Source organism: Carya illinoinensis, chromosome 7 (genome assembly GCF_018687715.1).
Source record: "Carya illinoinensis cultivar Pawnee chromosome 7, C.illinoinensisPawnee_v1, whole genome shotgun sequence".
Taxonomy (NCBI): domain Eukaryota; kingdom Viridiplantae; phylum Streptophyta; class Magnoliopsida; order Fagales; family Juglandaceae; genus Carya; species Carya illinoinensis.
In genome coordinates, this window is record NC_056758.1 from 7,703,389 (window position 1) to 7,768,891 (window position 65,503).

General features: G+C 34.8%; 3 protein-coding genes and 1 long non-coding RNA gene across 6 annotated transcripts; 1 reads left to right on the forward strand and 3 right to left on the reverse strand.

The window, feature by feature from the left end:
- Positions 1-7,544: 7,544 nt before the first annotated feature.
- Positions 7,545-10,676, reverse strand: LOC122316611 (mitogen-activated protein kinase 7). 2 transcript variants are annotated; one of them, XM_043133280.1, is made up of 4 exons: positions 10,514-10,676; positions 9,999-10,300; positions 9,400-9,826; positions 7,545-8,448 (listed from the first exon to the last, which is right to left on the reverse strand). In XM_043133280.1, the coding sequence occupies exons 3-4, from the start codon at positions 9,820-9,822 to the stop codon at positions 7,765-7,767; spliced, it is 1,107 nt and encodes a 368-aa protein (XP_042989214.1). In that variant the 5' UTR covers positions 9,823-9,826; positions 9,999-10,300; positions 10,514-10,676; the 3' UTR covers positions 7,545-7,764. The 2 variants fall into 2 exon arrangements, with proteins under 2 accessions (XP_042989214.1, XP_042989215.1); XM_043133281.1 differs by having other exon boundaries at positions 9,999-10,258; positions 10,360-10,666.
- A 12,049-nt stretch (positions 10,677-22,725) lies between these two features.
- LOC122316133 (transcription factor bHLH110-like) lies at positions 22,726-25,258 on the forward strand. Its single transcript, XM_043132668.1, has 6 exons — positions 22,726-23,445; positions 23,742-23,870; positions 23,976-24,041; positions 24,210-24,275; positions 24,675-24,740; positions 24,844-25,258. The coding sequence occupies exons 1-6, from the start codon at positions 22,726-22,728 to the stop codon at positions 24,964-24,966; spliced, it is 1,170 nt and encodes a 389-aa protein (XP_042988602.1). The 3' UTR covers positions 24,967-25,258.
- Positions 25,259-27,455: 2,197 nt separating this feature from the next.
- On the reverse strand, positions 27,456-35,337 carry LOC122314916. Its single transcript, XR_006243899.1, has 4 exons — positions 35,194-35,337; positions 30,544-33,132; positions 30,092-30,167; positions 27,456-27,834 (listed from the first exon to the last, which is right to left on the reverse strand). It is a non-coding gene; the product is annotated as an uncharacterized LOC122314916 (long non-coding RNA).
- Positions 35,338-42,050: 6,713 nt separating this feature from the next.
- Positions 42,051-55,926, reverse strand: LOC122314915 (phosphatidylinositol/phosphatidylcholine transfer protein SFH12-like). Of its 2 annotated transcripts, none has more exons than XM_043130563.1 (15): positions 55,645-55,926; positions 55,214-55,323; positions 54,456-54,717; positions 54,121-54,220; positions 53,669-53,935; positions 53,487-53,564; positions 53,290-53,391; positions 53,164-53,213; positions 52,924-53,023; positions 52,717-52,812; positions 52,366-52,488; positions 46,905-47,028; positions 45,688-46,082; positions 42,270-42,344; positions 42,051-42,183 (listed from the first exon to the last, which is right to left on the reverse strand). In XM_043130563.1, exons 2-15 carry the CDS (start codon positions 55,239-55,241, stop codon positions 42,172-42,174), a joined length of 1,812 nt encoding a protein of 603 aa, XP_042986497.1. In that variant the 5' UTR covers positions 55,242-55,323; positions 55,645-55,926; the 3' UTR covers positions 42,051-42,171. The 2 variants fall into 2 exon arrangements, with proteins under 2 accessions (XP_042986497.1, XP_042986496.1); XM_043130562.1 differs by having other exon boundaries at positions 45,688-46,085; positions 55,645-55,925.
- Between the last annotated feature and the right edge of the window lie 9,577 nt (positions 55,927-65,503).

Sequence of the window (65,503 nt, forward strand, 5' to 3'; positions counted from 1 at the left end):
TCCATACATTGTTAGACCATATGAAAGAAATTATGCTTCATATCGACCAACAGAAATCATAGAAGAACATGTATATCTAAGAAAAAAAATAAAACTAAAGAGTAGTGCTAGGTTGTCGCACAACAATGACCATTGGGCATTCTGCCTAGCACAAATGCTTTTGTTTTTTTTTTCTTTTCATATTTTTTTATGTATTTAAATATTTAAAAAAAATACATTAATATACTAAAAATCAATTCTTTAATCATTAAGTAGAAAAAATTAAAAAAAAATTAATTGATAAGTGGTCTATAAGATTGGGGTGGCACGTTAGCTTTATTCTTAATGTTTTACTTAGACAAGTGTCAGCGCCATATTATTTTGTTATTATTATTTAATAATTTTTAATATTTCATTTTTTTTTTGTCTTAATAATAGTAAAGAAAAAGTTTATGAAAATTTTTGAATTAAATTAAGATAATCTGTTCTTGATTTTTAAACTAAGAGTTAAACAACCTTTTCGAGATAACGATGAAATTATAATGTTAAATTTTTTTGGGTGACGTAAATTGGACATGGACATACGTAGATGTATTGATTTGTTTTGTTGTTTATGGTCAAGGCAGAAGACAATCCAAAAAAAATTGATGAAGTACTCAAGTCAAGTAAGGAATTCTGATACATCCCCTAATGCACATAAGGCCTCGATTCAATATCAGATAAGATAAGAGTTGATCTCGATCGTGAGAGATATAATTAAAGGCGGCTGGCGCATGCACATCCTTGCCAATAGTGTGTTTTGTTGTTAACATTATCAGCACGTGCTCATCTTGTGGTTTATAATATTGCCAGCAAAAGATTTCAACAAAAAAAAAAAAAAAAATCTCCAAAGTTTGACTGTTAGGATTAATTTACAATTCCATCATAAAACGCACTTTTTTTTTTTTTTTTTTTTTTTTTTTTTTTTTTTTAAAGTCAGTGCATGGAAGATGGGGAAGCTTCCACTTGGCAAGCAGATAATATATATATATATATATATCTCTTAGGATAAGAGCATACTTCTTTTCTTTTCTTTTCTTTTCTTTTCATCGCGTGGATAAGTCTTTCTAGATGCGTATTATTTTTGGACTTCTTTCGTTTATGGTCTCTTAGAAGTTTTGGGATAGGCGCTGTTAAATTCAGTATGAAGATAAGGTTGACACAGTTGAATCAGTTTGGCACGTTATTAAATTATGATTCCATCGTATTATGGATCTAATTATAAAAGTTTCTTTTGTTTCTACTTAGGATGTTGCTATATTAAATAGGCTGGATATTCTAGTTTTACCACCTAAACCTAAGAAGGTTCATGTGGTAAGATGGACCCAGTCTCATCAGGGTTGGGTCAAACTTAATACTGATAGTAATAGTTTTGGTAATCTTAATATTTCTGACACTGAGGGTGTTATACGAGATGATGGTGGTAGGTTACTTGCGGCTTACTTTATGTCCTCGGGCTTGGGTTCTAACAATTTTGTTGAAATGAGAAGTTTATCGGAAGGGGTTCGTAGGTGTTATCATCTCGATTATTTCCGGGTTGAGATTGAGATTAAAACTAAGGATCAATGCAATATCTGGTACTTAGAAGATTTCTGGAATGAATTACATGATTCTTTTAATTGCACGGAATATATTGTAAATCACTTTTTTCATGAAGGAAATGCTATGGCTGATTTCCTTACCAAGCGTGGAGCTAAGGGTTTGAACTCAGATTGGTCTATGTTGCCTAGTACTTTAAGAGGTCTTTTTTTTTATGAACAAAATTGACATTCCTTATTTGCAGGTCTCGTAATGTTGTGCCTGGTAAGTTGTTTTTATTTGGTTTGATTATTTTATTATCCTTATGTGCTTGGATTTTTCTGTAGGTTTCTTGATTGCCTTGAGTTGGTTTGTTGTAATTTTCTTTGTCTTTCTTTTTGGCATTGTATTTGGAAGTTTCTTTTTTTGATGCATGAGTTTTAATTTTTCAAGTTTATTTGTATCTCCTAAGTGTCTGGTTAAAACTATGATTTTCCTCTAGCATAAGTGAGGGCTTTTAATAAACTTGGGGTACCGTCATTTTCCATTAAAAAAAAAAGACAAAAAGAGATAAACTAGCACGATTCTAAAATAATATTATAATTAAATATTATTAAAATATTATTTTCTAATATTATTATTGTTTTAAAATTTGAAAAAGTTGAATTACTTGTTGAATTTTGTATATAAATTTATTAAAGTTGTAATGATAATGTAATGGGGTTTTCCCCTCGTGCTAGAGGCTTAGTGCACAGGCCCAAATGTGAAGGGGGCTGAGGTCAGTCGGGCAGTCCATCATAAACAAAGGAAGAAGGAACATGACAACTTGGCATCCCTCTATAGAACTTAATCTCATGTAGCTTTGAGCATACTGTTGGGAATGGACCGAACAAATAAAGGCTAAGTTGAAGTAAATAATAGCGGAAGCAACAAAACGAAAAACAAGCACACAAAGAACACCAAGATTTAAGTGGTTCAGCTCAATGTGAGCCTACGTCCACTGTCGGGGTCGGTTTCAACAAATTCACTATGAACAAAGATGGAGTACAAGAGTATTGATCACAAAATCCTTAATCCTAAAGCCCCAATACACCTAATGGACTCTTAGGATTGTGTACAAAAGGATTCTCAAAACTCTCTCTAACTTGGCTGCTGAGGTCTCTCCAAAATGAAGAAAAAATGATGTATTTATAGCACAAGGCGCTAATTCAGAACATTCGCTCGAGCGGAAGTCAAGCGAAGTGTCGAGCGCACGTTAGGGTTGCATTCTCGCTCGAGCGGACAGTCGAGTGGAGGTCGAGTGGAACTCTCTGGAAGATTTCGCTCGAGTAGACAGTCGAGCGGAGGTCGAGTGGAACTCTCTGGATGAGTTCGCTCGAGCGGAGGTCGAGCGGAACCTTAGCTTGAGCCATGGTCGAGCCACAGTTGAGCCAGGGTCAAGCAACAGTCAAGCCAAGCCTCAAAAAATACATTTTTAGCAGGAAATCAAGCCAAAACTCAACAAATCTCCACCTTGGCTTGAATTCCATCAAGCCTAAACAAAAAGCCAATAACCAAGGAATCGATTCCCACCAACAAATCACCAAAGGGGAATCACAAACCCCGAACACAACGTCTATCCTTGAAGAACTCAATTTCCACCCAAAAGTCTTCAATACCATTGACAGTTTGACCAAATCACAAGCTTGGTCCTAATGAAGAATCAACCTCTTCACACAAAAGGCAACGCACCACTAAAACAGACTACTTACTTGAACAACGACTTCTGAATACACACGGAGGCTAACAACAAATATTCTTTGCCAAAATAAGAACACCTCAAAGTCTGCATGAGCATATCCCAAAGGTGACTAAACTGTTTCCTCTATCTACCAGATGAAACTGTAGACTTGCTCTCACTGTACGCTAATGCCAAAATCAAAATCATACTTAATTTCAATAGCATGATCTAGAGTACCACCTGCACTCTGTTATGAAGCTCTCCCAACAACTCCACCTTCTTGCTATAACCATACTCTCCTTTCCTGTGGAAACAACAACTGAAAAACAGATTGTAAAGAAGAGAAGGTTCACCCAATAGCAAGTTGTGTCGACCTATTCACCCAAATCTGTAGACAAGCCTAGCAAATCCAAAAGCATACTACAGGCTCTCACACAAGAGTCCGACTCATTCCATTCAACTACTCCATTTCTGTGGAGTGGACCCAACTGTATAGTATGAACAACGCTCTTCCTTCTTGTCTGTAGATCACTAGCCTTCACAAATGCTTGAAAACATCAAACACATCACAAAACAAGGATAAACAAATCCAGACTCTTCTTCAAATGGTCATCAACAAATATGAGTACAAACAGGGCACCATATCACACTAGATGTACCCCCAAAAAATCATAAAGACATAAACTCCAGTAAACCTGATTCAGCACTGCTTTACAAGAATACAATGCAAACAAACAAATCAAACTTTTCTGTCTTCTGATTACACAAAGCAAAAAAAAAATAAAAAAATTGCCTACTCATAAATGACCATACTCGTTCACCTATATGGCACAATCACATATGCCATAAATGAGTAATATCTGAATCTGGAACATCTGAAGATGCTCCACCAATCACTGTACTGCCCTGAAGAAAATAAAGACCATCTGTCTTCTTCCCTGTCATTACCACCGAAGAGCCCTTGTAGACTCGAATGACTTCACCTCCAGCTGAATACTGGTAACCAAAGGAGTCAAGAATGCCCAAAGATATAAGATTTTTCTTCAAAGATGGAATATGCCGAACGTCAGACAAGATTCTAACGATTCCATCATACATCTTAATCTCAACTGAACCAATCCCAACAATATCACAAGCCATATCATTTCCAACCAAAACGGAGTCACCGTTGATTGATTCATAGGTAGTGAACCAATCTATCCTGGAATACATATGGAATGACAAGCTGAATCTATGACCCACTTGTTACCAAAGTGACCACTAGAGCTGCTGACTGCTAGGACAATATCAGAGTTGTTAGACTGTTCAACGCTAACAACATTGGAGGAACTTTTACTTTCCTCCTTCAATCTGGGACACTCATTCTTGTAATGACCAAACCTATGACAGTAGTGACATTTAACATTTTTCTTGTTAAATTTAGAGCTACTACTGGAATTACTCCCACCATAATCCGAACCTCTTCCATTAGATCTACCACCAGAGGAATATTTCACAAACAAACCATCGGCTTGATTGTTTGTGCCTTGTACACCCAATTTTGTTCTCAACTCCTTAGAGTTCAAAGCAGATTTTACATCGACCAAGGAGATGGTATCTCTACCATACAACATTGAGTTCACAAAACTTTCAAATGATACCGGTAACGAACACAACAAAATTAATGCTTGATCCTCATCATCAAGCTTAATATCAATATTCCTTAGATCCATAATAGTTTTATTAAATTCATCTAGATGATCGGAAATAGGAGTACCTTCCCTCATCTTGAGAGTGTATAGTCGCTGCTTCAAATACAAACGGTTGGTGAGCGATTTTTTCATATACAAGCTCTCAAGCTTGGACCAAAGACCGAAAGCGGTCTCCTCATCAGCAACCTCCCCCAAAACTCCATCTGATAGTGACAACAAAATGACACTATGTGCCTTCTCATCTTCTTCTCTTGACGATGCAGGAGAATCCTCGGATACCTTCCCTTCCAAAACTTTCAACAAGCCTTGTTGTCGTAACAAAGTCTTCATCTTGATGCGCCATAAGCTAAAGCTGTTTTGACCGTCGAATTTCTCCACTTCAAACTTTGCCATAGCCATTCCTCAAGATTTTGCAAAGAGCTTGACGCTCTGATACCAGTTTGTTGGGAATGGACCGAACAAACAAAGGCTAAGTTGAAGTAAATAATAGCGGAAACAACAAAACGAAAAACAAGCACACAAAGAACACAAAGATTTAAGTGGTTCAGCTCAATGTGAGCCTACGTCCACTGTCGGGGTCGGTTTCAACAAATTCACTATGAACAAAGATGGAGTACAAGAGTATTGATCTCAAAATCCTTAATCCTAAAGCCCCAATACACCCAATGGACTCTTAAGATTGTGTACAAAAGGATTCTCAAAACTCTCTCTAACTTGGCTGCTGAGATCTCTCCAAAATGAAGAGAAAATGATGTTTTTATAGCACAAGGCGCTAATTCAGAACATTCACTCGAGCGGAAGTCGAGCGAAGTGTCAAGCGCACGTTAGGGTTGCATTCTCGCTCGAGCGGACAGTCGAGCGGAGGTCGAGCGGAACTCTCTGGATGAGTTCGCTCGAATGGACTGTCAAGCGGAGGTCGAGCGGAACCTTAGCTTGAGCCAGGGTAGAGCCAGGGTCAAGCAACAGTCAAGCCAAGTCTCAAAAAATACATTTTCAGCAGGAAATCAAGCCAAAACTCAACACATACAAGTGGGCACAAATTGCGAAGAGTCCTTGATCCTCTAATTGATGGGGAAGGAAGAGTCTAACGGCGTGCATACATAGATGAACACATCCTTATGACACAGGGCATGAGCGCCTGACCACAAAAATCCGATATAAAAGGCAATCTTTAGGTATTAGGAAAGCTCTCTGAACTCTCTATTCACTTGTAACAAACTCTAAGACAATACTGACTTTAGTATCGGAGACTCCACGGCCACCACCACCACCACCGTCTCATAGTATTTTCTATGTTTGCAAGCCTATAAACCGAAGACTTGAGTTGCTGAGAGCCTAGCTCAAAAGCGTGCAAAACATGATGTTAACAAATGATATGAGATGAGTAGAGATGAACTCTCAATCCAAACAGAGTCTTATAATTTTGGAGCCCCTTCACCTTCAAATTATCATTCATTTCTCATTTTACATCCTAAAGTAGAAAAAAGCTTAAATCTGCACTATAAACTGTAAATATGTTCCACTTAATTTCCACTTTATATTTATATGATCTGGCCATTACGATTCTAGTATTCTACCCAAAGTTTTATTGAATGTTGCTAGTTAGAAACTACACAATAGGCCGAGAAAAAGAATAATAAATGATGCTAATTTTTCTCTGGTGAAGGTTCTTAAATAAGTCAGTACCTTACACGTTTGCACACAATTCTTACAGATCGAAATAGTAGTCGGCGGCCATAGCGCACTAAACATAATTTCATTATAATAATGACATACTTGGAGGGAAAAATTGATCAAAATATTAATACTATTGTTATGTTTTCATCTGCGGAAGAGAAAAGGTGAAGATCCTAATTGAATGGGCCCTGTGATCAGCAGGGTGTGTACATCCAAGTTTATCTAACACGGAAGTTCACAATGGACCAGGAAAAGCTGAAAAGAAAAATTCCTGTTAGGATGTGAAGACATTCTCTCACCCCACCTATACTAGTCTCCCGTCTCATACACAACGAGCAAAAGAATATTTGGCACATCGAAAATGATGAGAAAAGGTTGCAGCCTGCAGGGTAAAGTAGATGATTACTATGCGTAATATCCCATTGCGAACAGGAATTAAGATGAACGAGATCCCACATTTTTTTTTTAGAGGAATAAGCACTTGCTCTTTATAATATTTCAAGTGATTCCATTTATTTTTTAAAGTAACTATGACTTTAAACTTTCCCATTCTTCACAGTTCTGTAGCAAACGCTTTTTAAACCATTATTCAAAGTTCATGGACCTATATAGACAGATAAGAGAATCTTGGAGTCTTCATCATTATATCGAGAGGGAAGCTTCTTTTAAATGTTAATCACGGTACGCAATTCTACATGAGCAAGTTCTCGCGTGTCTGGACCATATGTATGTATCACAAAAGACATGCATACGAACATGATTGCCTATGAGAATCCGAACGATTCTTATCAAAATGATCGCCTGTGAGAATCCGATTTTCCAGAGAAAGAAAGTATAACATGGCTTAATAAGACTTATAATTATTGATGCATCTTTATTTTAAAAATGTTTTAATGGTCGTGTCATACATGCATCAAGAATTACAAAAGTGCAGATATTCTAAACTACAGATAACAAGCATGAACTATTTACAAGTTATAAGATGCATGTCTCACGCTACAAAGAACTCAAACTTAAAAGTAATACCTTAAAACAAAATCTTGATGCAATCATGAAGTTTAGGAGCACAATTCTCAGAGCCACATTTACCCAAGGACCAACAGAAAACGACAGGGTCAAGGGTACATTTTACGAAAGTACCTATGCAATGGCAGATGCTGCTTCAGGATGGTAAAGCAGCATCTCATTCAACATCATCTCCCTAATCATCTGTTCCCCCAAAGTTTCATCTATGTCGAGATTAATTGGGACCTGGGCAGGAGGATTGTTTCTTGGATCATACAACCCTGACATGTAAGGGTGTTGGAGTGCCTCAGTGACAGTAATTCTCTTAGTTGGATCAAACACAAGCATCCTTTGTAACAAGTCTATAGCCAAAGGATCAGCTTGGGGGTATAAACGGGAAAATTGCATCCCCCTTGAAAAGGGCAGTGCTTTGATGAACTTACGGGCCTTGGGATTGTCAATGAATTCAATATCAGCTTGGTTTTGGCTGCCAAGAACATTGATAATCAGTTTCAGCTGGTTGAGGCACTCTGTTCCTGGGAAGATTGGTTTCCGACCAAGAATTTCAGCAAAAATGCATCCCACAGACCACACATCGATGGAGGTTCCATAATTGTCACAGCACAACAGGAGCTCTGGTGCACGGTACCAGCGAGTGACAACATACTCTGTCATGAACTGACCATTGCCTCCACTAGTTCGTGCCAGCCCAAAATCACAGATCTTTAAGTCACAATTAGCATTCACAAGGAGGTTCCCAGGCTTCAAGTCCCGATGAAGGATGTTTGCTGAGTGAAGATATTTGAGCCCTCGAAGCAACTATTATGTGTAATACGAGTGATCAATTAGTAGTAAGAATATTGATAATCAGAAATTAACTAAACTTTATATGGTTAGGGACATATTAGATATTAGCAATGAAAGACCAAGACCAACATTCCTCAGAGCATATTGAGTAAGATGCATAGAGGAGAATGCAGGAGGAATAATAGGAACCTCTTAAGTATTGCTTTTTTGCATCATATTGGACACTAGCATGACTACTAGAGGAAGTCACTCTAGGAGTAGAGGAGCACTCGTTAATTAGCCCCCCCCCCCCCCCCCCCCCCCCCCCCCCCGCGGCGCGCAAAAAAAAAAAAAAAAACAAGTGAATCACAAAAGAACCTGGTCTTTACAATGAAACTAGAAGCATGTACAGTAAAAATAACACCTTTTATAAACAAGGCTGAATTGTAGAACTGTGAATTGGTCTACTTTTCCAAGAAAAAAAAAAGTTGTTTGATCTACACTTGCACACCTAAAGCATTGCTATATTATTGTTTTTTCACTCTATAGTATAACAGGAATCCAATGGTATAAGAACCGAGCAAGGACAAGCATCAAAATCATGAACTATCATGAACTTTGATTGTAAAACAGTACTTGCTGCTTCAACACCAATATGAATCAACATGCCAATTCCAATTTCATTGTTCCTAGCACTTCGATACCCAAATTTAATTACAATTAAATATAATCTGTCTCTATTTAATAAATTCCAGTAGAGAGTGCTATTACAATTGGTTATTTTTATTAACAGCAGGATATACTTGAGCAAAAAAATACTTGAGCAAACTGGTACCCATTTACAATGTAAGAATGCAAACGCCAACATTAGGCCCCCAAAATCATGTACTTATTTGTTTAAAAAGATCAAATTAATACCAACCTATTGGGAAGTCTAGCTGAAAGGACAAAAATACCATATACGCTTCTTGAGAGAGAACTTACCTGAAACAAGAAATATTTGCAATGATCACCAGAAAGCGGCTGTGCGGACTTAATAATCTGATGAAGATCAGTATCCATAAGTTCGTAAACCAAATACACGTCCTTGAAACTCGTCCGGTGACTAGGCATCATAACATCCTTCAAAGCAATGACATTCTCGTGTCGAATATGTCTAAGAAGCTTCAACTCCCTCAGCGTTCTCAGCGCATCAATGCGGTTCTCAAAGACATTGTTGATCTTCTTGATGGCAACTTTCTCGTTCGTTTCCCTGTTGATGGAGGAGCACACTACCCCATATGCCCCTCTACCTATGGGTTTGATCGGCACGTACTTGGTGTCGATCTCAAACAAGGTTTGCCACATTGAGTAGTAATGCTTCCCTCGTTGCCTAACTCCATTCGGAGGCTCAACCAGAGTCGCCATTGCCCTATAAATTCACCACCCCAATAATTACAATTAACTTAGCAGCAATCAAACCAATAAAAATTGTGAGTAGCTCTTGAAACAACGATACTATTAACGACAATAATCACTGATAGTCCTAGTTAGAGCAATCTCTACATAGATAATTATAAAAGAGTTCAGAATTCGATCCTTACTTGCGGATTAAACTTCGGCGGGGGTTTCGAATTTCTGATCTTTTGCGGTTGCCTTGTTTGCGGTCTCCCTTTCTCTTCGACTTTTTTTCCCTTACTTTATACTAAAAATTTTAACTTTTAACTTTTTCCCACCAAGAAAACATTCTCAGATTACAAATCGGGAGAGCATTCGAGGCTGGAACCATTCCAGAGCTTTCACATCATTCTCGAAGCCAGTTTTTCGACAACGAAGCTCGGGGTTTCATGCGATCCACGAATCACTGGATCCGAAGCAAATTCACCCAACCTCCAAAAATCACTTTCTTTTTCATAGAGAAAAAAAAAAAAAAAAAAAAACAACTGATTAAAGAAAAAGATTGACCTTTAGGAACTGGTGATGAGCTCAGATGCAAATAGATCATATGGGTCTGAGAATTAGGAGTGGTGGAATCGGGTGAGAGAGAGGCAAAGGGAGGAAAGAGAAGACTAGATGGGTTCGTAAGAAAGCTTTAGGGAAAGGAAATAGAAGAGGGTACCGTAGTGTGAAGAGCCATCGAAGGTGAGGAGAGGAGCTCAGCGCAGTCTACACGGCAATGCTCTCCGTGCAATGTACATAAACGACAGCTACAGATCTTCCCTTACTGTTTTTAGGAAATATAACCTCACCAATCTATCAATCTCCCTTGCTGTCATGCACAGACAAACGGTCAGGTAAATGGATAATTAGTAATTACAGCTATACATAATTATATATTTCCTTTCCATCGCGCCAAGCCATCTCTCGTTCTCGCGCGCTTCTCATCGGCTAGATCAACTGACGGCTCACTCCCAAAGATAGCTATAGCCTATCTTTCCTCTTCCATCTCTCAAAGGATTTGGAATATTTGATGCCATTCAATTACACACTATACTTGAATTTTATTTATATTTTAGATGTGACATTATCTATAATATTTAAATAAAATATAAAAAAGAAAATCAAAAAATTAATAAATAATAAAACATGAACGTGAAGAAATGCAAATGGAGAACATAAGCCGATGGAGAGGTTGGGGCCAGCCGGGGCAGGCAAAAAGGGTCGGATAGGTAATGGCCTTAGGAGAAGCTACAAATGTACGAGGCCGTAAAGAGCCTGACTTTGCTTGCACTTTAATTCATTTGGTTCTTCACAAAATTCATTAATTCAATCATTCAATCTCGTGAAAGTGGACATGATTTTGTACCAATAACTTGCTTTAATTTCCTCCTCAAGCAAGCAAGGATGCGGTGCACTAGCACCACGTGTGGACAACATCACTACTATTCTAACACATATTTAGTGGTTGAGGCCGCCGGCCTCTTTGCTTTTTCTTCATTTCATCACCAACTTTAATCAATCAACAACATTTGGCCTCTCTACTCAAGTCGGCTGACCGATGATCATTAACTTTGACTATTTTATATATGTTCTACTTAGGGAAATATATATGGGGGATTTATTTAATTGGGCCATTAATTATGTAAATTAAAACACTTTATTTAACAAAAAAAAGTTTTATTTTTATAGTTATTTGGCATGTGTACATTATTATTATTTTTTTATTATTATTCAAGGGGTGAGGGGTTTCAAAGCCAGCTTTTCTATTTGAAGAGTTAGATTATTTATCGTTCAGGCCATTAGGCTCTTAGCCATGCACATGATGTGAATATTGCAACAATTTATTTCTTAAGATTCGACCTAAATGATCAAATTAATATTTATATATATAGGATTATAATTTGGAGTAAGAAATTCAATCTAAGATCATAATATCGCTTATTTTATTATGCAAATATCTTATTAATTGTTTTATTTTTTATTTTTTATTATAAAAGGAATAGGAGTTTCGAATCTAACTTTTTCATTTAAAAAATCGGGTCATATATTATCAGGCCATCAGACTTTTGGCATTTGTTTTATTTTTAATACTTAATCTTATTGTTAAGATCTCAATGCATTACTAACTGCAATATTGTTTAGGGGTAAGTTTAATTTGGAGGTTACTAATACAAATAATAATGGTTTTTTGGAAACTAGGCATTCATCAAAACATGATATGTGAAATATATACTTGTTATAAGGAATGTGTGAAAAGGGAATGTGAAATCATGGGCTAGAGCTTTATCTTTCCTCCATGGATGTAATGATAGGATGGGTCCACGTATACTTGAAAGCAATGTTTCTCATTTTGGTTTCTTTTCATGATCAGGTCCGTGCAAGAAAAGTGTCACGTGGACAACATGCACAAACCGACAAATAATTGGCCATGAAATATAGAAATATCGTTCGGATTAATTAATAACGCGTGTTTCACAAAATATAAGTAAAGGATATATTCCAATATTGGAACATCTTTACTCCAATAAATAGGGTTAATAATGTAATATTTCATTTAATTCAAAAATTACTCTGATCAAAGAGCCAAAACATAGTTTTTGCTAATACAGGATCGATTATTTTATTATGTGAAAGCGGCTTCCAATTAGAATAAAGCCCAAATATGGTAATGGGCTTTATGTTGGGCCTATGACTTGGGGAGCAGCCGATTACACTAGACTTTCAAGTGATAACAAATCGTTGTAATCACAGTTTGGGCTAGAAGTATAATAGTGTGGAACAAGTTGTCTAATAAATAATATTACCATTTGCCAACATAAAAAAATAATAATAAAAAACTTTAGCCACAAATGAATAAAAGTAAACTTATAAATTGATGTGATTTGATGTAATATGTCAGATTATAAAACTACTTTTATTATAAAATAGATCTAACGAATTTTATGAAACTACATCAGTTTGTGAGCTTACTTTGTATAATTTATTTGTATATGCAACAGTTCTCAAAAAAATATATTTATAAGTTGATATTATAGAGAAGATAAAAAATTTCAAATAAAATCTTGTCACATTAAATATGAGTAATGCTATCCATCAATTTTTTTTTTTTTTTTTTATTATCATCCTCCTATCAGCCCATTAGGCTATTATGTGATATTAAATGTTGTGTCATGCTAGGCTGCCGCCCAACAATGACCGTTAGGCGTGCCGCCTAACACAATTTTAAGTTTTTATTTTTATATTATTTTTTCATATTTTTTTAATATATTTCAATATTTTTAAAAAAATTAAAAAAAATTAAATTGATGAGCGGTCATTTGGAGCAATACACTTGGGGCAGCATACTATCAATTCTATTAAAAAATTGGAAATGATTTATTATGTTTAACTTGTGAATCAATCATTTGATATCATATCATGACATGTTGAGTAGATGATAGTAAAATTGATAATGATATCTTTACACTTCATTTACTACTACTTTACTACTTAACTCTTTATTTTTTTATTTTTTGTGAATTTGGATTAAAATTCTCAGAACATGACTTTCTTGCATCATTTAGAAGAAAATAAATTCAATTAACTAACATAATCATGAAAAATAATTCAAAATAAATTCAAAATTTATAAAATATTTCTATTTTTTGCTCTTTGAGTCCATTTTTATAAAATTAAATTTATTTTTAATTAATTTATTTTCTTTTAGATTATGCAAGAAAATCATATTTTGAGATTTTTAATCCAAATTCAAATAGTAAAAAAAAAAAAAAGATAGTAAAGGTGCAGTAGTAAAGGAGAGCTTGTTAATGGAAGACTAAAAACCTAAAATATATATATATACTTTATATTTGCATCAATGAAAGAGTTGGTAATGCACTTGATGACATCTTCGATGAATATATATATATATATAGACATAATTTTTAGAATTGGAGACAAAATAGTGTAGGATTTTCTACTACTCAAAGTTTGTTCATGTTGTTCAAAAAGTAGTAAAGAATGATATTTGTATTACTTATTTCATACATCCGACATGTTGACTGACAATCCAGCTTGGTGTCGACACATTTGGAATAATATTGTGAAACCCATAATACCATGTGTCTTGGTGAATCCCTCTAATCTAAACTATATATATATGATCTATACTGACAGTACTGTGACATGCTTTTTGCTAAAACTAGGTAATTTATACCAACAAGCATTGACAGGGATTGATGGCATTTGTTTATCAATTTCCAAAATCATGATGGTCCAATGAATGTATGCAGCCTGCCGAATGAATACAAATTATTTATCAATTGATTCCCACCCACACTTTTTCGGTGCTAATCCGCTGAAAAATATACAACTTTCCACTCTGATAAACTACCTTTATCTTATTAAAAAAATTGAAATATTCTATATGCTAGCAGCTTGCTTATTGATCATACACTTTAAGCCGCCTGATTTTAATAGTGATGAGTTAATAATCTGTGAATTGTAGTTAAAATATTTTATAGATTTTTAAAAAATGAAAGAGGAAAAGTTGGATAACAATATTATAACCTTAAAAAATTGTTAGAATATAATATTTTAATATTATTTTTTGTTTTGAGATTTAAAAATTTTGAATTATTTTCTGTGTTTTATTTGTAGTTTGGGAACGTTGCAATAATTAAGTAATGATTAAATGAAAATATTGAAAATTTGAAATTAAAAAATATTTGTGTTTGTGTTGTTTGAATATTAAAATGAGATAGAATGATATGGGATAAGATTGAAGAATGATATGGGATAAGATTGAAGTATCTTTCTATTGAAATCAGGCCTCACGTACTGATATGCAAGCTTACCATATCAGCTAGTCTAAAAAAAAAAAAAATTAGGATAGACTTTTCTCTCAAAGAAGTTTCATCTAACCCTTCTAAGAGCACTAGCATTGGCTTCATCAAAAGTCAATGCATTTTCAAATTTTGATGAATTTACTTAAAATGAACTTACATTGGATTCATCAAAGAGATATTTGAGAAGTTTTGAGCTACAGTAATTGTTACCCTTCCTTCAAATTTAAAGGTCTACTATTCAACATTCAAACTAATATTTTATTCTAATTTTAATAGGCAATGGTTTTATTTTATTTTATTCTAAATTAGTTGGGAATCAATTATTTAAGTACTAAATTAAACTATTAATGTCCATATGGTTAGTATAATTACAAAATATGAAGAAAAAAAATTAAAAATATTATTATTCAAAAAATAATATTATATTATTATTTTAATGAATCTAATGGCTAATCCAATATGGAATTATAAATATGAAGGTTTTGAATTTATAAAAAATGTGTACTTTTCATCAAATTTTAAAGATGAATTTGATGAGTCCAATACTAATGCTCTAAATGTGACAAGTTTTAATTAAACATGTGACAATAACATGGTTTATTTATTTTTATTTTTAAGGGTTTAATTTAAAAAACAGATATATGTCCATTCATTAAAAAAATATATATATATACTCCTTATAGTACTCAAGAGATGCGCGTGTCAATTTTAAAAAGAGTTTTGCTACATACAAGCACAGTTGCGCACTAATCTATGTACCAATACTGATTTATTCATACTTAAAATTTAAATTAACACTGTTTTTAATAAAATTTATTTTTTGACCAATCACATTACATTGATGTACAATTATACTTGCAACTATATTTTTCCTTTTAAAAATAGATCGAACACTTCATGAGGAGAAGTACTCTGTAGAGTAAAGAACGTGTTTTCAATTTTTCTTAACAAAATGTGATTCTACGTTCATTACCGGAAATGTATTTTTAAGATCATGAGGCACTTGCGACTACTCATGGGTGGAGACTTTTTTCTCGTCAAAATGCATTTTTACAGCAATTTTAGCTACTAGCTAGGGCTTTTTGCAGTGACTTTCTTGTCGCCGCAGAAAGAATAATATATTTGGCTGAATGATCCTTTGGGCAATGATATTGTGAAGGATATATGTTTAGGCAGTATTAATATTATAGGAATAATTAATAGGCTTTGAGCACCAATTAAAAATCTTCCCACTTAGGAAAAAGGCCGCATTTTGAGCTTGTTGACTGGCAATATAGCAATGATACGTACCATTCTTATTTAAAGATTACAATATAGGTTTAGATAATTTTATCTTAAAAATAATAAAAATATTCTTTCTAAAATAATATTTTTATTCATTTAATAAAAAATCTGCTAATAATGCAGTCTTAAAATAGAGACTGTAAATAGAATTTTTCTATAATTAATTCTTAATTTCTATCTACCTAAAAAAGCTAAATATATATATATATAGTGCGTCCAACGTGGATTCCAATCTGTGGCTGGGTACGGAAAGTGGACAGAGACTTTCTCTTTTAATATTATTATATTGAATTGTGGCTTACTTAATTATGTACATGTAATATACAAATGGGTAGGGAATGGCATCTTGGGATTCCAATGTCCTTTTCAATAAATTATAAGTCTTTTAGCACCTTAATTTTGATCAATTATGCCAAGCTAGCTAGTTAGCTACAGAAGTTGTACGTACAATTCAATATTTATTCCCCGCCCAACATAATGTTTAAATTACTAAACTTGAACCAATAATGCTTATGTTTGTCATTGCAACACATGTCAATTTTGTAGTCTCTAATTACATATTGAGTACGTACTCATGACAAAATTTAAGATAAAAACATCATTTCTTTATAGATAATAATGCCTAAACCTTAAACCTTCATGATTTGTTTAGATTAACACAAGTTCAAATAGAGAAGAGCAATATTACGTACAGTCCCCATTTAGAGACTGCAATGCAAGCTTAAGTAATTTTATCTTTAAAATTTTTTAAAATTACAAAAATATCTCTCATAAAATAATATTTTTTTCTCATCTAATTAAGGGCCTGCACATGCATGCAGTCCCTACTTGGGGATGCTAATAGGATTTCTTATTTTTTTAATAGTAGATTTCACTAGTTATTTTCAAAGTAACTATACGGTGCTTACGCATTCCATGACTATATGTAGCATTATTCATAAAAAAAGTCGGCAATAGGCAATTCTCCATGATGAGTAGATAACAACCTAACAAAGAAGTAAAGATAACATAAAAAGAGAGAAAGAAAAAGAAAGGATTCAAAGTTTGGACAAACTTCGCGCGGCCATGAAACCTTTTTCTCGATCTAATGTTAACTTTTTTGTGGTGCCGGTGATCTGATTATAGTAGTCCTTGTTTTTTGCTCTTTACACTAAAAGACATACAGCTTAGTCGACCATTCTTTTCCAATAATTCAGCAGTACCACATGTACTACTACAACCAATATATATATAATATATATATATATATATATATATAAACAGTACTAATTAATTCACACATCGATCATGATGAGTAATTGGCCTGCAGCCCTCTTCCTTGTAAGCTAATCTGTCGGATTCATTATTTATTATAAGAAAATGATCAATTCGATGAAGAAATACGCCATGCTTCTTCCTAGCAAGCTCATTCCCATGATTCCTATAAATATATATATATATATATATATATATTTTCTTGGTACATTTTGGCTTTCCTTTATTAATGCAACAGGCGTCACAATAATTAGTGTAATTACATGATAAATAGCATGCAGTTGAAATATTGAGGGTCCCTCCTTAATTGTTTGATGAATATATTCCCATGATCATGGCCCGCGGGTAATTAGAGATCAGACACTTTTTTTCTGTATGATGGTATGTAGATCATATATATTTTATCCTAAATCTAGGTTTACAAGTGTATACGGGGTCCCTAGCTAATTAATTATCGATTCATGAGATATATGGATAAATCATATATAAATATATATATATATATATATATAGTACTTAACCGTGCATACATATATATATATATTCATATACATATATATATGTATATACATATCTATATATGTATATATATATGTATGCATGTTGTATCACTCGTTTTTCCGTTTAATAATTAATTAGAAATAGGTCAACATGATGACGTGACTCATTTCAACTTGTTTTATATATGTAAATATGTTGAAATACCCGCATAACTCATTTGATTTGATTAACATAAATGTTATATAAAAGTTAAAATTTATATTTATTAGTAGCCATAATATCTTTAAAGAAAAAAACTACTAATTGAACAAAAAATATCAATATTTTTTAAGTTTTAAGTTATAATTAAACCAATATTATAAACCTAACAATAACAAATATGTTCATAGGTTCAGAATTATAATCTCAACAATAAAAACATAAGCATATTAAAAAATACTAATATTACAATACAATAATAATAAAATGGTAATTTTGAAATAGAATTTAAATGGATTATTGTTAGTTAAATGGGCTGACCCGTTATTAATCTGTTTATTAATCGTGTCTTAACGAATCAATTTCTTTTTACTCAAACCCATTTTATCAAATCTAAATCTACTAATTTCATATCGTGTCATGTCGTATGTCTTGTTCTTATTGAGTTTACGAGTCGTATCAGATATTATCATCCCTAAATGCAAAATATATAGCTATTAAAGGCATAAAAGAGCTTAATGGACAATAATAACTCGGAAAGGAGAGAAAATCGCAAAAAAATGGTCAGCCCTAAGAGTTCGTGATATATTATCACTCAATGTTCAATCGAACAATTGAGTACAACTGGAGAGTTCGCTGGTTGTTTGGTAGATCGGAAAGGCAAATTAATATAAGAATCAGCTGTGAACAAGTAATTTGCTAGATCTTCGATCGAGCAAACTTTTTGAATTTTATTATTTCCATATTTTGTGGGCAGAATGATGTTATTAAAATATAATTTTTGATAAATTAGGTTTTATCTAGAGTTTGATTAGGGTTAATGTTAAAGTTTTATTTTAGGGGTGACGCTACAACCTCAGACTCTATTAGGGCTGTACAAATTACCGAAAAACCGACTGGAACCGACTCAGTCCGACCGCCGGAGATCGGAACCAGAGTAGAACCGGTCGGCGCACGGTAGATTTTATGAAAAACCGATGTCCAGCGGTTCGGTCCCGGTTTGAACCTGGGCCGAACCGCTGAACCGATCGATGGTTTAAATCTATTTTTTTTTAATTATACATATAATAAACGACGTCATTTCACTTAAACTGAAGTGAAACGGCGTCGTTTTAGGACTTAGTATTTGAAAAAAATAATAAAAGGAACGGCGTCGTTTAACTCTAGGGTTAACACAGTGCACGTCTCTTCCTCTTCTTCCATGTTTGTTCTTTTTACTCAGTCTCAGGCATTTTGCCACCGCCGCCCCTCTCTCTCTCTCTCTCTCTCTCTCTCTCGCTCTTTGTCGCTTTCTCTCTCTCTCAAGGCGCACGCAGCCACGCAAGGCTAGCTCCCTCCCTCTCTCTCTCTCTCTCTCTCTCTAATCTCACCTCGCGGTCTCTCTCTCTCTCTCAAAAATCTCAATCACCTCACTTTCTCTCTCTCACTCTCTCTCACGGCGCACATAGCAACCGATGATGCCGATGAACCGACCAGAATTACGCCGAGACCGAGGACGATGCTTTCCTCCCCATTCTTCGGCTGGTTTCGATCGAGATTTGTCTTATTTTCTCCCATCGGTGTAGTTTCAGTTTTAGACGAAAAATTGCGTCGATAGGTTGGTTTTCACCCCTAGACTCTATAAGGCCAATCTTTATTTTTTTAATTATTTAAAATTCTTTAAATATTATTTTAAAAATTAAAAAAGTAAAAAATAATTAAAAAATATTTTCTTAATCACTAAAAAAAAAAAAGCGCAAACTAATGACTTTTGTATGCGGCTTTTGTCCGTGGGAATATTATTTCCCTTTATTTTATATTGAATTATATATTTGTAAACCTATATAAAGGCAAATATGTGGTCATGCAATCAAAAGAAGCTCTCATGTACATGGGTATATTAATCGATCAAGCGCATGCATGCGCGATGGTACCGAATTTATATATTATATGATCCATGAGTGTACGTAACTACCACATAACTATGTGTAATCTTAAGTAACCATATTGTATAAAAGCGATTGGATAACCTCGACCCCTTTGTTAGAGCACTCCCAATAACTTTGTAATCTTATTGTTTAAAATACATTATCAAAACTCACTTTTTCTATTTTACATACTGACTTTTATATTATGAGCAATGCTACGTACAATCTCCATTTGAGGATTGCAATGTAAGCATAGGTAATTTTATTTTTAAAATTTTTTAAAATTACTAAAATATCTCTCTTAAAATAATATTTTTTCTCATTTAATAAAGAGTCTACACATACAGTCTCCAAGTGGAGACTGCAAATAGAATTTCTGTTTATTAATATACCATACATTAACTTATCTATTTTTTCTTTATATCATTTAAATATTATAATTTATAATATTTTTTATTCATTTCCAATATTTTTTCTAATTATCAATAATATCCTTCTATTTTTTAATATTTACAATTTCTCTCCGTATTTATTTATCACTTCTCTCTCTCCCCGAAAACCCAGAATAGCAGAAAAAATTTGAAACTCAACAAGTCGCTTCCTATTCAAACCCTCACTACGACACTCTCTTTGCTCCTTCAATCTTGTGGCAAGAAACTTTTGATACTCGGCAGCCTCTGACTTCACCTTGGCAATTCTCTTCTTCTTCTCTGCAATCCTTCCTCGCTTCGTCTTCAAAGTCATTCCGAGCTTTCGTAGTAAATGACCTGCGATAGTTGTTGACATACTTTCGAACACCATCCTCCTTCGAGAGATCATTGAAATGTTTACGGATCTTTGATGCCCTCTTCGAAGAGAGAAACTCCACAGTACTGGGTTGGGGACGAGTCGAGGCAGCAGCTGAGGCGTCTGCAAACGAAGGTGAGAAAGCGGAAGACAGAAATTAATTAAAAAATGCTTACATTCATGAACAGTGTCATGCTATATGTAGTGGTAACACTGTAACAAACTAAAAAATATAGATGAAGTAGAGAATCGGTTGGATGTACATTTTAAGTTAAATTCTTCAAATTTTATAAATAGATGAATTTTACATAATCTATTGTGAGTGCTTTAAGCCGCTGAATGGTTTCTAAAGATGAGTTTCACCTTTAAATATCATGCACTCGATCGAGTAAATTTACATATACTTGAGCACCAATGTTTAACATGTATGTAGTTATTAATAAGTAGGACGGCCTCGATCCGCGGTGTGCAGGGATAATAAACCATATATGTTCCCCGTAATCTTTTCTCTTTCCAATTTTTGAGCCTCTAAACCAAATAAATGCATGCATGATCTTATAAGCCACAAATAGTAAAATTTACTCATTGTCGTGGAGTGTGTAAAACTCGTGAAATATGTAAATATTATACAGTTGTTTTAAAAAAAAGTAGAGTTTATTAATAAAAAATTAATTTTTTCATATAAATTTCGTATTTATTTTTTTTTTAAAATTAATTGTATGGTACTTGCATAATCAGAAATGCACCTATTATTTTTCTTAATAAAATTATCTCTTACTCAGAGCGCGCAAAACCCATTATCGAATATAATACACAAGATATAGGGTTTCTAGAGCTACTTAAGCAGCCGCATAAAGTTTCCTATACATAAGGAGAGAGAGAGAGAGAGAGAGAGAGAGAGAGAGAGAGAGAGAGAGAGAGAGAGGAGAGAGGCAATTTATCTTCGTTCTCGATCCGATCTTCGGAAAGGCAACTTGACGCTTGGACTTAGAAGAGTAAAGAGAGAACAAAGTGAGAAGGCTAAAGGTGAAAGCTAGCTAGCCTGGGTTTGTCTGAACTATTTCTTTGTGAGTGAAAGATTCCTAGCGCCAGCAAATTCTATTTACCTATCTCGGGGTTTTCAAGTTCTTAAATACAAAACCTAATGGAGTCTGCAAATTTTCCTCATCTGCATCAGCACCAAGAACAGTTTACCGAGTATTTTACTTCAGCAAATCAATCCGGATATAAAGCTTCAATCACCCGTGACTGGATTAACCCAAGCATCGTTTTGTAAGTATCTCTATTTATATAACATGGAGTACGTAGTTTATCTTCTACTAAACTAATTAAATCCATGCAATATAAGAGTACTTAACTTTATATTATACACAGTCTGAGGATTCAAGCTAGCGGTCTTGTTTTCTGATGTATTCATGAGCATATCTATGAAGTATAAATGATGTATCTTAGCTAAGAGTACTGATATTATTAGCCGAAAATAGGGATCGGTCGATCGAAGGAAGATAAGCAATTTCACTGTAGATCAGTTTATAGCTAGTAATCAATAATTTTTCTTCCAGAGACCAAAAACATCGAGAGTACCTTTTCTTATAAGCAAAAGATCAAATTATTACTTCTCAATCAAGCTAGTTTTATGCAAGAATATCGATCCCAGGGTTGATATGAATCAAATTAAGACCGTTTTCAAAATTTAATTCACTGGTTTATTAGTATAGCTAGCTGAGATACTTGACTAGAATAGTGTTAGTTTCCTAGGGTTTATGAGTCTCGCTGACATGGCTTGATCGTTGAGCCTGGCCATTGCTGAGTTAGGTGAGAGATTATTCATGGGGACTGTGCATGGTGACATAATATATATAGGTGTTCTGGGGCTAGCTCATTGTTTTTGGCTGTCTGTTTGGTGTGTGCCACGGCAAGAGGTTTTTCTCTTTGTCATGCATGGATGATCATGAGGGAGATCAGTTAGCTTTGGGTGTATTTGTTTTCCAGGATTTTTGACAGTCTGTAATACTTTTTAGTCTCCCTGGCCTAGGTCCACTGTAAATGCAGTAGGTCTAAGGCAGGTAAATCTTTAAGATCTCTTTCATGTTTGTTTTGCTGTCTATTTCGCCTATTTGATTAGTTGAATAACGATGTTTCGCTCATGTTCTTCGGTATATGGCTGTAATGATCATTGCAGAAATGATGGTAACTACAATAGCTATCTGAGTGAGAGCGTCCCAAATTCAAGAGATTTATGGCCAAAGTACTCGGTCGATGAGCCTATTCTTAGATCTTCGGTGCGTCAAGACTTGAGTTTTTGCGATGCAAAAACTACTCAGCAATCAGCAAACGAAGAAATGCACCTTGCAAAATTCAAAGAAGAGATGCCTGCAGCAGGCACTTTCCCTAAATTGAGCGAAATAGTATGCGATTTCTCAAATGCAGAAGCATCACATCTGCTAACCCCAAAACATGAACAGCAGTGTTCTTCTGATTTATTTGAGAATCTCTGCCTCGGCCACTTCTCCGCTGGTGCCCATATCGCTGGACAACAGCCTAATTCGGCTAGAGATTTGTACTCCAATACACACAACTCTGAAAGTTTTGGAGGAGTAGCTGAATCCAACAGATCATATAATTTCAGTCATATTTTCCCATCCTTTTCACCCTCGTATTTTTCTTCTTCATTAGCTTCAAATTCTCTAGGCTTGAACTTGCAAACATTGGATCTCTTGACATCCACCAATACTGGTGGGAATTTTAGCCAGCCTTCACACGATATTTTAGGTGTTCGTAAAGGATCGAGTGTATCTCTAAGCCCGGATCACATGCATGAACTGGCTGATAGTCCATCAAACAGCTCCAACAAGGTGGGTATCTTCTTCTTCTTCTTCTCCTCGTGGGTTTAGAGGTTTAGATCGAAGGAAAAGAAACTCATGAGCTTACTGCAAAGCATGTCGATTTTCTCCGTCAGTTTTACCTATGTTTTCGATCCCCTGATTAATTATTTACATGTGCAGATAACTTTTGCTTAATACATGTACTAATAATTAGTATTTATATTGATCTCTTTTCATGTCTCTTATTTCTAGACTAAAAGCATATTAATATTTCTCATTTCCACGATATTCCATATTATAAACTTTACTCTCTTAAATTATAAAAGACGACAGCTTTCATGAATGAAGTTACAAGAGCAAAAAGACCTAGCCGTTCTTCTGATCAGTCAAAGGAGTCTCATGCAGAAGCTAAGAAGTCGCGATCAGTGTCACGGTGCTCATGCCCACCACTGAAGGTGATTAAATATTTCTTTTTTTTAACTAAGATACCAATCTCAAGTCAAAGTTTACTCCACTTTATATATAAAAAGTGAGCAGCGGAATTAGTTTTAAATTATTAGGTACGAAAGGAGAAACTAGGAGACAGGATTGCAGCTCTTCAAAAGTTGGTGGCACCTTTTGGCAAGGTACTATATATATATATATATATTATATATTCTAAGCCATTCATTCTCCATGATCAGAACCCACTAATATATGCGTGTAAGAGAGGCCAGGAATTATAATATCTTTAAGGCCATGCTTCGATGTACTTTATATTAATTTATTTGATATATGGTTGATGGAGATGACAGACAGACACAGCCTCAGTATTAACAGAAGCAATTGGATACATACAGTTCCTTCATGATCGAGTGCAGGTGCATGATTACTTTCTTCACCTTAATTTCCGACCTTTGATTATGTCCTCTTAATTATAAATGCATCATATCTTATATATATAAATGAAGTAATGCCCAGGAAGCTGCATGATCTAGCAATCGGGTGGAAAGGTTTTGCTAGCTAGGGTTTGTGTACGTACACTAGCTAGTGGAATATATTCATAAATTAAAAAGCTAGGTCTCTCTACTATAGGATGAAGCTCCAAAGCTATATATATATATATGTTACCGTTTTAAGGTATATAAGTGCATGAGACTACATCAGATAAAACAACGCATGCAATGGCTAGCTAGTTGGTGAACTAAATTAAAGGATATGTATGCTCTTCCCAGTACTAGAACGTCTAGCACTCAAAATGGTTTTGAATATCCCTGCAGAACTTGAGCATGCCTTATATGAGGTCTTCGCGCAGCAAGCCCATAATAAGATCAGCCATGCAACTGGTATGATATATATATACATATAGATTCTCAGATAGAATACAATATTATTTCCAGAAAATAATCTCACAGCTTCTTACATTTTTTTTTTTTTAAATAATGGCAGGGTTTGAGCAAGGAAGGATATGGAACTGATCATGATCAAGCGAAGCCAGACCTCAGAAGTAGAGGGCTGTGCCTTCTGCCAAAATCTTGTGCATCATATATTACTGGTTTTGATCATCACTAAGGGTTTAATTGGTCACCATGGCCACTAATAATAAAGGAGACACTTTGAAGGCCAATAATATTTAAGAAGATTAATAATGCTGAAATATTCATGAAAATTATATAACCCGGCCCAGCACCTGCGCCCACTGGCTGGCTGTGATCTTATATATGGACTTAATTTATGCTCGTCCTTTTTCTTTCTTTTCTTTTTAATTTTTTATTTTTGTAGTCTACTCTTTGCACACTGTATTTCAATCTTTCTATACATGAAATTTTTCATGTTTAGTGGAAGAAGATTGCTTGTTCTTGAAGAATATGTTCCCTTTTAACTTGTGTTAAATTAATTCTCACATCTTCCAAAAACCTTAACAGTTGATGATATGATGAATTTAATTAATTAATCCTTATTGTAATTAGGGGCAACAATATGTGACATTACCAATGAATCCAACACGAATATAATAAAAAATTAGTATGTTTGGATTAATTGATATAAATAAGTTCAAATCAAAATAGGTTGACTCGGTAAGACGCGATTAATAAATGAATCAATAATGAGTCAACCCATTAAACCCAAAATTAACCTACAATAACTCATTTAAATTTTAGTATGTTTAATGAATCCAACACAAATATAATAAACAATTAGTATGTTTGGATTAATTGATATAAATAAATTCAAATCAAAATAGGTTAACCCGGTAAGACGCGATTAATAAACGAATCAATAATGAGGCAACCCATTAAACCCAAAATTAACCCACAATAACTTGTTTAAATTTTATTTCAAATTATAATTTTATTATTGTTATATTGTAATATTGGTATTTATCAAATATATATTTATGTTATTATTATTGGGATTGTATTTTGGACATATGCTCATATTTGTTATTGTTGGGGTTTATAATATTGGTTATATTATAAATGAAAATCTGAAAAATATGGATATTTTTTGTTAGTAGGTATGTTATTTTAGATATTGTGGCTACTCATAAATATATATTTTAATTTTTATGTGAAATTATGTTAATAAGATCAAATGAATTATACGAGTTAGTTCAAGTACGTATTTACTTGAAACAAGTTGAAATGAATTGTGTTATGTTAACCTATTTCTTATTAATTATTAAACGAATCAAAATAGATTATACAACAATATGACACGACTTGTTATTTAAATGGATCTTGTTAAGACTTGAAGTTCTCACCTGTTTAGATTACTGAATCGTGTTCGGATTGATCCATATAGTCTAGTATCTATGACTTGATATGACACAAACACGACGACCTTACGAACACTTATTGCCACCCTTAATTATAATATAGTATTACGAGACCTTTCATTGGTTCTTTGCTCCTTACAAGGGAGCATGGGCGCCATCCATTAATGATGAAGAAATTAAAGAAATTGTTGAGGGTTGTTCAGATCAAGGCTAAAAATTTTAAAATCGGGTAAGTACCGATTAATTGATCAATCGGGTGATTCAATTACCCGATTCAATTTGTTGAATCAAACTATTCTTGAAAAACTTTAATATAATATTTTAAAGATGATAAAAAAGTATAAAATGAACAATATGGCTTTAAAATTACTTTTTTGTGACTACCTTAATTAATAAGAAAATCATGTCATGAGTCCGAATAGCTTAAATAAGAATGCAACTAATGAATCTTACCTCAAATGTACTAATTTTTCATTTGTCTCAAATATGCTCATCATTTACATAGAGTATCAATATCATATAGTGAGTTGTCCTCTTCTCTATCTTAATTTCATATTTTTATCCTTCGAGTCTTCTTCATATTTTTATCCTTCGAGTCTTCTACCATTATTGTGATACCCACATATGATAAGGATAAGCCACTACAATAAAAATAGCCTTTTACAGCGCTAAAAACAGTCGCAAAAGATCCCAAAAAATGCTGCGAATAATTATTCACAGCGTTTTGTACTGTGCCGAACGTTAGTTGCAATTTTCTACTCACTTATAAATTAATGCAGCGATATTAAAAATTCATTGTGAATATTTGAATATTTACAGCGAATTTAGCCGCTGTAAGTATAAAAAAAATTGCCATAGTTATAGTTCTATTTTAGTTGTAAATTGTTGGTTAAAGAAATTTGCAACGATATGTAATTGCCGTAAATATGTGTGAAACTTGCTGTAAATAATACTAATTAGTTCCAGCAAATTTAAATAATGCAGCAAATAGTTATAATTATTTGCAGTGGTTGAGTTGTACGCTAGAAATAAGATTATTCCCAGCGTTATACAGCACTGGAAATTCCACCCGTAGAGCATGTATAGACAGCAGTAGCAACGCTGTTTTCATACACTGGAAATATTTTGCAGCTTCAATTATTTTTACCAACGAATATACTGGTGCTGGAAATACTCTCAGCCACTTCACACTGTGCGATAAATTTCAACCGAGTGGTTTGGATGCCTAATTCAAATCCTGCTCCTCTTATTCAGTTTATTCTCAAATACAACATATCTATGGTAAACCAAAAACATACATTCATCCAAATACTTGGCATTTAACAACCATATATACCACTTTTGAATGATATAAATTCAATCATCCAATACAACATTGTATTAATTCTTTTAGTAATCAATACATTGGCATGGTGCATTAATGGAAAGTAGTGAACTATAAATCGGAGCAGAGCAGCTAATATTATCTGTCAAGCATACATATGGATATATTCAAGAGTCACATTCTCAATAAACACACATTGCCACTGGTTCAGATGCTATGGAAGTGGAGATCATTTTGGATAATACATTGGTGGCTGGAACTGAACTTCGTTGCACCCTCAAACTATACAAACCATATGTATACCCCTTCGACTTGCATTGTGCAAACAAAGATCCAGCTGTTTGGAATATAAAAATTGAATTTTCAGTACATGAAACATTGTAATGGAAGGGAAAAAGCACATTATATATATATTATCATTTTGAGGATCAGCCTCAGCATATTATATATTTGCATTTGGAATGTATGGATACACATACAGCATTATACCAAATATATTTTGGGTTACACATTTCTCTACTTATCTGCCTATAAGTTGTATATATATAAACTAAAATGGTATGCCATACGTCCCTTGCCATTTTTTATCTTTACACCCCAAATCCCTGGTCCCTCTTTCTATATAAATTAGCATCATGGATTCATATGTTGTGCCTTCAACTATACGTAGCAGCCACACAACTGCATATTTTATGTGTAACCTGAAACTTCATGATCAATCTCTCTTAAAAATGAAGGATTCCTGTACTAAACTTCTTAAGTTTTTGAGTGAGTGACCCAAATTAGGTTGGTGTTGACAACCTTGAACCCAATTCTCAACACAATGGGCCATCACATATACAAAAATGTACCTTATGGTTTCCTCAGCCAGAATCTAATTTTAATATTAGTCAACAAGGAAAGCGCCTCAAATAATAAAGGCACTTTCAAACTGCCTCACTCCTATACCCGCCATGCTTCGTGACAACTTCATACAATATTAATCTCTAAGTCATATGATACTCTATAACTTGCACATAGCAAGAATGGTATGCCATACGTCCCTTGCATCTCATGACATGATTCATTTATGTGGCTCATGGTGATATTTTAACGTATTATTCCATAAGGATTTTCATCGAAAATTAATAGGGTCAATGCATCATTGACAGATTACAAAGAGCGCAAAACCAAATGACAGCATACGGTAGTTTTTTTTGTCCAAAAAGGAAATGTGAAGAGAAGGAAACACGCAAAAGTTATAATTGACGTTGCTTGGTTTCTTTTTCAAGTAGCTCTAGTGGTTATTTCCATTCTCAAGAATAAGACACAAAGGTAGGACAGCCTCATAATTTGTATAAGAGGCATTTTCATGTGAAAGGAAGGTAGCGGGTTGGCTATCAAATGCTCCAAGGTGATGGAGGATTGATTGAACAGGATAGTAAGGCTTTTAACATGTTGCATACAGGTCCTTTAAAGATTACAAAAATTAATCTTGCAGGGATCATAAAGAGTCATAATTTACGCAGAACCAAACTTGGTGTATAAAAACATGACAAGCTACATGGGCCTAAACTCTATTACAGATACTCAACTACTTGACAAAAAACATTGAGAATTGAGCATGATGACTTCCAGTATGGGGTCTTGGTCCTTAGAGACATAAACACGTGCCTTTATAACTATAACCATAGAGGACTTAGATAAAATATTTAGCCAGAGTGTTTTAAATACAACCCGTGTCTGTTTGCATGCACCTATGAGACTATTGCTATTTATGCTTATACATGTATGCAGAAAGTCAACTTTTAGATTCACCTAGATAAAACAAAATAGACTTTAAGCATTAGCACTTATTTGAGATGAATGGATAGAGCAATAACCATCCATGTAGTTCATGAAAAAAAGTTAGGCAGGTTTATACACTAGACACATCATTATAACTAACATGCCAATTATCAATATGATGAAGCATAGTTCATCCTATCAAACAAGGTAACGTAACAGGGCAAAGAAATAAATAACACAACCCATTTGACGTGCACAACTTCAAGAGGTTTCAGCATTGTAAGGGGAGGGGGGGTAAACAAACAACTCAATAAAATATTACATAAGCTGAACTAGTAGAAAACATCAAGTTCAGCCCTAAATTAAACATTCTCAATAAGATTAGACAAGATGGAAAAGGTTGGGACTAGATCAGCAACCTTTTCCAATACTCTCTGTGATTTTTAATAGACCAACAGAAGTATACAACTAGTTCAATGTTTTTGGGTACCCTTTCCTTTCCTTTCTATGAATAATTAGCAACATGTGTTTTAACATGATAACTCAAATGAACTGGCCTGAAACTAGAAAGTTATCATGGTGGCCATTTCTCTATTTATTTATTATTTAACATATGTATCTCCCATCCAACAGAAAAGGGCTCCAACATTTCCACGTTTCCCATATAAATCAATTTACCATCTTATTTGTGTGTATTATTTATGCCTCCACACAGTTCTCCTATAAATTAGTAGTGTTATGAACTATATTCTTGAACAGGAGTATAAAAGATACATAGCTTAAGACAGTAACATATTAACAATATCAGCAGGTGGAATGGTATTTACCAGCGTAATTACTAGAGGTAATCATCAGCACATTCCCAAACCACTTCTTTAACATTTGAACCGTTGCTCCAGAGTCCTATAAGCAAAAGTTAAAAAAACAATTTTTCAATTGAAACTGAAGTTTTTCCCAAAAATCTCAAACCTGCATTAATTTTATTGAACACAAATTTTTTATGTTTGCATACCTAACATCTTGTGAGCATAAGCTCAGTATTAGATTACACCTGAATATCAGTTATCATAATACTAACCCAGAATCGTCCTTTGAAGTGAAATAGGAGTTGTTTCATATGTTCTCTATCATATATAGAAAATAATCACCCATAATTTTCCTAAGCAATAATAATCACCCTAAATGCTAAGGTCTTCCTATTAAAATGTAATTTTTTCAAGTTCACGTCTTGGATGCAGAATCAGTGACATCAAGAAAATATGGGGAATGAAGACATCACCTGTAAATATTATCCTCTTTTGAATTTCTGCAAATGACACAGGTTCTATTTTGGGCCTCATCACACAGTCCCAACTCTCAATCTATATATCCAAGCATGCCAAGGAAAGTATAATTGTGTTGCATAACATGACCCGCAGAGTTCATACCACGTACATACATGGTATTAGTTATCATGTACAACAAGTTGTCAAGTCCAACAGAGATTTACCATTAGTTTTTAAAGTATTCAATAAGTAGTAAGATCCGTCTCAACATCTTGGAGATACATAGAGCAAAATGTCAAACACTCGATGTGAACCCAGGCTTCCACTCTTGAACCTTCTGGACGCACTTTATTCTTAACATACTGCTTGAATTTCCCGAGAAACCTCTCAAACAGGTATATCCATAGATATTGAACTGGACCTCCGAGAATGGCCTCACGGGGTAAGTGTACAGCTAGGTGGACCATAACATCGAAACAAGATGGAGGGAATATCATCTACAGTTTGCATAGAATGGTGACGATATCAAGTTGAAGCTTTGATAGACGATTCACATCTAGTGTTCAGGCGCACAACTCTTTGAAGAAACTACTAAGTTCAGTCAAAGCCAATGCAATATCCCTCTTTAAGAACCCCCCATAGCAATAGGAAGCAGTGTTTGCAAGAAAACATGATGATCATGGCTTTTGAGCCCAGAGATTTTGGAATCACGTATAGATACACAATGAGTGATATTGGCAGCGAACCCATCTGAATATTTAACCTAAGCAAGCCACTCATAGAATTTATTCCTTTCATCTCCATGTAATGTGTATGATGCATGTGGCATTGTAACACGTTCACCTTCACGTTTCAAATGTAATTCCTTTCTGAAGCCCAAGATCTCTAGGTCATGGCATGAATTAGTGTTATCTTTGTCTTGTCGGGAATGTTCATAAAAGTGCCCAAAATGTTCTCGAAAATATTCTTCCCAATACGCATAACATCTAGATTATGTCTAAGCCGCAAAGTTGACCAAGAAGGTAGTTTGAAGAAGATGCTTTTCTTTGTTCAGTTCAACTCTTCTGCAGTGCGTTTCCTCTTCCTACAAGATTTTCCAAATTGAATATCTCCAAGTATTTGTAATTGAGTTAAAAGATCCGCTCCTTCAACCAATGTTAGTGGCATGCAAACATCTTCTTTACCATTGAACAACCCATTTCTAGTTCACCAAATGTGATCTCTCAGTAAGAGACGTCGATGTCCCATATAACAATGTTTTCTGTCATACTTCAACCAGTTGGAATCTGTACATGCATTGCAAGACGAATATGCCATTTGCCCTTTTGTTGACCACCCAGATAGATTTCCATAGGCGGGAAAGTCATTGATTGTCCACAATAAGACAACATGTAACATGAACATTTCCTTACTAGATGCACATATGTAGGTACCCCATGGTCCCAAAGTTCAAGTAACTCATCAATTAAGGGTTGCAAATAAACATCAATGTCATTCCCTGGTGATTTTGGGCCAGGGATAATGAGGGATGTCATGAAGAACAAGTCTTTCATGCATAACCACGGCGGTAAGTTATACAGGATAAGAATCACTGGCCAAATACTATAAGGTTTAGCCAGATTGTTGAAATGATTAAATCTGTCACTTGCCAAACCAAGCCTAACATTGCGAGCATCCCTAGCAAATATGGGGTGAGCTTGATCAAATGTCTTCCAGGACTTAGAGTCGGCAGGATGTCTCATACTAGTCTCATTGGTGACCCACTACTCCTTATGTCATCTCATGTTACCTGCTGTCTTGCTAGACACAAATTGACGATGCAATCTTGGCTTCAAAAGAAAATGCCGAAGCACTTTTTGAGGGGTCAATTGTGACCCGTGTGTATTTGGCATCCATCGCGATGCTTTACAGATAGGGCACTCATTAAGATTAACATTTTCCTTTTAGAATAAGATGCAGTCATTAGGGCATGCATGAATTTTGTGGTTCGTGAAACCCAAACCTCGCTCCAATGTCCTTGGCTCCTCATATGATTGTGGCAATTCAGCATTAGGAAAGACTGACTGCAAAAGGCTTAGGAGCATATCAAAAGACTTGATTGACCACACACCAAGTGTTTTAATGTGTAACAACTTCACAACGAAAGAGAGCTTAGAGAATTTTGTGCAGCCATCGAAAAGAGGACATCTGGCATCCTCTAATAGTTGGTCAAAAGTTGAGTTTTGGGAGGACTATGGTATTGATGAGTGAGTTGGTGATGTAGTGTTGTCTTCAGGAGTATCTCCAAATGTGGCTGCCCGTATGTCATCGAACATACGGTTCATGTCATTAATGTAGACGTCTCCACTTTCAACTCTGGGATCGTCATCATCGTCAATGATGGGGAGTGTTTCCTCCTTCCCATGAAATATCCAATGGGTGTAGTTTGGATCTATCCCTTTTATAAACAAGTGAGACTCCACCTCAAATATAGGCAAGAAGAGATTATTACAGCATATACAGCACGGACACCGAATGCGATCACTTCCCATGGAATGGGTTCGTGCCATTGTAAGGAAATTGTTAACCCCTTCAGCATAAACAGGTGATAAACTCTTGTCCATCTAATAAAAACAAGAATGTAAGAGTGGATTTGGAATTGAAGTTATAATTTATAATATGTAGGTAGTAGAAGTAACTAGCATGTGGAGCATGATACAAGGAGGGGGAAAATAGCCCAAACACACACATATATAAATATGTTTACCTATTCTTTTTTTGTTATGTTTAAATTAAGAAGTAGTATCAGGAGGAGGTGATAATAAACATTAACCATAAACATGTTAAGAGAAATCTCCCAAGTGTATTATCAATTATAAAAGATTGAAAGGTAAATTAAGTCTAAAAAGAGGTAGACACAATATAAAGTCGACAACAAAAACCTACAACAATATATAAACGTATTGATATCTGAGTATGAGTAGAATGTGAATGTTGGCCATGGTTGGCATTTGGAAACAAACTGTATGATATGAAGCATCGTATGTTAGTTGCGGAAGAAATTACCAAGACGTGCAAACTTATTTTCCCAATCTACTACTCACAATATATTTAATCTAATTAAGTGTTTTTTCATTACATGTCATACCATTGAAGAAACCCTCTCCAATAGCGATAAGTTTTTTATTTTCCACATTAAACACCCATGAAAGAATTTAACCAATCACCCATGCTTCAAAACCTTACACCAAAACGCGGAAGATCATAATTCTTCCTATTAACATATCCATATGATATTTATTGGCTAACTACATATGTTCCATTAAGATTGTAATAAAACCACAATTAGAACAAACAGATAATGAGTTTTTTTAAAACTCATGACACAAGCTAAGTCACTTGTGGTCCCCTTGTGGATGTATAGCTATATATGTACATCCAAATACTCTGCACATAGCTTGTAACAATAACCTCTTGTTACAAGCTACCCATCTTCTGTTAGACTATGTGTAGGGTCCGAAAATTTTCCAAGAAGAGAGGTTTAATGTAGCGTTTTAGGGTGTATGAAATGTAAGCATTATTTAGAAAAAGAATATGATATGCTTGGAATCCAACTGGATATTAGTAAACAGTTTTCAATAAGCACATTTTACTATATCTACTATTACAAACATAAAAAAAATATATATATATATATTATTCTCGTTCAACAAACATGGAAAGTAGTTTTTAATGTGAAAAGTAAAACTGAAACATTGAGATATTATGAACTTTATGAGAATATTACTATTTTAGTTTCATCGTAGTCATGTTTGTTGTCTCCAGAATAAGGCACAAAAATAATTAGTATTTGTTGTAGAAAGTTGTGTTCAAGCTGGACTTGAACAATGAATCAGAAGAACATAAGGTGGAAAGTAGTTTCCAACCTAATAGGTATAGACTCTTAATAGATTTTGGGCATGCAGATCATGTGTTCTGATATTCAGCCCAGAAAATTACCATAATTGGGTCGTGCCAGTGGGTTTCAAGATTTCTTTTAAGATTAATTGCATGCAGCTTTTGTGAAACATTCAATTTTATTTATGTTGTTTTTCCTGCATATATCATTCTCACAATTGGAGCTATCAAACCTATATCACACGTCTAAATTTTTTCTTGAAAAAAGTTATAATTATCCACTTTATACCCATAATTTATCTAATTCTGCTCTGTTCAACAACATTTGTAGGCATTGATTCAAGCATCCATCAACATGTTTGGCAAAGAAAAAAGAAAAAAAACACCACTATCTCAAATAATCTATCCCTTAGGTAGCTTTCCCAGGTGGTTGATAGTTAATAATCGCAGTGAATATTAAAAGATTTTACTATTTTGATTCTTTGAATGTAGCTGAGGAAGACAACTGGAGCAACTAAGGTCAACATGGGCAAGTTAGCCAATGTGTACATCCATAAATGTGAAAAAATATACATATATATTTTTAGTCTCAAAGGGGGAAAAATAGAATCTAGTGTCAATCGCGAAGCAGCAGTAAGACATTCATGATAAAAATCACAAAGTTTCATTGTATACATTCACAAAGGACAAGCCTTCACTCCAAGATTGGAAAAATTACATCCACTGAGAAGCCCAAAAATGGCACAATTTTTGGAAACCAACGAGTGGATATGAAGGCAGAGAGATACCTGTGGTGCAGAAAACAGAGTCCCACACTAATCTTTGGACAATTATATTTACCAATGGACTGCCCGTGCCCAGTCACTCGAAAACCTTAGATGGAGATATAGACTTTGGGGTTTGTATGTGGAGGGAATGATGGGTCACACAATCTGCGGAAGGAGAAACCAAATAAGTGAAAAGATCGAGTGGCTTAACAAATAGTGCAGCAAATAGAAAAAAGGGTTTGTATTTAAAAAAAATAGCCAAAATCTCCAGACCAATGTTAGAATAGAATGAGGAACTAGAGTGTGAACAAAGGAAAGTAGTTAAAAAATATACATTCATAATTAAATTACCCCACACATTTCGATGATTTAAAGAAATATATATATCACAAACGACTAAAAATACAAAATGCTATTTGCTTTATAAGCATTGGAATCACAGTATATGATTCTTCCTAAGCAAAAATACAAAAGACACATCTTTACCATACCACCCAGTTTTTAATGCTTCACATACTTTGTAACTAGAATTGGATATTGAAGTGGATAGCAGACAGACATGACAACACAGTAATATAAAGTCAGAAACATATATCATTAGCTAATTTCACACATATCTTGCCACAGTTTTAAACTTGTGTGCCCATAAATTCATGATTCTACTTCTCAACTAAAGTAGCTTTTCTGTCCTCACCAATAACGTAAGTAAATAAAAAATAAACTTTTGGCCCCTTGCCACATATGAACCATTTAATCAATATGAGAGTTTAGAAAACCAATTTTACCATGATTGAAGAGAGATGAATGAAAAATAGCTAGCATTGAACAAAAATACACTTGGGAAAGGTAGGTGGTAGAAAGAAAGATGAATCAAAATAGAAAGTCATATGAAAATTATATTTTATTTTGGAGGCAAATAAATAGAAAAAAAATGCCAAGAATCAGAAAGAAACAAAGTCCACACCTATAATTTGACAATATAATCATAAAGTGATGAAAAAAAGGGAAAAAATCCATATAGCTACAAAATCTACCCCTTATACATATGTATGTCTATATCCTACTCAACTGAGAATCGCCCAGAAAACACTTGAATATATGAGGGTAATGAATGAAGACAACATATGCATGCCAGCAGATAGTTAACATGAGACCACCCCTTGCCTACAAGGGATCTAATATAAGCAATTTCAACATCATTAATATATTGACATATATACACACAAAAAACCTCAATGCATGGTACAATGAAACATATTGAGCAAGACACTATATCAACAAAGTCCATATACAAAAAAACAGAGCTGTATACACCAGAAAGTGTTAGCCAGTTTACTAAATCCTACAACTGAAAACAGAGCTTACATACAAAAATAGAAGAGCAATAAATGAGGCTAATCATTTCTAACAAGATGAGCAAAACATGAGGTAAAAACGGGAAGCAAACAAATGACCAAAAACATGAGCAAACCAGAGCTTAATTAGAAGCACATAACAAATAATTTCTAAAGTCCAAGAGTCTTCATGGTACCAATCGGTGATGTTAGTTTACCATTTCAAAAAGTTTGTTACAAGGTAGTGGTTATGTATATGAGGAAAACATAAGGAAGAAAGGGAAAAATCAGTTTGCTTATCAAGCATTCCCGTGGTCAAAAGGAACTTGTGGTTCTCCGTTGCATTTCCAGTTGTATCCATCATTCCATTTACATTCCCTTCCTTAGTACAACACTGTGACTCATAGCAAGGATCATAACAGACTCCCACCAAATAAACAAACACAAAATTAAACCTACACTCATAGAAAAAACCACATGCTTTGTCTTTGTTAAGTTTAAGAACCCAACCGAATGGCCAGACTGTATTATCACCTCACCTCACGTTCCAATCCTTATTTACATGTTTACTTGAATTTTCATCTCTATGTAATTATTCGAGATTGAACTCGAATACCATTATCAAGGAAAGAAGTAAAAAGCAACCTTAATGTTTCCCAAACCGATAATTAAGTTAAGCAATTAGCATACATAAGATAATCTATGTTTTCTAGAAAAAACTATGCATTAATTGTTAGAGTTAATTAATGACATCTCAAATGTTCTTAATTACAATTTGCTACCTAGAATTCATCATGGCTCATGTACATAATTTATTTTCCTCTTTCGGCCATGAATATTATTCGTGGGGTATTTATATAGTGGGGTCTAATACCTTTCTAATTGCAATTGAGAACCACACCAGATACACAAGCAAGTAGGCATACAACACAACCTCTGTTGTGAGTAAAGGGGGATGACATTGGTGTATTCCAGTTGCCTATAAGTCGATGGTCTGATTCCCATATTAATATGTCTAATTTTTCATCTCTTTGGTCTAATGTAATATAAAGATTACATGACGGCAATCTAAATAAAGGGGCTGCAGTTTTACACGAAATCTGGAGGAGAATGAATGATCTTGTGTTTCAAAATCAATCCAAAAGTCCAACTATGCTAATGCAAATGGCAAAAATAGTCTGGTCCAGTTTGTCAATGAACAATAAGGTTGTGTAAACTGATGGACATCACAGAGCTTCAGTTATTGAAGATAGACAAATATTACAGGCCCCACAAGCTGGAAATCTCAAAGTAAATGTTGATGCTTAAGAAATAAAAGAGAATGATATGACGGTTGTAGGTGTTGTGGTACATTATAAAGGAGAAGTCCAACAAATTCTAGCTGCCTCGAGATACCAATTAAATGGAAGAAAGATACCAATTAACAGTACATGACATCAATGTTATTATAATTGATAGAGATAAATTTATGTCTACAAGAAAATATGTTCATCAAATTAATAGTAATTAAGTTGCTTAATTATCGAAGTGTATGTGTGCATCCTTAATAACCTATAAATATTGTACAAGCAAACACGGGCAATTTATTGATGACGGGGGAAGAAATCTATTGTTGGGGGAAAAATGTTGGGGCGGGGGGTGGGGGGAAATAAAAAGATGTTTCGCACTTTGGCGCCCACTTGAATCTCGACAGATTTCCCAGCGTCAAAGCATTTTTATTTGTAGCGCCATTAATTTTCGTTATTATAAGAAAAATTGCTGTAACAAATAATTTAAGTGAAGTGAATCTGGAAAGTTGAGGTTTCTATTAAAAAAATTTTAGCGATGTAAAAAGTGCTGCAAATAATAACCATTTGCAACGTCTTTATTTGCAGCAATTCAAAAAGCATTGGCTAAAGTGTATTTTCTTGTAGTGGCAGTGAGATTGTGGACAATATTGTGCTAACAGATGCAAGTGAATTTCCTTAATAGTGGTGCTAAGAGGTACTGCAGTTCTCCACTAACATCAAAATACAGCTCAAACGAAAAGGAGAAATAATTATCAATTGAGAGAGGGTGGTACGGTAAGGAATCCTTATGCTGGAAGAGCAGAGTGATTTAAAAAGGGGGGCATGCATGCAACTGGTCGATGAGGGACTCAACTTTAATTAAATAAATTATAGCAAAAGATCAATCAAAACAAGTAGGCATGAAACCCCGGGCCTCTTTAGCAATAATAACGTTATATATTATGTACAACAGATTAATTGCTTTGGATGCAGAGAACTAAAGTTACAAATTGTACAACCCTGAGTTCCAAGCCCAAAGAGCTCCAAGTTCTTGTAATTTATTATTATAAGGTCATATATGATATATACTCGATCTTTGACAATATTGGATATTTTTTTTGTGACTTGCTTCCCCAAAACACTCACTGGACCATTAATTCCAACTAGCGAATGGAAGGAATAATTAGGTCTAGTTGGAATATGAGTGGGGATTTCCTAATTCCCAATTCAAGATTATGCTCTTAGATCAGATTAGCATCATAATTTATATGCATATAAAGAGATATTTGTGATTTGGTTATTATCTTAGTCAAGAGATTTGAATATATATGTACATTTGAATAAATATTAAGAAATCTTATCTTATCTTGGGAATAATTTATAATGACAAGATATATAATACTCCATCTCATCTCTATATAATTAATTAAACTGAATATAAACCTATGTTTTATATTCAATTTAATTACCATGAATAATAATAAAGATATAATAGTCATAAATCTATCTTGGCAAGGAAGGCCATGCTAAGGGGCGAATCAGTTCTCTCAACATGTACAGAAGGCAGTGTTAATTTTTTGGCAAATAAGTGTTTTCTACAATGTTGCTTTATAGAAGAAAAAGAATAATCGAGGGTAAAGTTAACACAATCTAGTTTTTGACAGCATGCAGCAAAGAAAATCCATCTCTATATGTCTTGTTAAGAAAACCTAAAGAAAATAATTCGTTGAAAATTTGTACTAGCATTTTATCAAAAAGTGGGGAGTTGGGAGGAGATTCCTGTGGTGCATGCATGAGAATTGCCGAGGAATCGCAAAGATCTCCACCTCTAATTCTCTGCCCAACAAAAAATTGTCGGGGTCTGTATTTGGATGGGAAAAGCAAAAGGGACTCGAAATTGGTGAGCAGCAAGTGAAGCAGAGGACAGGAAGGCTACATGGGAAACCCTCTCCTAGCAGGAAACGGGACGTCGTTGATCTCGAAATAGAGGCTTACAAAACCACAAAGTCCAGATTTTGGACCCAAAAGGGAAGGAGATTTTTGGCGCTAATGGTTGGCTTTACCGTATGATCCCCATTCGAAGGGTCTAGCTTGCATGGATTTCCAAATGGGTGGACGATGCTGCTAGGGCTGGTTTTTTGTGGATGAGGGAAGCCGTATGGCAACGTAGTGAGGTGGATTCATTTGCAGGTAGCCGGAAATCGAAGGAGAAGACGAAAATGGGGGGGGGGGGGGGGGGCTTCGGGAATGTACTGAAACCAAAATCGAGGGGGAAAAGTTTTGTTTTTGGTGGGTTTTGCCGCTCCCGTATACGAGTACTAAAGATAATTTGTCGTTAAAATTACAATCCTGTCATTTACTTACGTTGCAACTGCTGTTTATTTATTGCGGCATTTTTCTTGTCGCAATATATCACAAATTCGCTACAATAAGACAGTTCATGGTAACTCTTTACGGAAACCTCACTTCATTGTAAAAACTATGCGTCGAATTCGAAATCGCTGCAATTAATACTCTTTTGCGGCAATTACTTTTCCAACGGATAAAATTTTGCTACGAAAAGACATTTTCCTTGTAGTGAGCATAGGTGATATATGAGATATCATACTGCTTGAGAATGAAAAGTTCTTGTTTTTAATAAAGTTTCAATGGGGCTCCAATTGTATAATCATTGACTAGTCTTTTTGGAATATAGATCATGTGGTTTGAGCATTTCATTGTATCATTACAATTATACGAATATAAAGATAAAAAAGTTAATATACATTTAGTTCTCTCATTTATTCATACAAAAGCAAACAATAACACATATATGCATTTGGAACCCATTCTAAAAATTAAACATTGAAGAGAAAGGAATTAAGGGTTTGAGTCGGTTTGAATCAACCATTTAACCATTTATGTCGTTGAATCGAATAATATTGCATTGAAAGCGGTTGGGTTTTAGCCAATTCAATTTGAATATGCTGATTATTTTAATTAATATCAGTCAAACCGTTTAATTTCTAGCCGACCAATCAAGGGTCAAATTAATCCAAGAGCAAGAGAGTGATCATCAAGAAGATAGTCAAGCTAGCTATTTACGAGATTATTTAATTTAAAATAAATGTTCATTATATTTTTATGCTAACTCACCAATCTAGAAGAAAAAAGGAGTATAATGATTTATAGGCCAATTAAATATGAAACTTAATTGGTGTATATGATCTCTATGAATAGCTGTCCTAGTCTGTTATAAGTGTCACTAGTCGTTTTTTGGGCTGAATGATTTCATGCATAATCAATCAGCTCAATTTGGCTGAATGAGTGTCAAACTATAAAGACGTTTTGATCAATGGGATAAAACTTAAAGCTTTTGCCCTTCAATCATAGGAAAAGATGATAATGGGAAATGAGGAAGAAATTTCGGTTAGAAAATAATCTCCAAGGGAAAAAGGTAAACGAATAGTAGATGAGTACATAGAGAAAACAAGAATCTGACCATGAGAAGGCTGCTCTTCATTCGAAGCCACAGATTGATGTCAAAAAAAGACAATTAGTAGAGAACCAATAATTGTCATAGCTAAGATAGAGGCACAGGTACGTCCAAACTCATGAAGGCCTCTGAACAAAAGCAATTAGCAGAGAACCAATGCGTGACGAGAACAATGATGATGATCATTAATTTGGAGTGATCATGGAGAAATGCTCGCAATTTGGCTGAGCCTATACGAATATTGCTATCAAAATTGAAGATGGTTCTGAATGGTTGCGATTTAATACATATTTTTCTACAAAAGGTGTAGTTCCTGATCTCAAGGAAGGATTTGAAAGTTATACAAATATATAGTGGAATCTGGGAGAATGCAGTCGAACCATGACATCATGATGGATCAAAGAAAATTTAAAGACTGAGAAAAAATTATAGTAGTAGTCTTGCAAGCTTTCTTGGTTCAAAAGGGGGAATGGAGATTTGATTAGTTAGCAATATTTGGATTGGGAGTTCATAAGTTTCAAAATCTTCTTGTTTTCAATCATCACTTAAGTCTAGAATAAATGAGTATTCCTGAATTCTAGGGAAATTCGTGAACCCAGTTGCTGTATCTCTATGAATTGTAGTAGTCCTTCACTATCTTGTGGAGCATCATTTGTCATTTTTTTTTTTTTTTTTCACTTTAAACATTGAGTTGCTTTGCACTCTTGTTTCTTCTCTTCCCCTGCTTTTAGCAATTGTAGACTCATGGGACGCCAAACTTTATTTAAGATATATATGACTGTAAAATGAAGGGGCAAATTACATAATCTACAAGAGCTTTTTATTTTATATATTTTGCAATGGAACAGTGAGTACATTTGGATGGTTTTGGAGAAATGATGTTGGTTTGCTGAGCAACTTTTGGCGTCCAGAATTTCTTCCCTCACCAGCTGAACTGCATTATATTGCAAAGTTAGAAAATCAAGCAATTTAATTGATAAGCATAAATAACATGGCAAAGTTATGGTCTTGGTAACGTACCAATTTCTTCTTCTTCTTCTTTTTGTCAAGATAAGCCATGAGCTCCACTTGTTGGGCAAGAGAGTCCTCTAAAGCCTTTATAGTAAAAACAAGAGTAATCAAGACTCTAAATAATCAAGTTCTGTACGTTAGAATCAGATGACTATTATCATCATCATGGCTGTAAAAGCATCTGCAATAATCTAAATATAAATGTAATATAAATTACTAATTAGTACTTCCAAGGTTGGATTTGTCGTCAGTTTTGACTCCTCGCATTCTACTCAGATCAATTGAGCCCCTATTTCATCAATAAAATACAAATTTACTATCTGCAAATAGCCCACTATATAGATAGAACGAGGGAGGAAACAGCCACTTAGAATCCCGTAGCACTAGAAGAATACCACAGCTTTAAAGCCATACTGAGACTGCTGGATTAGAGCCGATATAAAAAACAGAGAAGGTGAAAACCAACAGCTCGAGAAAAGCATCCAAACAAAATGCTTAGTGTAGAAGCCAAACAACTAGTGAGATGCATCACCCGAAACTTCCACAACAACCAGAGTTCTTCAACAACACTAGTAGCTCCCACAGAAATTCCAAAACTTGCCCAGAAATGATCATCACAGATTAGGCAAGTAGACGAGTACAAGCAATCTTCCACAACAAACCCAAGGTCCAGTCAAAGCAACACAAGAATAAATCCTAAAGCAACTTCCACCAATCAAAAACACACACTGGTGCACAGCTTCCACCACAATACAGCGGGGGAAAAATTAAAGCAAAATGTTCATTCAGTACCCCATATGTTACTTAGTCTTCTGTTGGCCTGAGTTCATGGAAATCCAGGGAAAGAGCATATTAGTGAACACATTGACTACTCTTCTTAATTCAACTGTATACAACCTCTTGTCCATCTATCCTTAAATACAGTAGACAGCCACCATAAAACTAATTCCAAGAATTATGCTAGTAAGAGAACCATTCTGGAAATTGATAGACAACCATTCTAACTAACCTTCCCAGGATGAAGCAACCTGATTAGACTATTTTTATCACGAAGGAGAAACCATATCTACTCAAAAACCAAACACGCAAAGAAGAGATAATGCTGCCCCCATGGCATTACGATTTTCTCATGTGTTAAATACAAGTTGTTCTTTTTCGTTTTTTATTTAAGTTTTACTCCGAGGAGTTTTTTTAGAATATCAAGTTAGTCCCTCAGTAAATTTTGCATTAGTGAACCATTAGAGATATCATATCAGCACCATTGGCAATTTGACACATGTGACTTGACTGGCCACTTGCATCACGTATAAAAAAAAAAATGCAAATAATAATAATAATAATAATATAAAACTTTAGTAAATTAAGAAAAAACAAGTGAATGACCAATTTGTACGTATAATAAATTCAAACTTCGAAGATCAATTTGTGATTTAGCCTTAATTTGATTGTGTGAATGACTTTGTCCAAACTATTGAGACGAGATGTGAAGCACACAGCTCATGACTGAAAGAGATACCAATAGGGGTGAGCACCAACTTAGTCAGACTCAGATTGTTCTAAATCTAACTCTGACCCCGATTTGTGTAGGGTCCAATCTAACTACAACTTGTTGAAGCAGAGTCGGATTTAGGCTTTCAGCTTTGGGCTTTTTTTAGTTTCATATTTAGCCCATTTTTAAAAAGAATTTTTCGTGGGCTTTCAAATTTCAATTTTTCCAAAAAATTAAAACTAAAACTAAATCATTCACTACTAATTTACTTCTATACTAATATCTAACTTATTTTTATACTAAACTTATACCATAGTGTCTAATTACTTGTTATCATACTATAGTATTACATATTATTTTTAGTATCTAATTACAGGTTAATATACTATAATGTTACATGTTATTATATTATACAAGTGTCTAACTTATATATAACTTGTTTCAACACTAGACTTATTTCTAGTGTCCAATTACATGTTATTATACCTTAGTAAATTAGTATTATGTGTTATTAACTTATTATACTAGACTTATTAGTTATTCTATACTAGTGTCTAATTTATTTATATACAAGACTTATACTATAATGTCTAATTACGTGTTATTATATATTAGTATTACATTTTATTATACTAATGTCTAACTTAATTATATACTAGACTTTCTAGTGTCTAATTACATGTTATTATATTTTAGTAAATTAGTATATGTGTTATTAACTTATTATATTAGACTTATTTAAATACTAGTATCTAACTTATTTCAATACTTGATTATGTATGATTGTAATGCTATGATTACATATATTAAACTATCATTATTTATGATATAAACTATCATTATTTATACTACATAACTATACTAGTATATATGATAAATATATAAATAAATACATATTTTTATAACATACGTATAATATCGGAGTCGGATTTAGAGTTGAAATTGGAGCATAAAGTCAGATTGGATCGGAGTCGGAGTCGGAGTCAGTCGAACGACACCTCCAACTCTGACTGAAAAATTAAAAACAAATCCAACTCCGACTCCATTTTGTCGGAGTTGGAGCGGAACTGGAGCGGAGCCGGATTCGGAGTCGAATTTTCGGAGAAACTTCCCCGTGACTTCACTCAATATAAGCTTCCCCGTGACTACTTAACAAATACAAAATTCTGCCTTGTTCATAAACAATCTTGAAAAAAAAATTATCTTGTGATAGAGTTGAGATCCTTTCAGTTTCAGTTTCAGCCACTTATGGAAACTTTTCTGATGCCCAAATGAAAGTGTCTAAATGAAGGGGTACAGTTTATGTCTGAGTAGGATGGCCAAAGATTAGAAGTTTTCCTTGGATACTGTTAGGTTAGTGCCATAAGCAAACATCAAAGAAGACAAAATTATTATCTTATTATGCATAAAAAATATTAACATCAAACTAAACCATTCAACCATGCATGAAGGGTAATTTCATCTGTTTCTATTAGATTAACAACAGTTTTTGGTCTGAAAGTAACAAACACTGAAACTTCTGATTAGGCTATCAATGGTCAAAGTTTATGTAAATAAGTGATGATGAAGATATAGTTAATGTAGAAAAATGTAATTAACCCACTATTTTTTTAAGAGCCCAAGCATCCAATAGTTTGATTTTAAGCTAAATGCCAAATAAATCTTTTGAAAAAGAAAAGTTTATCCCATCTTAAGCTTTTGGATGATGACCCTTGATCCCCAGCAACCACTGATCGAGTTACCAAAAATACATTCCCCTATCTTATTTTCACTCTATAGAAAAAACAAAAGAAGATTCTGCTTTTGAAATATCAATAACCCAAAAACAAAACAAATAAAACCTAATTCTCATGCAGATTATAGCTTTTGCTTTTCCCTCTTTATGGCCAGATTTTATTCTATTTTAATTTTATGCATAATATGGGAATTCATGCATACCTTCTTGGTTTCCATAAGCTCTTGCTCCAAGGCATCAACCCGTCTTACAGCGGCATTCAGCATTTCTTCCTTCTCAGCTGGCATGGCGTCAGGTTTCAAACTCAAAGTGCTCACTTTATCTTCCAATTCATGTATGCATTTTAAGACAGACATGTACTGAGTGCCAGAGATGGCATTGTCATGAAACTGGTGGGAAGGTTCCTGGTCTTTGAAGATTGGCTCAACACAGTAAAGAGGATTGGAGTAGATGGTAGCTTCTGTGAGCTTCTTGGGCATGTTGCGTGTCAATCTGACCATGGTGACGAAGCCCATAAGAAAGGCCATAACACCAGTAAAAAATTGAGAACTGAATCCTTCGGGAATGTTGCAAGCATCATGCATGGCAAAACAATCTGCTGCTGGAGTTATAGAAAACTTGTATGACTTTTTTTCTAGTAATCTAGTATATTTTCTGTATTAGAGAAGGTAAGACAAACAAAAGACAGATAAAATGTCGCCTGAACATTATTTATGCATTAGTAAGGCAACCAAAAAAATTTATATTGTAAAAAACGTAATATATAAGAAAAAGGTCCACATATGGACAATTGTAATCTACCCTTTTTGTTTTCGTGGAGGGAATCTCTATCAGGAAAACCTCTATATCATCAACTTTTAAGAAGGAAATGATAAGACTCCTGATAAAGAAATGGTAAGGATTAATAAACCACGGCGTCAAACAAAATGGCTGCACATAAATCCTCTGACTTTATAATTTGGTGAGACTGCCTATTGGAACCTAATATATGCAAAATAAGTAAATGTTTCTGCTAAGCCGCAATTCTTAGACTATGCAATTCATTGCTAGCATGTTGTGAGAGGAACTGTAAACCATCCAATATGATGATATCATAGAATTTTGAAGCACGGGGAAAACTCAAGCTAGATGGAGGAACATGCTGAATACCAAGTCAGCTTCTTCCCCCTCCTCACTCATGAATGGTCTCAGAAGTAATTCATGTTTATACTAATGTAGGGAAAAAAGTACCACTTCTTACTTCTTTCTAATTCCTCGTTTAAATTACAGAGCAAACTGTACAGGAAGAAAAAAAGAGAAGGCAAGCATAACAGTCATTTTCAGATCAATGTAGTTACTTCATCGCCCTTCATGACATGATAACAGCCAATAAATACTTTAAAAATGAGTATACATACAATTGTAACTGTAGGTGATGTACCTTTCGAAAGGGAAAACCGGTCGTTATCTACCATCTGTTGCCACGTGGAATCCACGGATTTATCAACCATTGGGACAAATTCTTCAGACACATAGGTTTCTAGGCGATTTCGTGGTATCAGGACCTGTGGAGATGAACTCTCACTTACACTTAAAAAAGAGGGAATTTAGAGGAACTGGGTAGAAGAAAGGGGGCAGGGGGGATATGAGTGAGCATAAAAGATAAAGAAATTGACGAACTTAGTGGAGAACATTTTTTATCGAGTTTCTCAATAACCTCAGACTGTAAACCATGGATAGAACTTGTGTGTGGCCATCATTGAACACATATAAAACGAAGTGAAATTCCCAAAAATTTGAATCCCCCTGGCAGCTCCCTTTCCCAAAATTCTTTTTCTCTCCCAAAACCCCTCCACCAAACACCTCCACCACCCCCCCCCCCCTCCCAAAAAAAAAAAAAGAAAAAAAAAACTCTGGACGAAGGAAGAAGCTCATCCTCCTCTTCTCACCGATGAAGCCATCCCCCTCTATTTTGTCCCTCCCTCTCTCTCTCTCTTTTTTTTTTTTTTTTTGTTTTCTTCATTTTCCCAAATTTTCTCATTTTCTAAGCCATTGGAAGCCAGAGTAGGGCTTTTAGGACACAATCTCTCTTTAAGCCCCCACACCATTGGAAGCATTGTCCCTCACTCACCAACCCCACCATCATCTGCTTCCATCTGCCCATGTGTGCCTGCGACGCACTATCTCCAGTGTGCTTGGCCGCCACATTCCATCTAGTTGCCTTGTGTTCTAGCCCACTTTATTGGCTTATAGCCCTGTTATGTATTTTTCTTTTCCAGTTCTCTTCTTGTTTTTTCAAGGAAAATAAATCTCACATCTATGGCCCTTTTCAGCTCACGCATCCCATCTAGAATCTCCTAGTGTTTTGCTCCACCACCCCACTGAACACTGCTATCCTTTCACTGGCGCGTGGGCTACACATGCCGCCATTGGAAAGCTTGGCTCTAATATGCCACTACCTTCCACCACTGCACCATACTTTTCCCAGGAGCTATGTGCAATTTCTGCTGCTTCTTTTGCCAGAAGATGGCTTCTTCTACTCCTTATCCAAGAACGCAAGAGAGAAGACCCTCATTGACTGCCTCAACACAAACAATTCCAATGCTGATAAATCCTCCTTCAACCAACAAAACAGGCATTGAGGCGGCCTTTTTCTCGACTGCATGTTGAGAAATAATGGGACCAGAACTATTTTGTTCCATTGCCAGATGTTTTTTATTTATCACACTGTAATGTTTGTTTTGTAGCATTTGTTGGGGTCTCCCACCCCCTCCAATTTTACTTTTATCTTTGTTAATCCAAGTGAAGAAAAACAAAGAATTCCACGTGGAGATGAGCATTTGAGTCCGCTGTCATGCTAGGAACACAGAGTTCTAGCCTTTTCTAAGTCATGCATCCGTCTAGGAAAAAGTAATTCTAAGAATTAACACTAAAATGAGGTTTTCAGGTGTAATAGCCCGCTAGAAATTCAATTGTGAAATTTCTTTTGACCTTAAGAACCTCGTGAAAATTCCGTAAGTTTACACGAATCGACTAATCGCGTAGATTTTAGCCTGTCAACATAGTTAGTGTTATCACTCACTATGGTGCCAGAAATGCGATTTTAATTATTTGAGATAGTTAGAAGTGTCAGAATACATTATAGTCTACACCACTAGGCTTAATTGAATATTTAGGATTTTTCAGTACTAAGTTTATTACATTTATTTTTGAAGTGAATAGTAATCTCGGTAAACGTACTAAATGCAGTGTTTTCAAAATCACAGTGTGAAATGTCCAAATTAGGTTAGCGAAATTTTATTTGGATACTTGGCAATATCTTAACCACACATAATGAATAGTATTAGATACTTAGCACAAAGAGAAACCATTAGATGGAATTGTGAAGGAAATCAAGGTGTGAGATCATGACACCTAAACAAAATACACATTTGGAAAATATTTTAAGAACATAGATTTAAAATACACATGGAAAGATTTTAACCACCTTACTCTTCCAAGTCTACTCCACATTTAGAAAATATTTTGAACTAATTTCGTGGATATTATTGGGTAAAAATATCTTGAGTTGATTTTTGTAGATATTATTAGGTAAGAGAGTCCTACACTCCACTCTCACTCCGGTAAGAGAGTCCTACACTTAACTCTCACTTCGGGTAAGAGAGTCCTACACTTAACTCTCACTCCAGCCTCATCTCTTCCATATCTTATCCACAAGTATCTCCAGCCATCCCTCCCCACGAAATTATTTTAATTTATGCTTTCCATTGAAAGAATACCAAACACTCTCTCTCGGACAGCTTTTAGGAGTTATTTTGCACACCCATTTCGAAGCTTTTGTAAGTGTTTTATCATAAAGTCTCCTTCATATAAGTTGTTCCTATTTGAGTCTAGTTTCCGTAGATGTATTTTTCGTATCATTCCATGGTCATTTGGTCGGTCAAAAGTATTTTTAACCATAAAAAGGTCATTCTGGGCGTGAATCTGGAGAGTATGTTATAGTTTGGAGTTTTTGACCAAGCTAATGGATAGATATTGGTCCGAAATTTTTATGGAGTATTGTTAACATGTATATATGACTATTGGTTGATGATTTTTGCATGATTAAAGGTTTTGATGAAAGATTTTCTTAGATTTAGAAACTTAGAAACTGGAAGAGGAAAAACAGTTTCTGTTTTGAGAAAGTTTAACTCTTTGGTGGTCTAAACCTATTCTAATGACTTTGATAATTTTATTGGAGGATCCTAAACATCTTATATACATGTTATATTATTATTTTGAAGATATTTGATATTAGTTTCAAAGATATGAAATTTTATGCAAAGAGATATTCAGATAAGCCAAAGTGTGGATATTCTTGGCTAAATTTATGTTTTGATTAATTTCTAACCATGTGATCTTGAATTAGAAGCTTGTATATGTTTTAGGACATCTTTTTAAACCATGTAATGGTTTGGTTTGAAGATCATATATTTATAAGTCATAGATCAAGAGATTTATCAAAACTAGTTGAGGAAAAAGTTTCTGTTTTTGGACTAAGTGTAAAACCAAAAACTCCAAATTTTATTTTGTGATTTTGGTGACTTTAGTTTGATGATTTAAAGTATGGTTGATGTTAGGATGATATTATGAATATGTTAGAAGTAAGATTTGATTTTTGAAATTCTTGGAGATGTTTTGATTTAAGGTCAAAACTTGTGATTTAAGTGCTTGGATCATTTTACAAAAAAGTTTGGTGTTGATTATTAGCTTTTTCTAAATGGATGTTTTAAGTATGGTTTTGAACTTAGGATTGGAAGATGTTTGTTGCAAAATTTTGGTTTAAGCATGAGTTTTGAAGTTGGAAGGAATTGCAACAAAAATAAAGGGAAATGGCCTATGGATGTTTCAACCATAGTGTGTTCTTCATAGTTGTGTTTTGTTTTAAATTTTTCTGAGTTGATATTTAAGTTTAGGATAAAATTTACATGAGGAATGTAAATTTTAGAAACTTTTAGAGTTAGTATGCAAAATCCTTAAGTTATGGGTAAAACGGTCATTTTTTCACATGTAGAGAGTAAAATGAAAATTTTACTCTTTAAGTTAGTATTTTCCATATTTCAAATTATTAGTGATTTAGTTCTAACTTTTAGAATTACTAATTACAGTTCCTCGTGATCGCACTTGAAGTTTTATAAAAAATGCGGAGATCGAGGTAAGTTAGCTTTTAACTTACTAGCAGTCTACTGTGTATGTGTGCTAAGTAAAAGAACTACAGTGTATGTATGTATGGTATCATATGTGTCATGCCATGTCAAGTTATCATGTAATTGTCTATTATACAGAATTTATTCTGTCATCAATTTTTATCTGTTACATAATATATTCTGTTATATATTGCTGTACATTACAAGTACGTCATGCTAAGTATGTCATCCATTACATGCAAGTCAAGTCATGTAATATTCACTGTTGCAAGTATGTCATGTTAAATATGTTGTCTATTATATGTTATGCCATGTTAGGAAATGTTTCTATCTCAAGTTGGTAATGTATTCTAAGTTATGTTCAAGTCACGTTATGTTACGTCAGGACTTCAGTCCTTTCGTATTCCAGTCACATTTCATCTTGAGTACATTATGATGTGTAGAATACATGGGGCCACAACAACTGTGGAGTATGTATTTTTAATGTTAAGTCAAGTTTGTGTAGAATACATGGGGCCACAACAACTGTGGAGTATGTATTTAACTACAATTGTGATGCGTAAAATACATGGGGCCACAACAACTGTGGAGTATGTATTTTTCATGTTAAGTCAAGTTTGTGTAGAATACATGGGGCCACAACAACTGTGGAGTATGTATTTAACTACAATTGTGATGCGTAAAATATATGGGGCCACAACAACTGTGGAGTATGTATTTTTCATGTTAAGTCAAGTTTGTGTAGAATACATGGGGCCACAACAACTGTGGAGTATGTATTTTTAATGTTAAGTCAAGTTTGTGTAGAATACATGGGGCCACAACAACTGTGGAGTATGTATTTACACGTAGAATACATGGGGCCACAACAACTGTGGAGTATCTATTTTTCATGTTAATTCAAGTTTCAGAGCAAGTTCATGCTAAGTCAAGTTCAGTTCATGTTTCAATTTAAGTTATGTCAATTATGATATGTTGTACGCTAAGTAATTCTTTAATTACTTATGAATTTGATTATGCATTTATGCTTTTACTGTCATCCATGCATCATTAGTCTGTGTGGAAGTTTTTTGTTAACTTGCTGAGATTTGTAATCAAATCTCACTGTGGTAGTCCCAACTACCATTCCTCCCGAATGGTAGATCTTGTTACAGGACCTGAAGGAGGACCAGGAGCTGACCAACTAGACACAGTCGACTGAACGACGGTGCGTCGTTAATGTTAATATAGTAGTTAAATTACTACTTGTACGATGGAGTTGCATCTCCAGTACTTTTGGATCATAACTATTTTGGAATAGTGCTGTGATCTTAGTTATTCAATGGATCTTTATGTATGAAGTATGTTTTAAGTATTGAGATATTTTCAGTTTGGTGCATAGTATTGCTAAAGAAAAAAATTATCCGCTGCGAATATTGCATAATGTTAGATGCATGTTAGGATTATTGCATCTTATATGTCATGAACGGGGGCAGGTAACCTTGTGTTGCATGTCTCGACGCTTCAAATGTCCGTCCGATCCCAAACGGAATTTGGGGGCGTTACATCATGTGCTCACAAACCAATATATTCCAATATAAAAAGCTTGTGTATGCATTTATCCTCACTGGCACCATCGGACAAATGAATGCCACTCGTGCAACTATTACCCAGCTGCTGACACTGACAGTTTTTTTTATTACTAATATTATTAAAAAGGAAGTCTGCTATACTTACTTCTTCAGGGATAGTAGAGAGTTGAGAGTACTCGACATGCTCCCTTGGAAGTCTAGAAGAAAAAGAATGCATGCCATCTACATGTACATCTGGAGCTGCCTCCACACCAAACGAGTGATGACCCTGAAAATTAACACACACACACACACACAGAGGCAGTATATCAATGAGCAGGAACATTGAAAGCCAAAATAATTTAGAATGTAGAGATAATCTGGAACCAAAAACATTTCAATTACAGAGGTACATCAACAAGGGAAAAAGTGAGCTGATGTATGATAGTTTTGCATCTCTTTAAACAAACAAGGAAAAAGTGGAAGAATAGATTCATGATCAAAGATCAGGCAAGACCTTAGGGTATATTATCTCATCCTCAGATATTGTCTTCTCTTCGACAATTTGAATATTAGGTTTCTTTGTACATTTATGAGCACCATTCTGAACCATCTGCAGGCCCATATATCAAATAAGTGGGGTTGCTAATTCTAGAATAAACGATGCATAGATAATCAATCACACTGCAAATTACACAATACAGAAGAGAATTTTTCCAATCACATTTAAGATCTCCGGATCCTTCCACGGGCCCTTATCAGAATACATGCAGCCTCCTTGATCAGCACAGGTACAAGTGCCTCCTAAAAATTCTGGCAACTCACTGGTTCAACAAGACAAACAATTTCTTTCAAGTAAAAGAAGAAAAAAATAACAATCAAAGAATAAAGCACATAATAGATAAAGATAATAAGAAACAAATATGAAATAAAAGTGCAAAAAGATTACTCATCAGAGAATTACCTAGCATCAATTATTTCAAGCAACTTGCTCTGGTATTTATTGCCAAGAACCTGGTGAATAATACCATTTACTGATTAATATTAGCTAGATTACAAAAAGTGGATTATGCATAAGGTGTTTCCTTACATGGATTTTTGCTGCTGTCTTAGGATCAAGGAAAGTCTTTACAGTGTTCCACAACATTCTGAATCCAGAGCCAGCATTGATGATGAACATGCGATTCAATGTCTGCAATGAAGAAACCAATTGACATGGCATCAACGGTGCTTTTATCCTCCATATAAATGCAAGGTTCATAGACAAACAGATCAGAAAGAAGTTACCTCGGGATAATAGTCACCATCAATCTTCTGAAGGCGAGTAACAAGTTCCCTTGCAGCTTTGTTGAAATTTTTCAGTCCCTGTGAAAACGTTAATAAAGGTCTGTAATAAATTATCTCTCCCTTTTATTTGTTTTCTAAGAGATTGGTCTCTTCTCTAAATGGTGATTATTGTTCTCACGTACCACTCCTTCCACGTCCAGGATGGTTGTACTTTGATCGATGTGTTTTTTGGTTGCAATTGAACAAGCTGGAAACTTTATGGCAAATGTCCTCTCAAACTCCTTTACATGGTATTTCACATAGCGGTCCATGTTTGTGACTTGCATCAGCTTGGCAGCATCTACTTTCCCCAATCTCTCGATGTACACAGGTCTTCCATCCTTATCTACTCCGTGATTCCCTTGAGGATAGTATTCCAGGACTTCATTGATTTCCTCAAATTCAAAATCCTTGAGGAAAAAAAGAGAGAGAGCAAGGAATGAACAAAGGAATGCAACTCATTCAGAGGGGAACACTATTTCTAAAGTAAACTTCTTCTTTGAAGATTTCTTTTGAAGTATAACTAGAGTAATGAAATGAATTAAATAGATAATAAAAAAACTGTCAAGCATTATACCCATTCTACAACAATTACCTCCATCAGTGTGTCAGCACCAAATTCATTCCTCCACCGGAGCATGTCAGACCACATATGCTTTGTTTTGTCAATATCAAATTTTCTGGCCTTCAAGAATCTGCATTGTCAAAGTTTTCAAATCACTTGATAAACAAAGTAAAAAGGAAAACTTGCAGTTTACTTGATAATAAAGTACAGCAATTATGTTCATGTCCCCTTTAGAGAAATAATCTTTAAAAACTGTTGAATGCATGCTATTTTATGAAACACTATATTGCTCTACAGCGAAGGAGTGGAACTGCAACCATGCAAACATCAACAAAACTGATGATGGAAGAAGGAAAGTAAACAACCTGAGCATCATATGATAATCATCGTGCTTTGCAGGCAGAAGCTCTTCCAAAATCAGTGCTTGACGGAAAGCATCCACAGCCTTCAACTCCTCCGCATCATGCACGTCCTCAATTTCAACTGACATGACTTTACTACTTCTCCTAACCCTTCTTTTCAAAGAATGCCTGAGCTTGGTGGAGGCATTGATTGCTTTCTTCTTCAAAGACCCAATTCTAGTCCTCTTCTCATCGTCAAAGTTCTCGACATCAGATCTTTCAAGGACTGTAAATCAGTACGTATAACCATCAAAAAAGCTTTTGTTCAATCGGCAGGCAAAAAATTTCTTTGGCTGTTAAGCACTCACAACCCCCCCTCCCCCCGCGCGGCGGCACTCTCTCTCGTCCAATAATCTAGTACCGTATTTACCATTATAGATTAATACTGTTTTATTATGAATATATATTTTTCCACATCACTCTTAGTCCAGGGGACTTAGCTGATAGTTGCACACCTCAATAAAATCACAGAAAAAATCTTCCAAAAAATATATATTACAATTATTTATGTTCTTTATCTTCTTCCACATGGTTGGTGTTCTTATTATCTACTTACTGTTTATTTGAGCTGCAACACTGCGCTTTTGAATAAAAGTGTCTTATTAAAAAATATATGGATTGTTTTCAAGACGGTGATATGCATCGCATTATCTGAATCGCACAGAGAACTTCTTAACAAAGAAATGCAGGAAGAAGTATGAAAAAGATTTTAATTAGGCTACCTGGTTTGGGAGAAAGTGGTCCAGACATGGTCTATCTGCTTTGACTGGGAGGGCAGAATTATCAAGCACTCATATCGCAAATGCGAGAAACGAAGCCCTAGCCAAAAGCCCTGCATATTAACACATTCCCACAAATATCTTCTCACCATTTTTTTTTTTTCCTGAAAATAAGAGTAAAAGTAAAACCCGAAAACCAAAACGTTCACACAACCATATTCTCCCTTTCTTCAATAAGAAGAAATAGGATAACAAAATAAAGTTTCAATTTTTACCAAAAATCCAAAACCCCAAGGACTCAATCAAGCTAAATCAAATTGATTTTTTTTCTTTTACCATTGAAAATCAATCAACCAGTAAATAAATGAAAAAAACTCATGATTGTGTGGACTCGGAAGAAACAGAAAGAGGTGATGGCGGGATGAGAGAATCACCTCTGCACAAGCTACAAGGAGGGTTTCTGGGATAGCGAGAGAGAAAAATATAGTATAAAAGACCGTACGATTCTCAGAAATGAGCGTTCCTTAGGAAATGGCGGAGGTAAACTGTGACAGGGAGAAAGTGAATGAGGTCGAGGAGAGAGAGAATAGATATACTCTTGACTGGGTCTCATCGCCATTAACAATCTGTGATTGCTTAGAGAGAGAGAGAGAGAGAGAGAGTTGGGCGACAAACAAGGCCGCTCCGTTCAAATCCCAACGGATATAACGAGACACCATTCTCAACGGCTGTTGCCTTTCCCGGGAAAATTCTTTCAAAGAAATGTTTTTGCGACGAAGTAGTGATATTTAAGGTATTATTGAAGTACGTTGCGAATAATAATAATAAAATAAGTTAAAAGTAATAATAGAATATTAGATAATAGTAAAAATTAATAAATAATAATAAAAAATAAGTGAATAATAATAATAAAATAATAAATAATAATAAAGTATGTTGAGAAGTGTTAAAGTATTCCAACCCCCCTCCCAACCCCCAACACAGCCCGTTTGGAGAAATTCCCTGTAATGCAGTACTTTATTGGGACGACGCTGATTTCATTCTAACGCGATATTTAGAGTTGTTACGTCCAATTATGAGATTTTCTTTTTAACTTATAAGAGTAATTAACAGGAAAATCATGTTTCAAAGAAGTTAAATAATGTTAGGTATAAGTTTTAAATAGACAAGTTTGTAAATTTTTTGTAAAAATATGAGCTCCACTAAAAAAGAAAAAAAAAAATTTACACGTGAGTCCCACTAAAAAAGAAAAAAGAGTTTACATTTTTTTATAGTGGGTCCACCTTTTTACAAAGGGCCTATGCGGGCTTATCTATTGGAGCGTATACAAATCATTTCTCAACCAAAATTTCCTACACTATAATGATTTGGTATTGTTCATCAACCATAAAATTGACGAATACTACGGAGTTATAAATTAAAATAAGAATAGGATAAAAGTGCAGCATATCTAGTTTTTCTTGTCTTGCTAAAGCAATTTTATTTTTCAATTGCTATCGATATTCATGCAGTTGCTGATAGTGTAATTGATAGGATTCAAGTTTTTGTTGGCAAGGAAATTTTTGTTGAGATGGATAAGCATTTTGATGTTCTAATAGATGAGTTGCACTTAGATTGATCCTTGTTCATAATCTAAATTTAGTTGAGTTTAACATGAACTCGTGTATGGGGCTTTAGGCTAAAGTAAATGCCAGAAACCTCGTATTGGGGTTTTACAAATCTTAAGAAACAGAGTTTATCATTTATCTTGTAATTGGTGTGCTTGTATCGAAGTCCAAGTATTGTCAATAGGAAAAATCTAGTTGCAAGCATAATTATGCATTAATCTGTGCATTAATTTAATGTGATTGGTCAAAAAATAGATTTTATTGAAAACAATATTAATTTAAATTTTAAATATGAAAGAATCAGTATTAATACGCAGATTAATACGTGACTGTGGTTGTATGTAGCAAAACTCTTGTCAATATTCAGGAGTGACCATCACACGCACGTCTCATCCAAACATTCTAAGCATCCATTTGCCATTTATGTTTTATTATAGGAAAATGCTTTAGCTCCTAATAAAACATTTTAACGATGAGTCCCGGTAATTTTTATTTTTTATTTTTATTTAATGATTAAAGAAGTATTTTTTTAATAATATTATGATTTTTTTAAAATATTTAAAGGGATTAAAAAAATATATGAAAACAAGAAATGCACTAATCGTAATCTCTCGCGAGGCATCATAAGTGACTGTAGTGCTATCGTATATTATATGTCTATCTAATGCAGATGAATCCTATATTATATTATATTATATTCTATTTAATACAGAGGAATGCTATTCACCATCATTTTTAGAATAATCTTGCTATAATCCCTATAATATGGTATTAAATTATTGGAAATAATTTATTATATATGTTCTAGTTGTAGGAAAATTATTTGATATCACATCAAAAAATGTGAAAAAAATAAGAATAAAAATTATGATAGATAGAATTTGTTATCTCATGCATGTCGTAAGACTACTCTTAAGTCTCAAAATCACTATGTCTTGGGTCCAAAATCCAACCAAAGCCAATCCAGCATACCTCTTCATCATCCCTATGCAGTGCCATCTTTGCTAACTGATGAGCCACCATATTCCCTTCTCGATGGATGAACTCAATTGACCACGGCTCTTTTGCTTGAAAAACTTGCTTAATATCTTCTATGATCTGTCCCTTTCATGATTCATCTTCCTCTTCAGATTTCACAGCCTCAAGGACCTCCTTTGCATCCCTCTCAAAAATCACATTCAAGAATCCCAATTCAACACACATTTCCATTGCTCTCCACAGAGTGTTACATTCTGCCATGAAAGGTGAATTTACATAGCTTTTTGCATAACACAAAGCAGCAAGCTGGATATCTCCCTTGTTGTTTCTTACTACAATCCCCATCCCCATTTTTTGTTCTTTCCTATCGAGAAACATATTAAAATTAACTTTATAACTATTCCCATCAGGTCTTTCCCACACCTCCCTTCTTCTAGTATCTTCACCATCTTTCTTTCTATCCACCCTTTCCTTACTCACTGTATAAAAGTCTTCAAGCCCCATAACTGCTATAAGTACAACCATACTAGGGCCAGTAAATTTATTTTCAAAGACATACTTATTTCTTCCTGTCCATATATTCTTCATTATAACTACCACTCTTTCCAATTCTTCTTTTTGAAACTTTCTACACATATCTATCCACAACATTCTACATCTCTACACAACTTCTTTTGGCAGTTGAAAAACACTCATTATATATGTGAGAATTACTTGCAATACTGCCTTTATCAACACTTCCCTCCCAGCCTTTGACAGTAACTTATTCTTCCCATTTTGCATCTTCATCCATATCCTCTCCTTAATACTTCGAAAAGCATTGTATTTTGATCTTCCAACTACATTAGGGAGGCCAAAGTACTTCTCATAGCTGTCACATGCTCCTACCCCAGCTTTTTCAAAAATCAACTTTCTCATAGCCCTTACTATAATGGGACTAAAAAAGATTGGTGTCTTCTATTTATTTAATACCTACCTCGAAGCATTCTCATAGATCCCAAGGATTAAATGGATTTTTTCCATTCTTCCTTATTAGCTCTACAAAAAAGTACATAGTCATTAGCAAATAAAAGGTGGTTATCCTAGCTCCCCCCCCCCCCCCCCCAACTTGCCATAGTCCCCCTTATATCATCCTTCATTTAAACTTTTAACAGCAACTGGCTTAGTCCCTCAGCACATATAATAAAAATGTAAGGGGATAAGGGATTCCTTTGTCTTAATCCTCTTGAAGGAAAAATATTCTTTCCAACTTTGCCATTAACCAAAACTGAGCTGCTTATTGAAGAGAAACACTTCATTATCAATTTACTTATCTTCTCACCAAATCCTAGCCTTTGTAGCATAGCTTCTAAGAAAGGTCATTCTACTCTATCATAGGCTTTTGACATATCAAACTTGATAGCCATACTCCCAATTATTTCCTTCTATTTTGTATTCATGGAGTGTAGCATCTCATAAACAACTATTATGTTATTTGAAATTAATCTACCAGAGATAAATGTACTTTAATTTGAGTATATGATCTCATGTAATACTTTTTTGATTCTTTTGGCCTGAACCTTAGATATTAGTTTGTACAAAACGTTATATAAACTAATTGGCCTAAATTCCTCAATAGCTGTAGGATTCTTCACCTTTGGAATGAGAGCTATAAAAGTGTGATTTAAACCCATACTCATGTTGCCTCCATTTAAGAATTCCAATACAAATTTACAAGTTTTCTCCCCCACAATTTGCCAATGGTAGGGCTGGCTCAGGCCATTGAGCCCATTGCCTAAGGCCTCACCCTATATAAGGCCCCTAAAATTAAAAATGAGGTGTTTTTTTAATTTTTTTAAAAAACTAAAAATCATTTCATTAAATCAAATTTCAAATAAATTTTATATTTTTCAAAGTGTGCAAGGCCCCATAATACTAAATTTAATATTTAATACAATGAATTATTTATATTTTAAATAATTTTTTAAGATCTTACTAAATTGAGGTATAAAATTTGCATTGAGGCCTTATTTTAAGTTGGTCTATTTATTATAAATTAAAAAAAAAAATTTATTTAAAGATTTTAAATAAAATCTCATTTTATTAAAAATTTTGAAAATATTCCATATAATAACTTATACTTTATTGTATTATAATTACGAATGACTAACTTAAATTTCGTCTTAAGCCTCAATTTGATATGAGTCACCCTTGGCCAATGGTTTTGGTAGAAACCAGCTCCAAACCCATTAGGACCAAGAGACTTAAAAGCTAACATTTGTTTAGGGCCATCACCACATCTGTTGCTATGAATTCCCTTTCCAAACCCCTCACTATGCTCTTTGTTACCCTAGAAACAACTGACTCCGCACCCATTGTAATATCTGCTCTTGTAGGCTGTGAGGATAAGTAGATCTCAAAGAAGTATTTCCAAAAGGCATCCTCAATCTCTAGTTCCTCACTTACTTGTCTGCCTTGTGAATCTACAATTGTTTAAATAGCATTTTTCTTCCTCTTCTAATTTGCACATGTATGAAAGAATTTCGTATTTCTATCCTCATCTTTCAGCCAATGTCTCTTACCCCTTTGTTTCCACCTCAAATTTTCCTGGTCCAACAAGGAACATAATTCCCCTTTCGGCTTCTTAATCTCTCCTATGTTTTCAAGCCCCTCCATATCTGGCAGACATTTCAACCTCTCAAACTTCTCTTTTATTGCCTCCCCCCTCACCATTACAGAGTTCCTGCTCCATCTACTCAAGGATGATCTACATCTAGATAGTAATTCCTGGACCTTATTCATGTGCCTAGTAGTAATCTACAAAGTAATCCTAAAACTAGTTTATACTCAGTTGGAGAAATGAGTTATAAAGATAGTGGACTTATATTAGTAGCTAGGACCGTATTCAAGCCAAGCTAGAGTGAGTTGAGGCTTTCTGAGCTCAGCTTGGATATTTAAAAATCTGGTTAGTGCTAGGCTTCTAGTGTCAAACTTTAAAATTCAGCTCAACTTTAACTCGAAACTTGAATTACAATCAAGCCAGGCATTTAATTGAGCTTAGCTTGACTAGATTATATCATTTTTTTTAAGTTTCTTACTTTCTGATGATGATGATGATGATAACAATAACAATAATAAACAAATGAGACAAGAGATGAAATGAATCAAATTTGTAATTTTACGTTTTAGTCTAGTGTCAACATTATACTAATACAATATCACAATTTGAATATGGATATCATAATTATACGTAATATATGTATGTCTACACATATGCACACACATATATAATCCACTATATATGTATGATCCCTACACTTATATAAGATTTTTTTATCAATATATATGAAGAGTTTTGTTACATACAATCACTTTTGCATACTCCTTACACACTCTATTAATGTGATTGGCCAAATCAGTTATTTTATATTAAAAAAATAATGTAACCAATCACATCAATGTAGTGCACAAAGAAGTATGCAAAAATAACTATACATAGAATTTTTTTATATAATTAATACACGCTAGCAAGCTTAAGAGCCGAGTCAAATTTTATACAAGTTTGTTAGGAATCATTAATCAAGTCAATTTGAGTTTTATGTGAGTTGTATCATTTAATAATCTATCACTATTTCAATTTCATTAACAAGTTTGTTAACGCCTAAAATAGTGCAACAAGTCAGAAAGGGATAAAGAGGCATTCTCGGTCTGCTAACACTACTCAAGTCTCAATTAGTGCTGCGTGGGGCCCTCGAAAGTTATTGGATGCATTCATATGGTGTCCGTGCGTTCATCTATGGCAGTTAAAAGTAAATAAATACAAGAAAAATAACAAGATGGAGATACAGATATTTACGTGGTTCGGCGTAATACCTACGTTCACTGGGGTTTGGGGAAGGGAGAATCTACTATCATGTGATTAATTTACAATCTCTCATGATCCCTTCCTTACCATACAATGGAGGTCAAAGCTCTATATTTTGATGGAGAACTCGTCACTGGAGTGTCGTGATGAGTTCTTTATGAAACACGTTTTATGAAAAAGAAAGTTAAGCATAAGTTTTCAAGTATACGTAAGTAACGGCTCTCCTTGGCAGCCCATTTTCACGCACCCAAAGTACATAAGTGTATGCATGTGGATGGATGCTATACGTGGTACATATTGTATGTATGTTCATGAAACGGAACGAACTGATGCTTTAAAAGATCCACGAACTGACGTTTTAAAATGATGCCATGAAAGAAAATTGTTTTTAAAATGTCCAATGTTTTTAAAATGACTTTTATGAACGAAAGGATCGTAAGAACTGTAAGAATTGTAAGAACTGTAAAGGAATGAATGGACTGAAAAGGAACGAAATGACTGAAAATGAATGAGTGGACTGAATGCTTAATGTATGAAGATACGTAACTACCATATGAATCGAATGGAAAAGGTATCAAAGGACTGAACTGGGCAGATTGTAATGTCGGGTAAGTAGTACTGGTAGTGCACCCAATGCTGCACCTTGACAAAATGGATTCCCAACCCGTGGCCACAGGTGAAATTAGGCTTAAAAGACCGCTAACGTCAGCACACGGGACGCAATAGTATGCAACGGCCAATGAAAGTGATAAGAAAGAATATATGCATGTTAAGAAAGAATACATGTATGTATAAAAAGACTCATTAAGAAATGAAGGCAGTGAGGCGTGGGGAACTGTTTTATGAGAAAAAAATATTTTTAAAGAAAAACTCCACCTCGCAACATTTTAAAATGAATGGCATGTTGATGCATGATATGTATATGATATGTATGGAGTGATGAATGCATGACTGAAAATCTATGTTATTATATTTTAACTATATGAAGTAATGCTTACGAGTCATTGACTCATTTTAATTTTTATGTGTGTCCTCCCAGGGATAAAATGAGCATGACGTGTCAGGACGGGTACAATCCAAGGGGAAGAACACGAAAGCCTAAGCATGATATTTTGTACGAGAGACTTTAATTATGAAATTTAATATTTTCTCCTGTAACCTTTTTAATTAAGAAATGAGTTTTATTTATAAACATGGAGTCTTTTGTATCCTGGCATGAAATGAAAGAAAGTTTCAAAAGGAACCGTAATTCCTGTCTATTTTTCTTAAAATCATTTTCTAAAGGACCCACTACAAGGACAAGCGTTACATTTTGCATGTCTTCATATTTTTTGAGTTGTCCTTTGTCGGTTGTTGGTTGTAAAAAGGCAATCCTAGAATTTGTCCTACTTTTTTAATGCATGCCTAGTGCACTGACCAAAACTACTCATTTACTCTCCTGAAGCGACCAAAACCTATAGCCAGTGCCACCAACTGGTTGCAATTTTGCTGCATGAGTCATGGCCTCACTCAAAAGGAGATTGAATGAACATCTAGGCTATCATTGTCAAGGTCTCCATCGTCTGCCATCACCACGTTGCCATCCTCGTTGGCCTGGCATCCCTCAATCATGAACAACCCATCTATTTGAAACAAAAGGCCTCTTTATTGCTTCTTACGCAATTTATCTAGTGTTGGTAAATAAGTGGATGATGTTTGGGTTTATGGATGTTAAGAATGGTGGTGGTGGGATGGTTGAGTTGTCGTGTTGGTGTTGGGAGCGGTACATGCTCTTCGAAAACAGCCTACCCCCATTCTGTTGGCTTTGTATTAATTTATAGAATAATTAAATCTATCAACATCAAGATCTTATAGCTGCCCTACCGGCTATACAACCTGTTATATAGGCATGAAATTAGACCAAGGGGAATCCTCATAGGAACTCGTCCCTCAGATTTCGTACGTAGGAGATTGAGAAACAGCTCCGGGGCTATGGAGAAGAGTTTTGCTACGTACAAGCGAATTCGCGTACCAATATGTGTCCCAATGCTGCTGCCTTCATATTCAAATTAAAATTGACACTATTTTCATTGAAGTCTAACTTTCTGACCAATCTCGTTGGATTGATAAGCATATTGGTATGTAAAATCATTTACAACCAGATTTTTTCTTTGAAGAAAAATGTAGATTGATCGCCCTAGATAGACAACTACATGGAGGGTCTTTACAAGTCTATATATTCTTTGATTTCATTCCCTGTAAGATCAATATCACAACCAATGAGGTATGCAAGCTTCACATCTAACTAATACTCGTTCCGATAGTTTACGATACATACATATATATATATATATATTTAACAACAACATTCTAAGAAAGGATATTTTTAGATATCAGTAGTCGTCCAGTTGTACCCAAACAATAATATTCCAGAGTGAAATGCACCTAAGATCAAATATTTCAAGCCAGCTTCTATGGAAAATTCAGACTTTCTTTTTTATGCTGCGATTAACCCTGAGAAAGTCGAGGATCAGCATGCCCCTTCCCCCCTACCCCACTCGGGAAGCATCCACAAGGTGTAAAGGCTCGCAGGGCGAGTAACGGCCCTAAACTACTTCATCGCCCATTCAACGGATAAATGCATGTCTTTCTTTGGTGTGCTAAAAAAGGCACGTAACTGGGATGAAGGTTGTGACCAAGAATTCGACGAGCTGAAGAAATACTTGGCCAACCCACCTCTCCTTAGCAAGACAGAGTCGGGTGAGGACCTGATAGTGTACTTGATAGTCTCCCCACATGTCGTGTCTGCAGTACTGGTTCGGGACAAGTAAGGCTGACAGTAACCTGTCTATTACACGAGTTAGGCTTTCCATGGAGTTGAAGCAAAGTACCCACAGATAGATATGCTGGCATTCGCACTGGTTGTAGTCGCGTGGAGGTTGCGGTTGTACTTTCAAGCCCATCCAATAAAGATGCTCACAAACATGACCCTCAAGAAAGTCCTACAGAAACTCGATACATCTGATTTCCGGTTGAACGGGCAGTCAAGCTTAGCAACTTTGCAGAATTTGCAGACTTTCCAAAAGAGACACCGCTCGCACCCTAGGAAAAGTCTTGGCAGGTCTACGTTGATGGCTCATCCTGCCAAGTTGGAGGGGAAGTAGGAGTCCATATCATCACTGGAACTAGTAAGGAAAACAAATACGCAATCAAGCTCACCTTCAAAGCAACCAACAATGAAGTAGAGTGCGAGGCATTGAACGTGATATCTTCCAAGTAATAGTTAGCCAGGTGCACAGGGAGTTCTCCACCAAGGGAAAAAAAGCTGAAGAAGTACCTCCAATAGGTAGGTTTCTAATGTGATATCTTCCACTATTTTTGCATCCAACAAGTACCAAGAGAGAAAAACCGAGAGACGGATCTGTTGCCACGGGCCGCCTTAGGACAAGAGGAGTCCCCCTACCCTAGGATACTATGACTCGGATTGCAGATTTCTTGACTATTAGTTCAAAAGTGTCTGTTGTCACCACGAGGCCACTCGAGTGGGCCGTGGAGATAGTAAAGTTCCTCAACACGAGCGAAGTCCAAAAGATAGAATTGAGGTGTGGAAAGTTAGGAGTAGGGGTACACACTGTAGAAGCCACTCTGTACTAAAGGTGATTCTCCGAGCCTCTCCTAAGGTGCATCTCCCCTAAAGAGGCCCAGTACGTGTCAGCCGAAGTACATGAGGAGATCTGTGGGAATCACTCAAGAGGAAGGAAACCTTTGAGGGTTGGGGGTATAAATAGCTAGGGACTGGCCTCGAGAATCAAGGGAATTGCCAAACATGGGGTAGTGGGGAGTTGAAGGGTTAGCTAACAAGAGTGGAAACGGCTAACTACGGGG

What these genes read in the sequence shown, in the direction of transcription:
- LOC122316611 (XM_043133280.1), bottom strand. Translation starts at nt 9,822, where the DNA reads ATGGCGACTCTGGTTGAGCCTCCGAATGGAGTTAGGCAACGAGGGAAG. An exon ending in GCAAATATTTCTTGTTTCAG is followed by an intron (nt 8,449 to 9,399) that starts GTAAGTTCTCTC and finishes TACACATAATAG; the next exon opens with TTGCTTCGAGGGCTCAAATA.
- LOC122316133 (XM_043132668.1), top strand. Translation starts at nt 22,726, where the DNA reads ATGTTTCGCTCATGTTCTTCGGTATATGGCTGTAATGATCATTGCAGA. An exon ending in GCTCATGCCCACCACTGAAG is followed by an intron (nt 23,871 to 23,975) that starts GTGATTAAATAT and finishes TTAAATTATTAG; the next exon opens with GTACGAAAGGAGAAACTAGG. An exon ending in TAAGATCAGCCATGCAACTG is followed by an intron (nt 24,741 to 24,843) that starts GTATGATATATA and finishes AAATAATGGCAG; the next exon opens with GGTTTGAGCAAGGAAGGATA.
- LOC122314915 (XM_043130562.1), bottom strand. Translation starts at nt 55,241, where the DNA reads ATGTCTGGACCACTTTCTCCCAAACCAG. An exon ending in TCCTGGACGTGGAAGGAGTG is followed by an intron (nt 53,565 to 53,668) that starts GTACGTGAGAAC and finishes ACGTTTTCACAG; the next exon opens with GGACTGAAAAATTTCAACAA. An exon ending in CCGGTTTTCCCTTTCGAAAG is followed by an intron (nt 46,086 to 46,904) that starts GTACATCACCTA and finishes CTATAACTCCAG; the next exon opens with CAGCAGATTGTTTTGCCATG.